The sequence below is a fragment of the Tachypleus tridentatus genome, chromosome 8 (genome assembly GCF_004210375.1).
Source record: "Tachypleus tridentatus isolate NWPU-2018 chromosome 8, ASM421037v1, whole genome shotgun sequence".
Lineage (NCBI taxonomy): Eukaryota > Metazoa > Arthropoda > Merostomata > Xiphosura > Limulidae > Tachypleus > Tachypleus tridentatus.
Window position 1 is genome coordinate 81886039 of NC_134832.1, and position 64089 is coordinate 81950127.

The following is a 64089-nucleotide window of genomic DNA, read 5'->3' on the forward strand; positions in this document are numbered from 1 at the left end:
TATGTAGAATATAAGATAATGAGTTCTTTAAGAAAGCAAGTTTTTATATCCTCAGTTACAGAAAATGTGGGAAGACCAGAACATTTCTTAAAATTATGTTTATAAAATACAGATTTGTAAATCTTTTTTTGCTTGTTAGTATAATAACAATAGGTAAACTGAAAAGCATCAACTTGGATTGTGATGTTTACAACATATTAATAAGTAGGTTTTCTTCTTTCAGGTGGTTTACAGCTGTACAAAACATAATTCATCAAGGCATCAAGCAGAAGCATGTTCTGTCTTCCACTAATCAGCTTTATCTACAGTCTTTCTTTGACAATGTAGCAATGCTAATGACTCTGCAACTCCAATCTCTCTGCAAGGTGTTTATGGAAAAATACACTGAATTTTTATGCACATCTAAGGTAGTTATGCCAATATTTGCCTAACATTTTAAAGAAAGATGTTTAATTTATCTTTAGAATAACATGGGTTGCCCTATTTCCTATTTGTAAATGCATAAACTATACTACGTTTTGTCTGTTATAAATACATAATTAATTTTTACCTAAAGAATTGATTATCTGTAAAAGAAAGTTACCAGTAATACAAAAAATGTTTTAAAAATGTGTAACTATAGATTAAATGTTTTATTGATATCTCATTGAACTGAATGTGTTAAATACTGAACATGGAGCATATAAAGTTGAATAACTCTGGAATTTACAATCACCTAAACTAAGACTGAAGTGAGAAACTGAGCAGTGGACACTTCAGAATAAAAGACTCATTGAATGATGAATGGATGCAAAGAAAATACAAAACACTCCTCATTTATGATCAACAATTTAAGCTGAACAATCAACCAACTACATCACTGCATCTCAAACTATGATTAACTCATTTTGCCTGAGATGGAAAAATGTGAAAATTTCATTCAACAAATAAGTTAAGTGGAACAGTAAATAGTGTGCATAAGATAAATGAAGAACAGAAACTAAACCTGTTAGGAGTAAACCAACTTTCATAGCTCATTAAAGAGAATCTTCGCATACGCAAAGCCACATGAAATTATTTCATAACAATAATTCGTACATAAATACTCCAGAGCTGATGAAGTGCTGTTGCCCAAAACATGGTATTCATGTTTTATCAATAAAGTTATTTTAAATTGTTGACTCTTTCAACATTACTTTATAATCTATTTTGCATTTGTTATTTCCTCACCTATACAATTATTTTATTACTAGAACTAATCATTCCTTTATTATGTCATTGATGTAAATCAAAAAATGAGCAAAGGTTCTAAACCTGACTCTCACTTGTGATATTAATACAGTGTGACTGAATTGTATTTACAGTAACAATCTTCCATTCAGCTGCCCTTCTATCCAGTTAGGTAATTTATTTCTAATACCTACAGAGATAATTCCTTTTAAATGTTTTATGTAGCACCTTGTCAAATGCTTTCTGAAGGTCAATATACCAAATCTACACCGTTATCCTCATCTACATAAGCAGGAACCTTTTTAAATGACTTTGTAAAGCCTCTATTATCAGACTTTCTAAACATTTTTTCACAACTGATGTAAGTAAGATTAATACACTTATAATCACTGGGAGAATTTTTATTATCTCTCATGAAAAGAGGAGTGAAATATTAGCTAACTTACAATCCTTTGGGACCTGCCCACTATTCAAGAACTAACAAAAAATAGTAGCAAGCAGCTTATATATCTAATCCTTAACCTCCTTCAAATTTCTTGGTAAATATCAAGCCCAGTAGCATTATTGTTCTTTAAACTGCTCAATGTTTTCTAAACAAGCTCAGAATTAATGAAATCATCGTTTTCAACTTGTTCAAGATTAGGAATACCTTTTAAATATTCATTAATTAAAACTAAAGAAAAACAAATTTAATAACCCAGCTTTCTCATAATCATTAAATATAGGCCTCCCTCTATCAGTCCTAAAGGGTTTTACCTTATCTGAAGACTTTGTTTACCCTGAATATGTTTATAGAGAGCCTTATTGTTAATTTTTACATTTTCGGCCAATTTTTTTATATATCCTTTTCAATGTCCTAATTTTCTGTTTGACCAAATATCTTGATCTTCTATAATAGTCTAAATCTCTCATCATACCAGTCACTTTATATTTCTTAAATATACGATGCTTTTCTTTAATTTTATCTCTTATACCCTTTGTGAACCAACCTGATTTTTTATTTGCAGCTACCCTTTTCTTTCTAAAGGTATATGTTTGTTTAATTATTTTCTCTGAATTTACCCCACAGACAATCCTATTCACATACTTTGTCAAGGAATCACCCATAACTACAACCTCCTTAGGTTATCATCCACATCCTTCTCTGTTTCTTTTGTTGACTTTTTCTCTAGTAGTTCCTTGTATGTACAATTCAACAAATAAAATATTTTGTTCAATAGAACATGCTCATTACAATTACCTCCACCATATATTACTCTTCCTAACTTTCTGAAAATCATTGTTAGTTGATGTACCCTTTCTTATAAAAGCTTAAGCCCTTGCTGCCATCTCCCACAGTTTACACATCTCCTTATTTATAATACTGATAGGCATAAGCCTCTTGTGTCTTTCTATTTTCTTTAGTCTTTTGAAATTCTTTTTGAAGTGGTTAGCCTTAGCCAATGGAAATTTGCTACACAACATTTACCAACCCATTTACAATGTTTTGGAGGTAAAACATCTGAATTATAAAATTCAAGTTATCATTGTAGTCATCTTTGAATATCAAAGTTAATGTTAACTGACACTATCATACAACTCACATAAGATTTGCATTAAGAATAAAAGTAGAAAAACTTTAATTTACACACAAAGAGAAACAGTCCTAAAACTTTTTTTTCTGACTTTCAAAAAAGTTTACAAACAAGTATACAAGTGCAAGAACCACAACACACTGCTGAGTATATATTCTTCAACATTAAAAAAAAAGTTAAACTACAGCTATACAAACTAACAGCTTTCAGAGAAGAAGGAAAAACAGTTTTGGTTACTCACTCAAAATATTTTTGTGTATACATGTATTATGATTGTTTCTCTTGTGTGAACATTTAAATTTTGTAAGCTTGATTAGCTTATAATTAGTATGATTCATTTCTTTTTTGTTTTTTATTGCATTACCTAAAATAGCATAATTCTATGTGTATTATGTAATTTCAATGACCAAGCTTGATTGTCTTGTAAAAGAACTTGTACCTTTAATACATTCCCATGTTATTTTCTAAAGTTTACCACAGAAAAGATATTTTCATTGTTTACAAAAAAACCAATGGAAAATTTCTTTAAAAATTACTTTAAACATTGGTTTTGTTTATTTAGCATTGTAGAAAATTTACTTCCAAATATGGGCTAAATATTCTTTTCTTTCTTCTTTGTGGATAAAAGTTAGTCAAATAATCTGAGTATAATGTTTATGAGTTTTAGACATACACCTTAAATTACTGTAAATCATTTTGTATTGTTTGTGTTTATATGTGATGTTCATTACAGTATCAGAACTTTGTTTACCTTTTTTTATTAAGACTTTGATTATTACTTCAGATAAGATAAAAATTTAAACTTTGACTATTACTCAAATAATAGTGGCCTATATTTGTAGATTTATTCATCTTTCATTATGTGATAAATTCTTTCTCAAAATATATATGTAAAAACGGCTGGTATAGGTTGAGAAAATTTTTATGTAGAGGAGTGAACAATGTTTCAATATTCGCTCCTCTAGATAAAAGTTTTCCCAATCCATACCAGTCATTTTTACATATATATTTTTACCTATAAGTGGTCTTTCTTGTCATCACAGAATATCCTTTCTCAAAATATTGTTCAAATAAGTTTTTGGTATTTTGAAAATGATATCTCTTTTGCCATCTAGAGGTTTATTTTTTCTAACATTTATTCATTTTAATAGCTGCTTTTCAGTATTTGAAACTAGCAGTAATCCATAATTTCAAAGAATGAGACCATTCCAACTCCATACCACATTATCAATTATTAATTTTATCAACACACACTATTTGAAATGATTTATTTTCTAGGTCAAACAATCTTGTACCTGATTATCTACCTTTTGAATATCATAAAATGTAATAGGTAAATATCAGATGCACTTTTGAGACTTTGGTTTCAATACTACTTAATATAATTTATAGTTGAACTTATAATGTATTTCTTTTACACCTCAAATACTTTTTTTTTTGTATAAATAGGAACATACAAGAATTCTAAAATCCAAATCTCCACTTCAACCTGTTATCTTAGAGGAAGTGATTACCTCTCTTAAGACACAGACATTAACTGTTCTCAAAGAACAATTCCAGCATCTTCAGAAATACATGAACAACTTTAATAAGTATCTTTACATTTTAGATGGTGAGGTATGTTTTCAAGTTATTAAAGTAGGAAATTTATTTGCATCATTTGATCAGTGTTAAAATCATGTTAAAATATAAAGAATTAATAGTTTTTTATATTATATTTAATCATTTTATATTTGATTATGATGGCTAACTATGAGATAATAGAAAAACTGCTTATGTTTGTGCTGCCTAACATGTTACTTCTAGTGGTGCAGCCAAGTACAAAATTTAGTATGAACCCACAGCAATGATGGAAGGGCAGGATGTACACTCTCCTTTTGAGACAAATTACAGATTAAAAACAATAACTCTACATATGACTTATTTAGATATGGGAATCATCATACAGTCTCTAACTGAGTAGGCTTGAGTAATGTGCAGAATGGTTACAGTCATGCCAAAGTAATCCCATGCTTATGATACTCAAATATCTGATATATCTACTCAGCACACGGGGAGAAGACACAGTAGTCCTTAGAAAGTAACATACAGAAATTAGATCCAAATGCAAGCCCACCAATATCACTCCTAGGAGGGTGCTACAAGTATTTTCAGAGTTGAATAGATATCAGTAAAATAGTAGGTAAAATACACAGTGGCCAAGGGGGGATAACATAGAGAACTAGGTTTATGTGCTGATCCATCAATACTTTCTGTAGAGGCCCTGAAGGTGCATGCCAAGTGTAGGTGAGAAGTGTATATGCACAAACAATATTTCTGCTTGATATATATATGTATGACAGATGTAGTAAACATTTAAGAGCATTTGTAAAATTTATAAGTTATTCTAAATATATTTATAATTACAAAAACAAACCTCAGCAAAACTGACTGAATTCTAACTTTTTAGCAGTCCCCAAACCCAGTGGGTCAGCAGTAACTTTATGGATTTAAATCTCTAAATTCATGAGTTCAATTCACTACAGTGGACATAAAACATAGTCCAATGTGTAGGATTTTACTAAAACAACAATAAATTTTTTACTACATTTCTTCATTAAAGCTTTTTTCCCCCCGCTAGTACAGCGGTATGTCTCCATATTTACAACGCTAAAATCAGGGGTTCGAATCCCCTCAGTGGGCTCATCAAATAGCCCAATGTGGCTTTGCTGTATGAAAACACACACACACACGCAAAGCTTTTTTTTATGTATTCTCTTCAAAGGCCATTATTATTATATATTTTTTTGCTATAATGTGTTTGGCCTTTGTAAATAGAACATTGTGGAGACTTCAGGATCAATTAACTAATACTAAACATTTGCAAGATGTAAAGAAATATATGTTAATGAACCTTACAAGACAAATTAACAAGAATAATTAAATATTGTGTAAATTACAGCAATATAGCAGGTTAATGTAAAACAATATGAAGTTCTGCATTGGACTATGTTAGAAGATTATATTCTGATAGTAAAACTTTTAAATACTTTTGTTATTTGATTTATTAAGTGGAATATTTAGTTTCTGATATTTGTGTCTGTGCTACTTAAGTGTTTTAAAACCAAAAAAATCATAATGTCTGTATCATTTTGTTCATTAACACCACAATGTGATTGTGTTAGTAAATAATGCTCCGTGTCTTTAGAGAGTTTATTATGTAACTGTGTTGGTAAACTCTTGGTTACATAGTAATATTTGTATTATTTGATAATTGAGTTTAAAGCAGACAGTGTGATTGTATTAATAAACTGTACTTTAGCAATAAATAAGTGTTATTATATTATTAACATATTGTATTATATGTGTTGCATTGTTTTAATAATAATTATACCAGTATGATCTCAAACACAGCTATATCAAATTTCTTCTGCTCTTTAAGCATTGTTAAAAACTTTTCTCAATCAGTGCACCAGTCTATATACCTCCATCAATTTTGCACCATTTCTAAACATGTACATATCATGTGACTACTTTCCACCAATAGTATTGTGATACCTATATTGAAGCAGCTTAGCTCTTTCTGCCATTCTCACTCAATCCTCACTTTTAAGAATTGGCAGATTCTAAAAGAAATACACAAGAAAAATGTTAACTTCTGATATGGTCTTACCTCCTTTCACACCTTCTCCATTAGTACAGCATTGTTTAGTTATGTTTTTTTGCATGCTACTATCATTTATAAACATGCTTCTTTGTATTGATTTTAATTACCTAAGCCTTTTACATGCTCAAAACATTTAGTAAACAGCAGGATCTAACAAAACAATTCAAATCACAAGTTGCCAAGCAAAAATGAAGAAAAAAACAGTAAAAAACAGTAAACCTAAATAATTTTAAAATGAAACTTGTATAAAAGATATATTCATAATTAAAAGCAATAAAATTTAAAATCTCACATGATAAATAATTACTAAAAAAAGGACTTGCCCTGAAAGACTCTACACGTTTCACTGTTTGTATGACATTATCTTCAGGAGTAACAGTAGAGGTAATGTTGGGAATGGCTGTAAAGAATAATGATGACCTGCAATAATAACAACTATTTATCAGATAGCATCCTGTATCTGTTAAAAATAGTATCATTGAAACCTCACCATGTAGAGTGCATAGAATATGCAGCAAACTACTATGTAGAAACTGAACCTCTACAATTTGAATTGACTTTTAGTAATAATAAATATCTCGAAAAATTGATAATAAAAGACTGTCAAAAACTTTTTAATGAGGAAAGTACCATTAAACAGGAAAATAAACTAAGGATGGTGATATCCTACTTTTAAGAACTTGGAGAAAAATGAAAAGAATAATGAATACCTTTAACATTCAAATTATGTTCAGGTGCTCGACTAACTTGTGCAATATTTTAATCAAGGTTAAGTCTAAATATCAGACTTCCATGCAAAAACACTTTGTTTGCAACATATCATGGGAGCATAAAAAGAATACATTAGAAGACTAAATGTCTTGTTAATATTGATATGAAACATCATCAAAGAGACTTTGCACATGCTTCTGTAGGTACTTCAGGCATTGCATTATACACTTGAGAGGAAAACCACAATGTTGATCTCAAGAATATAAAAATCATTGCCAAGGACTGTAATACCAGAATGAAAATCAATAGGGAAGCTATTAGAATTGCACCTCATGACTGTGGTCCTGCTATAGGCATTAACCATAATCTTGGAATCCCCCTTCATACTTACTGATTACTTATTGTTAAAGAAATCAAATCATGCAATTCTCTATTGCTGTTATAAAAAGTAACCTAAATTTTTATTAATCTCTTCTTGTTGATTTTACTTTTTGATGTTGGTTTTTATCTGTCTAGCATTATGTTAACAAACTACAATAATAATATGACTTGCTCTGTTTCTTGACTTTGTAACATTATTTTATTTTACCTTATTAGCCTTTAGGCTTATTATTTTACAGAAACTTAGGGCACATTTTATTTTACTTGTTGCTAGGCAACTTCTAATTTGAGTTGTTCTGTAAGATTCTTTTGTTTACTAAACATCTTGCACTTGTAGAAGGCTTAGGTAATTGAGCCCAAAGATGGTACATCGAGAAAGAAAGAAATGTGTGATTATAGTCCAAATAAATTGATTAATACAAATATGAGTACTCGTTTAAAAGCCTGAAAAGTTATTTAATACTTATTGTTCATCAATTGTTGTCTTACTTCCTGTTTCTCCATGTTCTTAAGGTTTTTCAAGGAACAACAATTTCTGTTAGATGGTTTTCCTCCAGGGATAATGATAACATTGTTTCACTAGAATTACAATTTGTTTCTTTAATTACCTTTAGTAAATAACACTTATGAAAGTAAAGACTTCATTTTACACTATGTCACCTAAGTGAATTTGGTTGACACAATTGTTTTGAATTTTGAGTTATCATGTAATATAAAAGAAGAAAGAAGAACAAGAAATTCAAACTTTTTACTGTGATATTTACAGACACTTCCAGAACTTATGACTTGGTCATTACATATGTTTGTTATCAAAGGAAACGCTATTGCTATTGTAAAGTTCTATAACCTATTGTAAAGATATTTAAAATTCCATTTTTATGAACAATTCTAGCCATTCCTGCATAGGCCATACTACTGCCTGCCTGATAAATGTAAACATTTTTCTACACAAGTGCAAAGATGTAACAAACAGCAAACTTTATGTTTCATCTTTTGGGGTCCAGCCTCACCTTAAGAAGTGCTTCGAGGGGATTGCAGTACTTCACTTTACAGACTATCTAGACATAACTCATATGGAGAGCAGTGAGAGTGAGAAGAGTTGACAGAAACAATATCTACCTCTCGTGCTTGAGGACAGGTAGAGAAATGGCTTTTACAGTTAGAAGGGATTATGAAAGATAGCATTCACAAAGTAAGTTCCTTTAGGTTTTGTACTTACATACAATAACATGCACATGTGTTAGAACAAGAAAATATTTTCTTATTCTTACTATTTTATTGGACTAATTCTTTTATGCCATAACAAAATATGAATTTCAACACTATGGCAATGCTTCACTGGTCTCTGTTGAAAATTGAATGAGCCTTGTTGAGAATACTTATCATTCTTTAGAATTTCAATATACTTGTACCAAGGGCATGTAATAATGTTTCTGCTTGAATGAACATACTGATCAAATTTGGGATATGCTAAAAGAAGTCAATTGAATAGCACTCCACAACTAAACCTTGATAAAAACAGTGTTTAATACTATATATTAATTTTTGTTGTCATGCCATGGCCCAACAAGTATAAATAATTGTCAGTAAAGATTTTAATAAAAGCTTTACATAATGCTGGTTGGATTACCCCTGACAATTGGCTGCACGCTTCAAATGTTCCCAAACACCGTCAAGTACACCCTAGATCATGAAACTGAGATAAATAAATTTGAAAATAGAAAAGGAAGAGGCAGAATACCTTAACACAATGACACTTATGTGTTTTGTTTATGCAGCATTTGCAACAGAAAGAAGACTGCCATTGATCTCATGCATGAGATAAAGACCATGTGCTAAATGATAGAAAAGTGTACATTTAATTGTATAGCTGTTAAAAAAAATTTTCTTTGATCTCCAAGTATTTTCAAGAGACTGAGATTTGCTAACATTACAAAAACTGAATTATTGATGATCGGAAAATGGTGTTATGGACAGGTAAGTACAAGTTTGAAATATTTAGTTCAAAGCATTGATTGTATAACTGAAGGAAGAAAAGTGAAAGATACTTACCTCAATACATAACACCTACCATCAAGCATGGGAGGAGACAGTGTGATGGTTTTGGAGTGCTTTTCTACTGATGCAACAAGAAACCTTTGCAAAATGGATGAAATAATGGACCAGCTCATGGACCATCAGTGATTAGCATATTATTGGTAAAAGATTCTACTACCAAGAAGCCAATGACCTTGAACAGTTATCCAACCCATGTAGAAATTGTTTAGGTAAGGAAGAAGCTGCTGGAGTAACTGAAATGATGCAATGGTCCCCACAGAGCCTTAATCTCAACCAACTTGATAAATCTGGAATTTGATAAATCAGAAACTTGATGAATCAAATGCTACTACCAAAGAAACTTTATGGGAATGTATTAGAGACTTTTGGAGTAAAATCCTAAAGGATACTTTTGTTAAATATACTGCAAAAATATCTCAAAGACTGTCTGCAGTTATTAAAGCAAAAGGGGACACACACAATATTAAGTGTGTGTTGAACTCAAATACTACCACTGGCTTTCTGTTGCACTCAATATGAAAATTAATAAAATTCTGAAATTTCACATTTACCTTCCATTTGAAAGTAACCTGAAATTGAATTTATGACTTTGTGCTAATATCTTTGCACAGTTCTGGAAGAATTTGCAAACTCATGCAATTATCAGTGTTACCTGTGCAAAGAAACAGAATTTTAAGTCATGATTATCTTGGTAATATGTATGTGAGTAAGAATATTATAAAAGTTGTATTGTTTATGCATTATGTATGTAAATATTATAAATTTGAAAAATATATAAGATATGGGTTTTTTTTTTACCAGTAAGGAAAAATGTATTTAATAACATGTTTTGGATTACTTTTGTAGTTAACAAATGCTCTTATATAATGCTATTTATACATATTATTATGCATATAGGAAATAATTTAATATATATAATGATGCATCTTTTTATCATTTATAATTAAAAATAACATAAAAATTATTGTCTCTTTTTATATTATAATTGTATTTGAAAAGAATATGTTTCAGCACAATACAATCAGTGTATAAACTGACATTTTTTATACCATTTTGAAGCACGAGAAATTTATAAGCCTTGCTATTTGTGTATGTGTGTGTTTTGTAAGATTGAGAAAGAAGAATATGTAAGTAATTAAGGATTACTGTATCCTGTGTGTCAAAATATATGTGATGTATTTTGTACTTGAGAGAGTAAGAAAAGTGTACTTGTCATGTTGTATCTCATTATTCTGTTTATACGGGTACCTAACTCGAAGTTTTTGTAGAGTAGAAATATTATATCAATATTTTTTGGCAAAATATGTATTAGGAATCATTGTTTTGTATTATATTTGTATGTGAGAAGAATGTACTAGTCATGTATTACATTAAGATGTATTATCTTTATGAATAAGTCATGTTTTTATGTTGTTTTGTTTTTATAGGATATAGGTACCATGTGTGGAAAGTAAATAGATCATGTATTTTGCTAGATAGGTAAAAATATGAAGAGATTGTGTTTGTATTTATTTTATTATGTGTGTAAGAGAATATTATTTAAATCACAGGTCAAAAGTTTTTCACTTATTTATATAAGTAGGAAAATTGTATGAAAGTCATAGTGGATTTCAGGCATTTGTAAGTAACAAGAATGTGTAAATCAGGGCTCATTTTACTAATTTTGCAATGTTTACTGAATATTTTTGTTTCATGTATTAATATTTTAACTATATTTTAAAAAATCTGCATTTGATAAAATAACATAGGAACTGGAATTTTCATATTCTTAATGAGCATGCCTTGTACATTCATTAAAAATAAATTATTTGCTCTTCATGATTTGATAGGTGATATCTAGATCTATTAGATCATATTGTGAATCTCCTCATGAGTCGTGGGTAATGAAATGGCCAGGACAAGCTATTCTCTGTATTTCTCAGACATACTGGACAGCAGACATTCATCAAGCTATAAAGAATGGACTAGAAGTATGTTGTTGATTTTACATTAAAAGTTTCACTAAAATGATGTTTGTAAATGTAACATCTGTTGAAATATTTTGTTATTCTTCAAAACATGTAGTTTGCAGTTTGAATACTTTTAATAAGGTTTTGAGATAAATCATTTTAACAGTGGAACAACAAACTCAAATATTTTAGCATTGCATTATAGTAATTTACCTTTTTTCTTACATTGACTACAATTTCAGGCTTTGGATAAATACTTTGAACAAAACAATAGGCAGATAGAGAAAGTTGTGACATTAGTGAGAGGAAATCTTCCCCAACAGACAAGGACAACCCTTGGGGCTCTGGTTGTGCTGGATGTGCATGCTCGAGATGTGTTGGCTACTTTAATAGAAAACAAAGTGTCATCTGAAAATGATTTTATATGGTTAAGTCAACTTAGATATTATTGGCAGGTTAGAGCACTTCACATCAGTAACTAATAATGCTAGAAAGATATAAATGAACAAATTATAGCTTGAGATGAAGAGGTGTTGCCAAATTTCATAATATCAATAAATATTTCTTGTTTGTTTGTTTAGTTATTTTGTAAAAAGCTACACCATGGGCATCAAAACCTGATTTTACCAGCATAAGTCCAGAGACATACCATTATATCACTGGGGCTAACATTTCTTATGTAAATGTATGCTGAAATTTGATATTAATGCTAACCATAGAACAGTTGAGATACTTAATTTTATTATTGCTAACAGGTAAAAAATCACTTGAAATATTCATCTTGACAGGAAAAGAATGCTTCAGGTATGTGATCTTAGTACTGTCAACAGGTAAAGAACACTTCAGATATTCAGTTGTAGGCTGGTGCTACATAGAACATTTGTTATTATAAAAACAATGTATTCAAATTAACAACTAAAATAAAAGGAAATACTGGAGCCAGTTTAGTTAGAAAAAGTTTATAAGCCATACTTCTGATACAATCTTACTTCTTCTTACATAATAGCTTTCCTCTATTTGTGCTGCTTTATATATGCAAATATTTTCACTCACCACTAGTATTGAGGGTCCAACCTAAATTCACTTGTTTCCATAGGGTATTACTGTGTTGTAGCATGCAAATGAGCACGTGACAACTCTCCACCAATAGGAGTGTGACACACCCTACTAGTGTAGCTGACTTTCTCTTTACTGAAATTTACATGATTCAGCACTCACTTATGCACATGTATAAATTTTTTGCTTCTTCCTGTGATTCATACTTCACTTTTTATCATAACATTTTCTCTTAACTTTACTTAGTTTGTGGAGGGCTTTTGATAATTTTTCCTTTCCTTATTATGAGTTTGCAAGTTCATGTGATTGTTATTTCACCTAGTGTAGATTCAAAGGATTTTATTCCAACTAAATGTTATGTTGGCATTAAAACTAAAGGTTCTTTCTCTAAAGTGCTGCTGTTATCAATATTTTATGTAGTGTCAGCAATTGTCCAGAGGGGATGTTTTAGCATGAATAACTGGATTATCTCTGACTTTTTTACTTAAAAATTATTCTCATCTACTCACTTCTGAGATATTAATTTTGAGGAAATATTTTTTTGTCTAGTGTATGATATGTCATTTTCAAATTGTTACCATGGAAGTTTCCATTTCAGCTGTATTGTGAGATAGGAGTATACTAATTAAACAACTTTAGAAGCCCCTTCAATGTGGTATTGTTATACAGTTAGCTTTGTTGATAGAATTTCAGTTAGAAAAATAACAATTTTGTATAAATCATTACTGATGTTCCTGTGATGCCCATCTTTCATAATGTATATCTTCATCTGACAGTGATTACTATTGGTATGTAGTACAGTATTGAAATCGAATCAATCCTGTGCTGAGACAGCCCTTGGAAACCAGCAATGAACTCCAGTTTTACTAGCACAAGCAAATAAAAGTAGTGATACATTCCACCTGAAAAGGATGCCAGTTTGGCACAGTTTAACCTTTTAGCTAATAATTTGTACCCATTGTGCAGCTTGATAGACTGAAACAATCAAAATAATGTGTCTTTCTCAAGGACTTGACAACCATGAGATGAAAGCAAAATGTCACTGAGCCTACAGCTCCTTTGTATTGATAATAGAAACTTCTGAATCTACCACACATTGAGTCATATCGTATTATCTACAACTATATACGAGTGAGGTTAATAAGGTTTAATAAAAGAAATAATGTGTTGCCATAAGTTAGCAACCATTATATCAGTTTTCAGTCATGTTTTCTAACTGTCTTATGTAAAGTAACCTTCATCCCTCTAATTCTTAAAGGACAAATTTGAAAATGGTTTTCTCAGTTTAAAATGTTTAGTTATAGAGTAAAATGTAGAGGTGTATATGCATATACGAACATGACACACAGAAGTTGGGTAAAGCACATTTCTTGATAGCTCATTTATTAAGTGGTTGAAATACTACTTTATTTCTTTAATATTACCATCTGTAAAAAATGATATCAGAACATATTCTAAGTCCAACTGTGAAAAATGTATATATATATATATGTAGACATGCACACTAACATGTATATTATAAATGATAGTTTAATTTGAAATTTGGTCTTAAAATGACTTAAAATAAGGAAAACATTCTGTTACTTTGAGAAGTAAGACAGCGATTATGCCACCTTTTAATTTCAGGATGAAAAAATGATAACTTCTATGATAAACTCATCTTTGACATATGACTATGAATATTTGGGAAACACTGTTCGGCTTGTTATCACTCCTCTCACTGATTGCTGCTACCGTACCCTCTTTGGGGCATTGCATCTTCATTTGGGGGTGCTCCTGAAGGACCAGCAGGCACGGGAAAGACTGAAACCACAAAGGACTTGGCCAAAGCTGTTGCAAAGCAGTGTGTTGTATTTAATTGCTCAGATGGCCTGGACTATATTGCTTTAGGAAAGTTTTTCAAGGTAATGTATTCTCTGCTCCTCATGAAATAAACAATTTCTCACTGTAACAAATATCATTTCTACTGTATGGTAATGAGGTTAAAGATATCCACTAAAGTCACAATACAAAAATACAAGTGAAGTATTAATACTAAATGAATTGTCAGCAATACACTAGTTATGCTTTTTAAAAATGTTTGTATTAGAATCTAGTACGTACCACTTTTTGAACAGTTTGTATTTTCAGTTTACAGTTGATTGTAAATAATTTGTAATTTATTATGATCTTTAATTCATTAATGTATGTATATATTGTCTTTTATAAGAAATAACATTCACAAATGTAAGGTGTTGCAATGTTATCAACAACAATTTGCTTAATTTAAGATATGATGAAAGCAAAATTGATGGCTAACTTATATTAGAAGTTTTCTATAGATATTAATAATTTTTATAGAATAATTTGAACAGAGCTTAATGTTTTATTCTAAGGGTCTTGCTTCCTGTGGTGCCTGGTCCTGTTTTGATTTAACAGTTCTATCTGTAGTAGCTCAGCAGATCTTAACTATCCAACGAGGAATTCTTACAAAAGTTGAAACTCTTCTATTTGAAGGAACAAAAATTAAATTAAATCCAACATGTTCTGTATTTATCACCATGAATGAATGTATGACTAACAACTCATGTTCTCGTTTAATAACTTTCTTTATCCATATTACAGTTTCACTTAACTGCTGTTTAAGAATGTCTAAACAGATTTGAAACCAATAAAAATATTTAATATACTTTACGATCATGTTTCCAAGTCATTGGTATGTGTTTCGTATAGTATGTTCCATTCTTTTTTTCAGTTTAGTTTTACTAACTTTTTTATTATAATGTCTGTAATATATTTAATTTATAATGTATATAAGTTATGTTGTATAAAATTGTTAACTTAAATAGTATTCCGCAAACTATATTTGCCGTATATAAGCCGGTCTGAAAAGTAACACGATTTCAGCAATAGACATTACATACATATAGTGTGGTTGTAATACTATTACAATAAACTCTTCTACTGGTTGAGAATCTCTGTGGAACTATACAGAAAATGTAACGGTTAACAATGTAATAGGTCTAACACTAATGTCTCATGTTAAGTGTAAATGTATGTTCCAAGGTTTGTCGGGTTTTATTTTATTCACTTTTTATGATTACACTACATTATTAGCTTGATATCTTGTGTAGAAATAACCTAGATCTTATGGCATATTGTCGACATTAGGGCTGTTAATAAGTAAAAATCCTATTCTGAATTAGCTGTACTAATCCCAAGATTTATTATCTAATTCTGATCACCATTGGTTTATTAGATCAGAAGTTAATGAATATAATAAACTGTTTGTCTTTTAACAGTTTTGATGAATCAGTTTAGTTTCAAAAACAAATATTCTGTAATTCATATAAAATCACATCTAATAATGATTTCTGACTACAGATGGTGGTAAAGATTCAATAGCGAACTTTTATTTATCAGACGGTCACTGCTTTCATTTGTTGAAATGAAAATAGGTCGTTAGATGTCACAGTATCTCATAAAAAATTGTATCATGAAAGAAAGCTTCTTCAGTCGCCAGTAACACATTATATCCCATAAACGTATTTTGAGAATTGGCTAACTAAGTATTAAAACTGATATGTTAATATCACATAAGTGTGTGTCCGATTAATATCACTGCATATGGGGTTTTGAATACTGTTCGTAAGATGTTTTCCAATACTACACAGATCTGATAATTTAAATTACATACAAGTTACTTTAGTTTAAAAACAAATTTTCTATAATTCACACACGTAGATATCGAGATTGATGTTGTTTTTTTATTCTATCGTGTAGAAATTGTTTACAAATTAGGGAGAAAACAAACTCTTAGTTAGATTTATTTATTATTTCCCTCATCATAACGACATTTTTTATTATTATGTTACCAAAGACAAATATAATCAAACAGAAGAAAAGAGAAGAACATTGATAACAAGTGAATATATATCATCACTCATCTAGACTTGTCGGGGAAAAACTCGACTTTTATTTTCAAAACACATGTTGGAGTTGGACTTTTGTGTGTGAACTTGGTATCAGGCTAACTGTTTGTAGCCCTTGTTTCTTTATCCAATGCTCATTACAAGCTTTTCCAGCCTGTTCACACGAAAACTTTGTATAACTTGAATGTCAACTGTACGAGAATTTCGAAAGTACCGAAACACCAGTGATATCAGATACATATGTTATAAGCGTGCAGAACATCTTTCATACTTCTTTTGGAATAATTACACTCATACTGTTCACAGATTGTAGCTACAAGCATTGGTATTAATTAATATAGCAATATTGTTGTAATAACTAATGAATGTTTCATAAAAGAAAATGTGAAAGGTAAAGTAATATTTCCTAACCATGTAGTGGTAGACAAGGCGACTAATTGAGAAACATTAGATGCAGTACCACAGCATCATGTGAGAAATAGTAAACACCAAACACGACAGAGTAAAATAAATTATGATTTATTTCTTAGGAAATGTGAAAGAAAACTTAAAGAAAGCGTAATAGCATTATCAGAAGTATATTTGTAGGAGATGTGACCCTGGTCGTAAAAATCAAGTTTGTCACATAATAGTGTTAAATGAAAATAAACCTATAGCAGAAAACCTCATAAAATGCCAGGGATAGACAAGTGTGAAACATATGTTTGAACAAGCGGTAACAGAGAACAGTATCAGTCATTATGTATCCCCGGTTGCATGAGGCCCTTAGAAGAACGGAAAATTAAAGTTTTGGGAAGAATTTAAAAAGTGATTGTTGTAGCAGTTGAAGACATTTATCTGTTACGTAATATACAGGAAACTAAAGAAATGTCAGTTATGGATAAAAGAAATAGAATATCTAAGACATATGATAATGAAAACAGTATTAAACCTGAACTAAAAAGTTAGATATTCCTGCTTTTCTAGGATATATAGGATTTTGTAGTAGGTTTACACCACATTTTGAGTTGTTGGCAAACCTCTAACTGAGAAAGAAAGAGAAGTTATTTGGGCAGATAAAAGACAAAAAGCTTTCGTGAAATTAGGACATGTTGCATTAAAATCACTCATTTAAAGTTATTCATTTTTAGTTACTCGGGAGTTAGTAAATAAATTATCTTAAACATATATATTTCAGGTTATTCTATAAATGCAGTGTTGCCATAATTAAATGAAAACAAAAAAGCATCCTTTAGCTTATTACAGTAGACATTTACGAAAAGCTGACGTAAATTACTCGGTCTCAGAACAAGAATGTTTAGCCGTAGTGTATTGAATGAAAACCTTTAGTTGTTATCTGCATGGTAGGAAATTTACTATCATCACATGTCATGTACCATTAAGATGACTAATAACATTAATGAACTCTTCCTCGATGTTAGCCATGTTGGTCATTCTTACTCCAAGATTATGATTTTGAAGTAATTCATATAACTGGTAGAAAACATTCTAATGTGAATGCTCCATGTAACATAAGAGTAAGAGGCACTGAAACTGAAGAGAATAATCTATTAACAAAATAAGAGAAATTAAAACTGAAAATCAGGATGAATTAGAAGTAATTTAGGATTAAAGTCATGTAATTATTAAACAAAATAAAGTTGAGTTAATAAATAACTTGTGTGCCTGATAAAAAAAAGCGAAAATGATTGCTAAAGGATATGTAAATAACATTGTAGCTAGACACTTTGTACTCCGGAATGTACTGTTAAATATAGAAAGATAATAAAAGAAATTTCACAGTTGTTATATACCAAAAAAAAAAAAAACAAACAAACTGAAACAACTGCTTTTCGTCCAGCTCCTACCGTACGAGTAGAAATATTCAGAAGGACTTTATTGGATACGATGTCTCAATGCTGTGAGAAAGATCAGAAAACTTGGGAAGAGCTGGTTCATTTATTACAAAGTGCTGAAAATGAGTCTACTTTGGAAAGTCCGTTTTTTCAACTACATGGTAGAGATGTAATGCTGCCTATGGAAAAGGTAGTGACCTCTAAAGTATTTAATCATGCAGTGAATTATGATTGCAAGACTGAGTTGTAACAGAGAATGCAGTTAGCTTTTGAGTTAACTATTAAACATTTAACAACAGCTGCTAAACATAGAGAGAAACAAGGAAGCAGGTATGTTTGTCTTGAATTTCGCGCAAAGCTGCTAAAGGACTGTCTGCGCTATCCGTCCCTTATTTCGGATTGTAAGACAAGAGGGAAGGCGACAAGTCATCACCACCCACTGCCAACTCTTGGACTACTCTTTTACCAACGAATAGTGAGATTGATGGTTACATTATAACGCCCCCACGGCTGAAAGAGAGAGCATGTTTGGTGAGACAGAGATTAGAACCCGCGTTCTTTACGTTACGAGTCGATCTCTTAACCCACCTGGCCATGCTGGGCCCTTTCTGGATAGTATCTGATTGGGCGTGCACTTTGATCCTTTTTTTTCATTTCAGTATTATTTGTTCGTCGTTATGGCAGAAAAGGTCATGTAAATGACCCAAATATATATTATTAAATTTGTTGTGAGGAATCAATGACAAAACATTACAAAATTTCTCAAAAACATGCAAGGTTGCAATACTCGGAATAAAAAAAGACATTTCTTATCCAATCTTCATTTTGTTATAAGACCTGCTGATAAGGCCTGATGTAGCTGTATTTACTTCATCAGAGACTCTTGATACAGTATTATCTGATTCTGAATCTGATGTTAATAGAAATAATAATAATAATGAGTGTTTTCAACCTGAAACATCTGGTGAAGCACAGCTTTTCATACAAAATAAACTTATTGATTTGGTGATAGATTTGAGCCTTTTAAAAGATTCTCAAGGGATTATGGGTTTCTGGCTAGGAGCTTACTTTTTGTAGGGACATCAAATTACTAGTACAGAAATAATGAGAAACAGTTTATACTTTTTTCGCATGAAGATTCCCTAGTTTATTGCACTAGTATTACACAATTAATACCAACACTAGGAGCTGCAGTATATGAGCAGAGTGAGTTGTGATTGTTCATTGATTGCTCCAAAAGAAGTCTAAAAGGTGTTATACACAATAGTAGCATATTGATAATAGTTCCTATTGCTAATTTCTTTTATACGAAAATCTCGAACTTCTTAATAAGGTCAACTACAAAGAATATCACTAGCTATATTGTGGAAACTTAAAAGTTCTTTGTAGGTTGTAAGTTTGGAAATCAAGTGAAAAAAGAGTTTTAATATTTTAAGTAAGAACTAAACAACAGAGCATGAAAGTTTCAATTAACATAACATAACCCAAACTAATCTGAAATCATGTTTTTTGTGTGAATGGGACAGGAACGTACGTATTCAACATTGAAAAAGAAATTATGGCCCTACAATGTCCTGGTTGATAAATAAAAGATTGACCACAATACGTAGTTTTAATAATAAAATACGAATATTTCATATCAACAAATCAAGATAAATGAGGATTCATATTCGTTTCTTATCAATGTTCTTCTCTTCACTTCAGTTTTCATATTTCTCTTGAAAAACATAATAATCAAAAGTTATAAACGAAATAATACTTAGATCTACGTAAGAGTTTGTTTTCTTTCTATATTTTAAACAATATCTACGTCATAGAAAGAAATGAATAATTATTTCGAAATCTAAGTGTCTTGAGTTATGAAAAATCCAAATAACTTGTATGTAATTTAAATTATGAGGCCCATTCAAAACTCCATATGCAGTGATATTATTGGGCCACACACTCACGTGATATCAACAGATCAATTTTAATAATTAATTTGCCAATCCGCAAAGTAAGTTTATGGATTATGAAGTAGGGTTAGCTTAAGTCGAATCTTTATTTCACAATACAGTTTTTATTAGACACGAAGACATCCACCCAACTATTTTCATTTTAACAAATCAAATTAGTGGCCGTAAGATTAATGAAAAGTCACTGTTAATGGTTTACTGCCATCCACAGTCAGAAATCATTATCAGAAGGGATTTTATCATAATCTTAAATTTAAATCTCATTTGTGGACAGGAAAATGGCGAAAAAAAATATTTCATCTACTTTTATAGTGTTTGAATAATAGATGGCGCTACATTCAAGAAAATTCTTTGTGGAAAACTTTTCCAAATAAAATTATGGTTTAAGAAAATTTTAAAACACAAATCATAAGTTTACAGATTTGTCCGTTTTTGGAATTTCCATTTCCAATATATGATATTTTTATTCACCTATTTTAATCGTATCTTTTTTAATAATTAACTAAAACAGTGTCAAGGAACGAACACTTTGGCTTTTATTTATGTAAAAAATTTCAGACTTCCTGCATTGCTACAGTATTACTTCGATACCAAAAAGTAGTATGACATTTTATTGTCTAGTTTAATAAGATTCATTGAAACTGTTGAAAGTCAAATAGTTTTATTATATTCACTTAATTCTAATCTAATCAACCAATGTGGATCAGAATTGAATAATTAATAAACTGATTAATATATCTAATTGAGAATAAGATTTATACTTATTACAAGCCGTAATATTGAAAATATCACACAAGATTTTTGTTATTTCCAAGCCAAGATATAATGTTAATAATCCTTACAAAAAGTGAATAAAATGAAAATTTAATGAACGTTATAACACACATTTATACTTCACATGAGACATTAGTGTTAGACTTGTTACATTGTTTACCTTTATATTTTTTCATAGTTCTTTGAAATGTTCAATAATAATAAGAATTTATAGTAATAGTATTAACACCACACTATACATATGTGATATCCATTGCTGACAACGTGTTTCTTTTCAGACCGGTTTATATACGATATAAATAATTTGTGGAATACTATTTACGTAAGCCAATTATTACAACATACATTATAGATATTGCAAAATAAATATATTACAGACATTATAATGAGCAAAGTCAGTGGAACTAACTTTAAAAGAACAACAGAGTATACTTTACGAAGTACGTACCAATGACTTGGAAACAAGATAATAAAGTATATTAAACATTTGCAATGATTTCAGATCTCTTTATATTATCTTAAATCAGCTGTTAATTGAAACTCTCACGTGCATAAAAATTGTATTTAATGAGAACATTAGTTGTTAATTATACATGCTATACCAACTGCAAAAATGTTTATAAAATAAGTTCCTGTCAATAAAGCGTTCGAAAAGTTTATTTATATTCGGTTGTGTGGGGTGTTTTTTATTATAGCAAAGCCACATCGGGCTATCTGTTGAGTCTACCGTATATTCAATTGTCTCTACTGTAAAATATTGAACATTAAGTAAATAAGAAGTAATTACTGAACTAACAGCATAATGTATAATTTAAGTAATATGTAAAATTTCACTTAAAGTAGCTTAACCTAAACTCAAAAGGAAAGTTTCAGTATAATAGATAGATAGATAAATAAATAATAATAAAGTGATATAATAGAAAACAAATTAATTTTTCACATAAAATTATTGAGTTTCTGATGAAGAGAAACAAAAACTCTGTAATTTACTTTAGGATGAACTTACGACATAAACACCATTATGATTATTTGGCATGATGTCGAACTTTGAAAGTACATCACTACCAGAAAGAAATTAAAAAAACATTTATGGTGTTGATTTATATTCCTTTGTCAATAAATCTAAAGAAACAGTTAATTATAGAGTACGAGGTTTTTTTAATTAAAAACCAATGAGTAGAAAGTTACATCATAGCAGTTTCGAAACTCACAGCTATGGCCTTAAGTGTGATTGTGTCATATCACCACATTATGTAAATACGAATAGTAGAAGAATACTTTAAACATAACCAAGTTACTAACAGCTGATATCAACGTATTTTACCAAATCGCAGTCCAATCAACATAAGGACAATGGTAAGTGTTCTACAGTTTATTCTACAAGTTAATTATCGGTTAAACAGCAACACAACTCACTTAAAACAGTTAGTTGTATTTGTTGCATGGCAATATTTCAGTATGAGAAGTGGCAATCCTCTACGTTGAGTGATTCCAGATAATTACACTAAAATTAATTTCCGATGATAAGATACCAAATATCATTATGGGAGATATTTAGTGAAATAAAAATTCATAACATGTTCGGAAAAATGTACAAATTTAGTATAACAGAATTCCCAGTAAAACAACACTGTGATAAATGTTCTAATCATATAAAACAACAAAGAGGAGGAATTATGTTGAATTTCCTGCCAAGCTTCTCGAATGGTATCTGTCACAACACCTGAAAAATAATGTTTATTTTGTCTGGATTAACTAAATTAATTAATGATTTGTAATTTCAATTACATTTATTACAAGTTAAGCTAAACGATTTGGACTAAGGATGAATAATTGTATTTAATTTGTTTTTAAACTAATCTATCACATCATTTTTCGAAACATCTCTGGTGATTCTCATAAATAATTTCAAATATATTACGTTTCTTGTAAAGACTGTTCATGATAAACTATACATTGTCTTCACATGTATCCAACCTTTGTTCAGTTTAGAAGCTGAAATCCAGTACACTGTGGTATCAACAAATGAATCTAAATATCATAAAACTACACGTGAGGTTTTCTTTAATAAACCAATTGAATTAATTTCGTTATTCAAATATTTTGTCAAAATATATCAACCAGTATAAGGAAACGAAGCAAGTTTGTATAAACTGAACTTCTTAATAGAGAAATTTCGACTTTCCTAAATAAAAATCACAAAAGGTTAGATAATTTTGAGAATTTAAAAATGACCAGATCATAAACAGATCATTTCATACATTGTTAATATTAATATACGTACTTACCAACATCAAGAGATGTAACAATAATAAACCATACTTGTTTGATGTAACTTGTTACAAAACTTACGTTATGGATACGAAGACAAATTCAGCTTACAAATTTACCTTTTTGAAACTTCACTGTATTATATATGAGATGCTAGAGTATGGAACGTGAAATATAATTACAAAATTCAGTTTCATTAATATTTTTGTTGTTTTGATACAAAGCTACATCCTGGAATATCTCAATCTTGACCAACGCGGAGAATCAAATCACAGAGTTTAGTACTAGAAGTCTGGAGAACATGACCGTAAACTTTCAATTTAGTAATATTCACATATTAACGTACTTATTGTTAGTTATAATTTTCTGGTGGTGGGAAGAGAATCTCTTATGACAGTTTATGCATTGTAAGGTTCACCATATTTTCTCAGAACACATTTAGCGATACGTCAAAGAAACATATAAACTTATTGTTCTCAAACAATGCAATAAACATATATATTTTTCAGCTGTGATCTAGCGGCTCATAAAACTGCTCCGAGTTTTCAAATACGGAACGTTTTCCTCGTAACTCCGTCATCTCTTGACTGATTGGAAATCTAATTCTAGTTTAGGACTCAAGAGGTCAAACCATTCTAATATTCTATTTCACCACGCCCAAGATCCCATAAATTAATTTACTCTAGTCAGGCGCAGAAGAATTTTAATTTGAGGGTAGATTAGTAGAGGTCGTGATGAGCAATCAAATGGAATCGGCAGTAAGCATGCTCCTCACATGGTATTACTAACACACAAAACTATAGTAAATATAAACGTGGGAAGGTCTCATATATTAATTAACTTTAACCCTGCCTAAAAGAATTTCAAGTGCCACAACTATTGAAGATTTTCCATTGCATTAATACATCCTGTTCATACATACTTAGATCGTTTATATTAATTACAGAAACACCCTTGCATAGTTTATACTATTTAGAGAAACATACTTGTATAGTTTATATTATTTACAGAAACAACCTTCTATAGTTTACACTATTTACAGAAACACCCTTGTATAGTTTATACCATTTACAGAAATATACTTCTATAGTTTATATTATTCATCGAAACATACCTGTGTAGTTTATACTATGCTGAAGCCCATGGGACTGGTGATTTGTTTCACTTTTTTTAATCTCAATATCTTTATGATATAATATTAACGCTCAAATTTTCCTGAATCGGGACTGGAAATATATTCTAAAGAAACTACCCTGAGTAAGCATATGATTCTGTATCGAACCTTGTTACTGGTGCAGAAGAAACAGACAGACAAACAAATTCACGAAAGATTTCTTTTAAGAATAATTTACACTTCATTTTCTGTTCTAGAGAAATCAAACTTAGTTTTAATTCAAATTATGTTTTCTATTTCACAATTCAGTTTACAGTAATTTCAATGAGAATTTTTTTTTCGCATCACATAATTCTCTGGTGTTTAATTGAATAATTTAAAAGAAGAGATTTCAGGACATGATTTTTACCGACGAGAATCTGAATCCTAAGAAAGTGCAAAATCATAAAAAAATATCAACTTTCATGTAAATTGAATTAGTATCACATAAAGTGTCATGATGGTGTAAGTAATTATTATTAAAGGATTGTGGTATTTCATCTTTCAAGAAAACTATAAACTATATCCTACATGTATTTAATTAATTTTGTAATTGGTTTCAACAAAATCTCTACTTATATATATATATATAACCTTTTCTTTTTTATAAGTTTAATTTTCATCAAAAGTACGTATATATATATATATATATATATATATATATACACCAGTTGGATCAGAGATATAATTCTTTTTTAAACAGGTAGGAGTAAGGCATCGATAGATATTTTAGAAACCTCGTATTACTTTGGTTAATAATGAGATGTGTGATACAGGATACAGTGAAGTGTGAGTACACACGTGCATAGAACAATGATGATTATAGAACAACAATGATTCTATAAAACATGTTAAGAAAGTTTCCGCTGCTCGTTTAGCGTTTAGTCTGTAATTAGTTGACGCTATCAAGGTTAGTAAAGGGTTATGGAAACAATGCATCCTCCATTAATGAGTGGAACTAGGAAGAAACTGACAGTTTGACACAACTACAGTATGAGATAAGGTTACAAAGATTGTTTGCTTACAACTTTAAAACTTCCTCAAATGTAAACAGCTGGCTTATTGATCAAATATCGATAATAAGAATGTGAGTACTGATACAAGATCAATCTCAGGGTCAAATTTTTTTTCTATAACATTTCTTCTTCGAATTATCAACACTCGATATAAATCCTACGAAAACTATTCCTTCTAGAACGGATTAACGAAAGTTTTTTTTTAACTATAAATTACACTTTGTTTCTAACTTTATTCAGTTTATTGTTCTCTGCTTTCTATTACGAAAAAAATCAAACTAAAATTAAAGCAAAGTTTTTTTATTTAAAATTTAGTTTGCAGTAATTTCAAGTATATATTTTTCTTGCACAATATAACCTACGGATTATTAATTGAATGAAGGTAAGATTTCAGAACTTCATTTCTATCGCCGATAATCCGGATCCTAATAAGCTGTAAAAATTAAAACTTATATAAAGTTTCGTATAAGTTGAGTTAAAAGTACAAAGTTGTCAATGTTGTTATAAATACGTTATTTGATTAACTTTACGATTTTTATCGGATTGGGAATGTTTATTCGTGATGACGAGAAATCCACTTCAAGTAAAATTGTATCTCAGGAGATTTGGTATGAGTATTAAAACTTTTATTAAGATAAAAGTAGAGAACAACGTTTCAACCTTCTTAGGACATCTTGAGGTTAACAAAGAGTTAGAAACTTTCTATTTGTTAGATTGCGGAAGTTTCTGTTTGAAGACAACTATAAATTATTTGATTACTGTTGTAATTGGTTTCAATATGCACCAAATATGTATAATTTTTCGAACAACATAAGTTTACTTTTCGTTAAATGTTGATATAACACATATATATTTATAAATATATGCAGCAGAAGGAACTTCTGTAACAAACAATATATCACACATGCTATTCCACTTATGAATCTCCTCCTATTTTCTTACACGTGATTGAAAAGTAGAAGTGAAAATGTTCTATTCTTACTCTTTAATAAAACTGAAGACTACTTATGCTGCACAAATACAACAGTCCTCTCTCTTTTCTCAACGAGACATCGATGACCTTAGTGGCTTTAATCGCTAATATCTGGTTTAGGTTCTCTGCGATAATTAAAATTCAGATATTTTTGAAAATATATCATTTTTATAGTATGTTCGATTAATAGTTTGATTACGAGAAGATATCATTGGGATATCTTTTGTAGTAAGTAGTCGTGTTAATTTCGATGAGAGTGATTTGGAAAATATGACGTCATTTCATATGACAAATCAGGAAAAACTATCTAATGCTTAATAAGAATCTTACAGGAAGGATTAACTAAGAACTATGAGGCCTTAGACGATATCTTGTTAAGATAGAATATTTTTATTAGAATTAAAGATATTAAAAATAGGATTTTGATTCCCTATCGGAACCCACAAAAACGTGGTGTAATAGACAGGTGGAAATGTTTTAAAACTGTTCGTTAGCTCTAACTGTGGAAATGATAGAGGAAGATATGCTGAAATGTATAGAATGTCCCATTAGAGTATGTGACCCTGAACTGTGTAAAAATATAATAATTTTATTTTCACAAAATTAAGACACAAGGAACTTCGTTATTTGATATGTAAAAAATTAACTTACGTTATTGATATTAAATTAAATTTAAATCGGTTTGATTATCGAACTGATGTAATTAAATTAAGGAATAGTTGATATCTTAGATTGGTTTGAACTTGTTCTGCTCACAGCCAATGAATTACATTATCCTATAGTTTTAGAAGTAAAACTAAATATACAGAAAGTCCGATAAATATAAGAGTACCCGACTGGTAAGAACTATTGTCTATAAAAAAGATACAGATAATTCAGAATATAATTGTAGAGTCAAACCTCATTGAGCTGTCAAACATGTAAGATGAAATCTGAAACTTCACATCTTCGAGAGCTGGGTAAAGTATCATGGAATTTCATCAACATGTAGACAACGTGAGAGCTACAGCAGAAGGAAGTAACTGAGATAAGTGGAAGTTGACTGATTCAGTAATGATAACATTATGTTTTTTTTTATATTTATACTAGTAAGTAGTGTTATATACACAAAACGTGAATGACTGGCTTTAATGATATGTTGTAAGTTAGGTGAGCTGTTTAAATTCAAGAATAAAACAAAATCAGGCCCGGGCAACAACAGAAGGTTGTCTTCCTCACAGGGCACTGAAGTGGTTGAATTATGTAACGAAAGCCCATCTGATTTTGATGTAGAGTGATTTTTAATAGCTACACGTTATTATTAAATTCGTAATTAATTGGCTAGGTTAGCTAATCGTAAGTTAAACATACAGATAAAATTTTAATAGAATCAATTAATATATATAAATGTTTGAGGATCTAAAAATGAAAAGTTTGAGAACAGGAATAGAAGGACAAGATTAATTAGCCAGAGACGATAACAAAATAAGTTTTGAAATATTACCCGAAAAACAATCAATGACAGATAAAAGAAAACCCACATTACGATAATGTTATTCAATTAGAAGAAAACGTGAGCTGAGAAGTGTTAACTGAGAAATTGAAGTGCGTGTAAAACAGTGAAGTGCGCGAGTAATTACAACGTTCCACTAATTGAAGAAATTTCTGGTATGAGTTCCAGACCAAGATAAATCCAGGAAAGAACTAATAGTAAAATGAAGAAGAATGAGGACGCGTCTTGATAGGCGACGGATGGCATGCAATTTGATGTATTAATTAAACATAAGTAATATAAAGTATACCTGTATTAATCAATTTTTTTCTTAATTTGGAGTTTCTTTTACAATTAAGTATTATATGGTGAGTGTTATATAGCTAATTAATATTATGTGATAACGTACTATCATTGAATGCGTTTATTACCAATTACTATATCTACGAACAAGTTTATAATAAATACATGATATACACGTATATATATATATATATACATTATAAATAGAAGATTGTAAATGTTGATGGATATAAGATGTAAGGATGGAAAAATTGAGGTTTCGGAGTAAATATTTATCGGATATAATTTTTCTTTTTAAACGACTAGAAGTGAGGCCTCGCTAAATATTTTAGAAGCCTCGTATTATATTGGTTAACAATGAGAAGTGTGATACAGGATACAGCGAAGTATCAGAACACACGTGAATAAAGCAATTATGATAATAGAACAACAATAATTTTAGCGTTTAGTCTGTAACTAGTTGACGCAATCAAGATTTGTAAAGGAGTTGTTGAAACTATGAACATTGTATTAATGAGCTCAATCCAGAAAAAAAACTGTCACAGCTTGACACCACTACAGTGTGAGATAAAGTTACGAAAGATTGATTTCTAACAAGTTTAAAACTTTCTGAAATGTAAACAGCTGTTTATTGATTATATGTCTATAACAAGAATGTAAGTACAGATAAAAGATAAATCTCCGAACCAAACATTTCACCACGTGGTAATATTTCTTTTACAGCATTTCTTTTTCGTACTGCCAACACTCGATACATATTCTACAGATATTAACCTAAGGAAGCATTTGATTTTGTATCAATTCGTGCTCCTGGTACAGGAGAAACACACAGAGAGACAGATTAACAAATGTGTTCTTTTAACAATGAATTACACTTTATTTCTTACTTTATTCAGTTTATTGTTTTATGTTTTCTATTGCAAAAAAATCAAACTAAGTTTCAGTGCAGTTTTTTATTTCAAAATAACGTTTACAGTAATTTTAATTATATATTTTTCTTTCATTGTATAACCTTCGGGTTGTTCTTTGAATAAAGGTAAGATTTCAAAATATCATTTCTACTGACGATAATACGGATCCTAAGACGCTTTGGAAATAAAAACATATGTAAAGTTTCATATAAGTGGAGTTAAAAGCACAATATTCTCGATGTTGTTATGAATAAGTAACTTAATTAACTTAAACAATTTTTAAGAATTAGGGAAATTTATTCGGGATGACGAGAAACGCACTTGAAGTAAAATGTACCTTAAGACTTTGGTATGGGTTTTAACTCATTTACCAATATTAAGTGGAGAACAACATTTCAACCTTCTATGGTCATCTTCCGGTTTCCAAAGACTTCGAAACTTTCTCTTTGTTAATCTGAGGAAGTTTATGTTTTAAAACAACTACAAATTATTTGATTATTGTTGTAATTGGTTTCAATATGCACTATAAATTTATCTATATATATATATATAATTTTTCTATTGATATAAGTTTAATATCCATCAAATGTGTATACAGCAGACGTATACATACATATACGAGTGTGATCTTGTGTAACAAATAATATATCAGAAACGCTATTTCACTTATGAATCTCTCCTATTTCTCTACAGCTGTTTGTAAAGTAGAAGTTAAAATGTTCCAGTCTTACCCTTTTGTTTAAACTGAAGATTTCTTACGCTCTACAAATACAAAATTCCTCTCTCTTCTCCCAAGACTTAACGATGACTTTAGTGACTTTAATCGATTATATCTTGTGTTGGTTCTATGCGGTAAACAAAGTTCACATTGCCCAATGTGTAGCTTTGCATTAAGAAAACAACGTGACGTAAGACCCTTATGTTTTTCATTTCATACGTGATAAGTTTTATAATGTGTATAAAGTTTAAGCTCTTAGACATAATAAATTTCTCAGAAAACCAATTACTTATATTATCCATCCGAAAGTGGCAAATTCTTTAAATATTTAAAATTTATAAAAGCAGCGAAGTTAAACAAGCATTTTCTTGCAAAAAAGTAACAAAGCAGTTATGATATGGTCTGACAGTTATTAAAAGACTAGACCATGCATCCTTACCTGATTTAAGGTAATATTCACATCAATAAATAAAACATTACATAAGTCACGAATTTTGGAACTTTTGGGGTATTGTTTCACCATTGATAGGTCAAGCATGTGTTTGTGACGGAGACTCGAACCAGCGATTCTAAGTCTACGAGTATAGTGACTAACCAGGTGGTTATATTAATTCACTTTATTACTAGAAAAGTGAAACTCTGAAAAAGTTTCGTAATTAAATTTTCATATACTCACTATAACATCGAAATTATGTGAGCTGTTACAAATTATCTTCCGCCATTACGGTTTTCTGCGCCAAATATCGACTGTCATTCCTTTTTAACTAAATATCCTATCATGTTCCTGTTTCTCTTCCCAACCTACCTCTTAAGTTAAGGTCACTGTCAAGACACATGCCTAAGCTCGTGTCTCTTCCAAATCTATTCTTCTTGTATTTTCCATTTCCATCACCAATTCCAAATTTTGGTTTCTTGTCAAAACAACTTTTAGTCCTATGTCTTTCAATAACGCTCGTATCTTTCCCCATATCTTCATGACCATAAAAACCATCGATGATGATTCGTGCCATTTCGTTTTTCCGTTTTTAGCTGAACTTCCTTCATTGTAGACCAAACTACCCAAAAACAAAATGAAAACCTGTAATAAAAATAAATATCAAAATTTGGTTTTTTAGAAATGTATGACCATTAAAGAAAAAGACTACTTTGTGGACCGTCAGGAAATTGTGTAGATCCAAAGTTTTTTTACACATACACAAACACAAACAAACTAGTACAGTGAATATTAGCCTATTGTATAACATTTTCCCCGTAAAGCTATAAGATTTTATTGTGAAATGTTCATAGATAGAATATTTTAAGTATAAAATAAATTACAAATGATTGATTAATTTAGTGAATCTAGTCAAAACAAATGTTATTTTACTGGTGTTCTGAGAGATTTCGCTGGAGGAGTTTGGTGAGAAATTCAACATATTTCCTCCTGTTTGTTTGTTATATGATGAGAACATTTGTCATAGTGATGTTTTTCTGGGATCTGTTTTTTCTAAGTTTGAATAACTTTATTCAAATTAATAAATTAATTTATTAATAAATTTATTTTTATTAACAATATCCCGTACTAAAATATGATCTCTTCAAATTACATATTAATTTTGGTCTAATTATCTTCCGTTATTCTATGAAGAGGACTGACATTTCTTTTGCTGAGATGATAACATGCAAGAAATACAACTATTTCTCGCTGTGACTTGTGTTGCAGTTTAACCGATAATAAACTTATAAAATAAACTGTAGAACACTTACCACTGTCCTCACGTTCATTAAATTGCGATAAGGTAAAAGACGTTTATATCAGATGTATGTTAGTTGGTTATATTAATAGTGTTCATCAAATTTACATATTTATATAATGTGTTGATATGATATAATCATACTTAAGGCCATATTTGTGAGCTACGAAATTCATGTGAGGTAACTCTCTGTTTATTAGTTTTTTAATTAAACAAAGGTCATACTTTATAATTGGCTAGTTTTCCAGATGTATTGTCAAACGAATATAAACTATAAATTAACGCTATAAATTTTATAGAAATGTTTTTAGTTTTCTTCTTGATACTGATGTACTTTCAAAGTCCAACATCATGACAAATTATCAAAATGGAACTTGTATCGTTAGTTTGTCCAAAAGTAAATTACAGAGTTATTTGTTTCTCTTTGTTGCAACCTGAATTATTTTACGTGAAAACTTTAATTTCTTTTATATTTTGTAACTCTATTATTATTTATTTGTTTATCACACTGCTATTGAGATCAGGTTAGATTTGGTTACGTTATGTGAAACTTCCCTGCTGGGTTTAGATTATAATACTTTTGGTGAAAAGTTCGCATTGAAGCTTTGCCGCTGAAGCTTCGAATAATGCTACCTATTAAAAGATTATTTAATTGAGGATGCTTTGGGTGAATGAAGTATACAGGCACTAACTCGAGGCTTTACAATTAAAATAAAGAGTTCGAGACTCAGATTTTATAAATTCTTCTTTTATTAACTTTTCATATAATGAATAGCTACATTCAACATCCATCTTTTAAAATGGATTAAATTTTTAATGTAACTAACACTTTTACTGAATATTCATTTAATTCTCTACAATTTAATGTGATTATTGGTCCTTAAGAATAACGGCATTAGAATAGTCACAAAGAGTTAAAACAAGAAATAGTTGATGTTCTCTTTCCGGTGTTGGACATATTGAGGTATTGTAGAGAACTTACATGGAGTCTAGAGGTAATTTCTTTCTGAAGAAAGCTCCTCCTGGTGTCTGGAAACAACTTCTGTTGTTGCCAGAGTTCTTCTTTTTCATTGTTACATGACATTTTTTAAAGTTTTTTTTTTCTACTATCCTCATGATCTATTAAATATGATACACAGTATCCACAAGTAGTTCAGATACTTGATTCTATTATGATCGTGTACCAATTGGTTACTGATCTACTTAAACAATCAAGCTATCATAAATCATTCTACATCATAATTAGATAGGTTGTAGTCTATAATTCAACCACTTCAGTGACCACTGAATAAGACAATTTTCTGTTGTTGCCTGGCCCTGTTCTGGTTTTCTTTACGAATTTACACAGTCCATCTAATTTCCTAAATGTCATCAGAGCCAATATCTCAATATTGTGTATAATACCAAACTTACTAGTATTACTACCAAGCATAATTTCATCATCACTGAATCTCTGCTATTTCTTATAAATTATTACAAAGATATTACGTATCTGGTAAACACTGTTCATTATAAACTAAACACTATGTTTACATGTATCCAACCATTATTCAGTTTACAAGTTAATATCGAGTACACTAAGATATTGAGAAATGATTCTAAATATTATAAAATTACACGTGGAATCTTCTTTAAAAACATCGATTAATTTTCTTATTGAAATATTTTGGTCAAAGTAACTTAATCGGTATAAGAAACGAAGCAAGATTGTAAAAGTGAATTGTTTATCAGAGAAACAAATACTTTTCAAATGATAAAATATCAGAAAAATTTGAAGAATTTGAAAATAACCACTTTATAAATACATCCATTCATTCACTGTTTCTATAAAACACGCACTTACCAACACCGAGAGATGTAACAATAATAAATCATACTTCTTTGATGTAACTTGCTTAAGACCATATTTGTGAGTTACGAAACTGCTGTGGTGTAACTCTGTTTATTAGTTTTTAATTAAACAAGATCATACTTTATAATCGGCTTTGTTTTACAAATGTATTGACAAACAAATATAAATCACAAATCAACACTATAAATTTTACAGAAATCTTTTTAATTTTCTTTTTGTCACTGATGTGCTTTCAAAGTCCGACATCATGACAAATAAGCATAATGGTGTTTATATTGCTAGTTCGTCCAAAAAGTAAATTACAGAGTTATTTGTTTCTATTCGTTAAAATCTGAATTAATTTAAGTTTAAAACTTAAATTTCTTTTCTGTTTATCATTGTTAATTATTTTTTTGTCACACTGCTATTGAGTATAGGTTAGGTACAGTTACGTTATGTCATGTGAAACTCTCAAATTAAGTTTATTTTATGCTTCTGAAAAATTTCAATTTTACTTAAAGTATACGTTCAACAGGAATCCACTAACTATTTCTTATAGACGTAATGTTCTATGTTTTACAGTAGCGACAACTGAATATACAGTGAACTCAGCAGATAGCCCGATGTGTGTTTAATATAGTAATAAACACACTAACAGAACTGAATATAAATAAACTTTTCGACAGGAACTTATATTATAACATTTTTTATCCAGTTGTTACAGCATATATGATTAACAGCTTATCTTCTCATTAAATAAGTTTATTTATCCAAATTATAGTATCAATTAACACCTCTTCAAGTTTAATTCACTTGACTATCGTTTCCAAGTCATTGTTACGTGCTTCGTGAGGTGTTTTCTATTCTTCTTTTAAAGTTATTTTCATTAACTTTATTGATTATAATGTCTGTAATATATTTTATTTATAATGTCTATAATGTATGTTGTATCAAAAGGTAAGTAGTATCCCGGAAACAATGTTTGTCGTATATAAGCCGGTCTCAACAAAAGAAACACGTCTTGAGCAACAGATATAACATATGGGTATTTTGGTTGTGTTATTGTCATTATAAACTCTTCTACTTCTTAAAAATCTTTAAGGAACTATTTAGAAAATATAAAGTCAGTAATATAGTAGGTTTAACAATCAATTTGATTCATTTGGATTATTCTACATTATTAGCTTGATATCTTAGTTTGGAAACAACCTATATCTTATGGGATATTGTCTGTATTACGATGATGTTATGGTGTTCGCTGCGACAATAGAGGAACATTTAGAAAGATTACATACGCCTATTGTTAAGAAATGAGATACAAATAAACCAGTAAAACCATGGAAAGGCACTTTTAAAGTCCTTAAACAAACAAGTCTAATCTATTTTGAGATTCAAGAACTTCATAGAAAAGAAAACAGTTCGTAGATGTTAATAAATTAAACAAGCTGAAGGAAAGGAAACACAATAAGTACGAATATATGACTGATGAAAACCAGAAAACTAAAAAAGAAGTATTGAAGTCGAATCTGATGATTACAAAAAACAAGATTTATCTCATGATGATGAAGACTTTAATACCATATATTAGGTGATCGTAGTGTTGGCATAGATGACCCTACTAAAAGCGTGTCTAGTGACGTCAATGTCTCTTTTCCCGAGGAACGTGAAGAACGACGGAAGCTGATACTGTTACCCATGATTATAACCTTATAACACGAGGTCCTGTTCCAATTCAACCACAATTAATCTTTACTCCCACAAAAAGACGAGTGAAATTCCATCCATAAGTAGCTGTACCGAGACCGTAAATTACATTAATATACTAAATTTTAGCTCTGATGAAGAAACATGTTGTGTGCTAGAAGCTTTTAACAATATGTCAAGACATATGTGTAGTGGTAATTAGAATTAAGTTGACAATATAGGACTTGTATAAACATTCTTGTATGTGTTATATATTTATGTGTGTGTGATCATTAGACACTTGTTTTTATATATTTCAGTAGTACACATATCTGATGGTTTACCACGATAATTATCCATTGGATGAATGGAAACATGGCGGCACAGAACATAAGTATTGTACCAGAAAGAAATAAGACGGATATGGCTTTTATTAAAGAAGGAAATTTTATATTATCAGGAGATAAATGGATAATTTTCAGAGATATACCATTTTTACAATATGTCAGATTAATATATTTTACGAAAAGAACTAATACCGTTCGAAAAATCTTTTGACTTAAGTAGTCGTGTTAGTTTCGATGACAACGGTTTAGAAAATATGACGTCATTTCATATGACAACTCAGGAAGCAGCATTCTTATATTTAGTAAGGATCTTACGGGAAGGATTGATTAAGAACTATAAGAATAACTAATAACAATTATCATTTACAGTTGGAAATAGTGGGACTATGTATTAGTAAATTTAGTACAAGAATTGTTTGTAACTGCAGACAGAAAGTTAGGTTCATACTTTATACGTACAAGTAAATTGGAAAAAGTGTTAGATGAAATTGAAAGGAAATTACTTTTTGGACTTACAATCTGTGAAACCTACAAATAGTAGAAATATTTTTATGCGTCATACTTGGACTGATGTTAAGACAAAATATTTTTGTACCAACAGATGGCAGTATAATATATATATATTTGTTGTTTTCTTCAGTTCATATAATTTATTCTTAACATTTATCAAAAAAACTTTTAGAAATATTATTCAAGAAATCTTACGTCTTTATTGACTTGTCATTGATCCTCAAATTTTTACCATTGTCATTACAATTAACAAATCTCCATGTCAAACATTTGGCCATGTAGTAATATTTCTTCTAGAGCGTTTCTTTTTCAAATTGTCAACTTTTTTGGTTTTATTGTGAAGCGTATTTGACCATAACATCAGAATACACAGAAATTCCTATTACATTAAAGGAAAACTTTCGAATGATGACAAGATATGTTTTTCCATGAAATAGTAAAATGTGGTATTCAAATAATCTAAGGAACCGAAAAAATCGTAAAATAATTGAAACTATACAATTTGTATTCATACTACTGTACTTTGTAGGGGGAAGAGAAATAAATTCTAAAGTCGGTTTTAAGGAATGATTGTATCGATGTATAAAATGATGATTCAGCCGTTTTACTGTTACTTTTTGCCAATCGTTGGTAGCAAGGAAATGATTTCAAATTGCCATATTTTTCACCATTTAACGTTTAAAGTTATTTTAAGTTATAAAAAGATACTCATTGAACCCTGGAATATTTTAACCTGACGATTTTACCAGGCCTAAATTGCGTAACTCTTTATTCAGCTTTGGCGTTGTACATGATAGAATTAAAATTCGTTCTGCTAATACTTCCAGGCCTAAAATCATTAAAGAGAAAATTAAATATTTAATCTGTGACGTTCAGCCCTAATTCACTTTCTGATGAGTTTATAAGGGAAAAATATCAGTTTGCAACGCCTACAATTGAAGAGTCATTTTTTTATGTTTTAAAACGATGGCAATGTTTCACACAAACATAAAAACATGTACGATTAGAATATTACAAATCTTAATGTGTTTAATTTTTGTTAGTGGTAACTTTTTATTCCGCCTGTTTTGTCATATTTTATAGTCGTCTTCCCTTTTACATTTTTTTTTAAATTAATGTCAATGTTAAATTAATTTAATGTAAGTATAAGCCACCACAGGCATACACGAGAGATGATAAAATGTACATGAAAAGATTTTCATTTATGAACTAAGAGTAAAAGAATAAACAACTTTTTATATTGTGCTGTTGTCATAATGTAATTCATATTTAGGAAATATGTGGATTAAATAATCATTTAGAATAAACTTTCTGAAATACAATGTATAAGTTTTTATCACCATATTTATAATATGGAGGAATCGTTATAAATACACAAGTAAAAGCGACACACTAAAGTTGTGTAATAACTACAAATTCAACTAAACTAGTTTGTAGTTTCAGTTTATTATTGACTAATAATAAGTTGATAAAGAACAAGGTATACTGAACTGACTTATTGAGTAAACGTATTGTACTCAATTACAAGGAAACAAAATCTTTTCATGCTGCATTTTTTCCCCATGACTAATTTTTATACCAGTATAATGAGTTTCATTTCTTAAGTATTACTGAATAACAGAGACCTGCAATGGTTTTATTGTATTAAAATGTTCATCACCACCTTCCACCTTCTCTTGGACTACTCTTTTACCAACGAATAGTAGGATTAACCGTGCCATTATAACGCCCCACGGCTGAGAGTGCGAGCATGTTTAGTGTGATGGGGATTCGAACCCGTGACCCTCAGATTAATTACAAGTGGAGTGCCAAGTGGAGTGGTTAACCTGGCCATATCGGAACTTTTTGTTCGGTTAAAAAAAATTCAAATCTACATGTCCAGGTGATAAGGGCACTTGATTCGTAATCAAAGAATCACGGGTTCGAATCTTCGTCACAGCAATCATGCTCGCATTTTCAGCCGTGAGGGAGCGTTATAATATGATGGCTAATCCCACTACTCGTTGGTAAAAGAGTAGAATAAAGTTGGCTGTGGGTGGTGATGACTAGGTGCCTTCCATGTGGTTTTACACTGCTACATTCGGCACGGCTAGCGCAGATATTCCTCGTGTTGCTTTGCTCGAAATTTAAAAAAAACGAACAGACAACAACGCAAACTCTGAACAACAACAACTTTGATCTTGGCAGTTTTATTTCTCACAAATATTCCCTTAAGTTATAATAGCGCTTTTCACCGCCACTTCACAAATACGCAAACTTCCAGATTACCTTTAACATGTTAACTAGATCACATCTAAGATCGTTCTTCCTCTATCGGACAGTGGTATGTTTGTGAACTAACAACGCTAGAAACCAGGTTTCTACACCAGTGGTTTTTCAGAACACAAATAGCCCATTGTGTCACTTTGTGCTTAATTACAAACAAACTCTGTATTTATGCTTAAGTTCCTTTGCATATTTATATATTAATTCAAGTAATTAATTACTGATAATAAAGAATTCCATCTGATTATGGAATAGTGTATAATATACGGTATAATTTTTACAAAGTGCTTTTGACCTTTTGTAAATCAGCTTAAAGGTTGTTTATTCGATTTCTCGCAGAACTGCTAGAGGGCCAAAACTATTTTTTATAACTATCGTTGCTTTTGTTGGTAATTTCAATATCATTTATTAAATCCAAGTTTGCCAAACTGAATAAGATCAGGGCTCAATAAATTTTATTGTTTAAATTTCAACAAATCTATTTACCAAATCAGTTTTCAAAATAGAATCTAAAACATATTTTCAATAAACTTTACAAATTAAAAATATTATACACACAAATTTTTTTGTACAATAACATTTCACATTGAACACACTTTCTTTGTCGAAGGAGCAACACGATTGTGAGAGAGTTCAATTCAAGGTAGTTCAGTGGCAGTTCAGTTGGTGATAAACTCAGTAAATACAGTAAAAAGTAAGCAAGACGCTTTTGTAAATGATAACATCAGGAGGCAAAAAGGATTATTGTTTGTCTGAGTGTTTTGAATTTCGCGCAAAGCTACACGAAGACTATAGGCGCTAGCCATCCCTAATTTAGCAATGTGAAACTAGCGGAAGGCAGTTAGTCATCACCACCCACCGCAAATTATTGGACTACTTTTTTACCAGCGAACAGTGGGATTTACAGTCACATTATAACGTTCCCATGGCTGCAAGTGCGAGTATGTTTGATGTGACGGGATTCGAACTCGCGATCTTTGGAGCTTTTAGTATATCAAAAAGAAAATTCTATTTGACCTAGCGCTACGTGATATTTTTTTTCAAAATACTATTTATTTATTTTTAGCGTGGATAAGTACTTAGTATTATACAGCAAGAAACGGGGTTCTGATATCCAAGATGGGCAGAGCACAAATAGCCCTTTGTGTGTCTTTGTGTTTAATGACAGAACAACGACAAACAACAAAAAAGGTATATAGTATATATATAAATAATTTTCTGTATATATATAAATAATTTTCTGTATATATATAAATAAATTTTATATAATTTAAATATTATACAAATAATATAAATAAGTAGTTTTCTGTGATTTAAGTTCAAATATCAAAAGCTAGGAACAACGAAGGTAAATATACTTTCCTATCAGAACAGTACGGTTTTTTTTTATTTTACAATTATTAGAACAATACAGCTGAATATATTTTGTTACTCTTTGCAGCTATATGCTTCCAGTATAGATACAACAGTGAATCTTTATTCTTTGGAAAATGGCATGGTGTGAAATCTTAAGTTTTAATTTTTTGTAATGTAGTTAAAATGTGTAACTCCACTACAAATTAATAAAAATTGAATTGGAACAGAGAAATGAGAAAAAAAAACAATACTAAAAGATTGAAAAATACCCCTGAGAGTCGAAGAGAAATGGATGTGTGTGTATTTTCTTACAGCAAAACCACACGTGGCTATTGGTAAGCCTAGCGAGTGGAATCGAACCCCTGAATTTAGCGTTATAAATCTCAAGACTTACCGCTGTACTAGCGGATGATGAGAGAAAATGAAAAACAAATTACAACTGGTTCAGTATAGTGACTCTTGTTCACATTACATTCGTGCTGCTCTGCGGCTGACAGTGTTGACTGGCACTGTTTTAAACACACTGTATTTTGTAGTTTACTTTTGACTATGATCAATAGCTTTGGTGAAGTTTTTAAAAAAATTGGTAAACTAAATTGCATATCTTTGTACCTATTGTTCAAAACCAATGAGAAAATATTTCCATTTCTCTAATGTTACTAACAGTATTTCTTTAATCACTCAGATAAGTACTCCAGTTGCTTAATTAATTATCTCAGTTTCGTCCCAACTTGTTTTCTTGCGTTGTGTAGTGAGAACAAGTACTCGTTGATGTAGATATCAAATTCCACAGAAGAAAAAAAAACAAAAACACAAGAAGTCTCCAATGCGAAGGGTCGAACTAATTGAAACGTACAAATAGTTTTAAATATATTTTCAAGTCTTTAGATAATCAACTCGGTTATTAAGCAACTTTTTCGCACTGAAAAATTTATTTATAAAAAAAACATGATTTTCACAAATTTTCGAAAAATAAACAAACGAAAATTTAAACATGCCATCACTGTTATTTCACTTTACTATATATTACCCGCCTTTTTTTCTTCTCAGCTTTCCAACACATACATTTTAATATCCATTACAAGTGCCTTTTTGAGGTTAAACCAACCACATTAATCACGTAGAAAAATGAATCTTTCAGTGTTTTGTTTAATAATAATTTGTTGCTTGGAATTAAGCAGGAAGATACACAATGGGATATCTGTGCTCCGCCAACTGCAGGTATTGAAAACCGATTTTTAGTGAGGTGAGTATGCAGACACACCGGTGTTCTACTGGAGAGTAGGGGTAATTAGACAAAGGATAATAAAGAATAAATTGACACTTCTAAACAAACCAGAAAGTGTTCACTTAGACGTATCAATTTATTCTTTTATCTGTCAGTTTTATATACTTCTCTTCTGTTTAAGCAACCAAAAGGAAATCAATATTTAACTTCTTCAATAATAAAATCAATTAGAATAATCTCTTTGACCCCAAAATAATCTCCAAGTGATAAAAACATCCATCAGCGTAATCTTTAGAACAGGTAACAAGAATAAAACAGACATATATATCCAAACACTTAAAATAATCTATATTTAACATTCATATCACTTTAAACCATTATGTTATTTTGCCTCAGTGTGACCAGAAATCTTGACCTTTGACCCAAAAGATTCATCCCTAATACCTCATATTGACTTTTTTTAAAGTAACTCACGAAATAGTATGTACAAATATTTCATGTTAAAATATGATCTGAACACTCAAGATATTAGGTTCATGTGGTAAACAATATATAAATTACAGCATGTTTTTGTTTCTTGTTTTTCACTTTTTTATTTGTGCATTCAGTTTATTTCCCAGAAATAAAAATATTAAAATACTCAACTGGAATTTTAAACTAGTTGAAATTCTCTTGGGTTTTGTTTGATCTTGATAAACGTGATTTTAACGATTTCGATTACCAGACGACGATTTTAAGTAATTTTAAGCTTTGTTGTTTATATCATTATGTAGCAATTCACTTGATGCTTAGGTTTAAGTGTTCCTAGAAACCAAGAAAAAAACTGAACACTTGTTAGCATAAAACACTTAACTATGAGATGATTGGATGTTGTTTTTCTCGTGTTATGACGTCAATTGTAACGTAAGTTACAAAAGAAGTACTTTTTCATTCGTTCCAAAACATATACTCTTCAAGATGCATGTCATATTCAAAAGAATCGTGAATAAATGACTCTGAAACATTACTTAAAGGCCCTTCCGAGTTTATTGGGATCCAATTTCTGTTTGAAGCCATGATAAAAAAAAAATTTAAAAACTTTCTTTATTGATGTTACTTGAGACACGAAGTTTTCATCATCTCGTTTGCATTTAAGGGTCAAAGAGCTGAGTAGAAGTCTCAGTGTGATAATTAATATCTAACTAAACAACTTGTCTTGAGTTTCGATTTCGTTCAAAACAACATGTTAGCACTTTCTACAACCTTTACTTTTAATTTTTTGACATGTGAAGGCTCAGTCAAATTTAACAGGCTTAGTTAGGCCTAACACGCAATGTTATATAATACTGTCATATTGTTCATTTCAAAGCATCCCCGCCACAATTTATTAGACTTACCTGTTGGTTTAGTAATAGTATTTGCATGTTCTAATACAATTATTGCAATGTCCGAAAAACTAAATCTGTCATACTTAAATCTTGACGTCAAAACATAAATCGCACTTAGAATTCTGATACTTCGTTGTAAAAGTTGAGTTTGAAATATTTGTGACGTATCTTTTTATAATAATTCAAAAAACGACTTCCTATTAAAAGAGCATACAAGGTATAGCATATTACACCTCTTCTCAGATGAACCACCCATCTCAACCCCTAATCACAAATAATATTTTATATAATGTTCCAGAATGCTGAACTTTTCGACACCCGTGGAAGACATATCCCAAGTAGACCCTTATGTAGTTTTGTACATAACTTCAAAAAAACAACTGAACTGTCCTGTACAGTCGAGCACCACAATCCAGTTACGGTTCATGTCAAGAGGAACAAAACATTTTTGTGAATGAACATATGTTGACTTACATATTTATTTTTCGTTTGCTGCCCCTGTTTAATTACGTCACCAGTTTTATAACGGATAGCAGATAGCCTGATGTGTGTTTGTGTTTTCTTATAGCAAAGACACATCAGGCTACCTGCTGAGTCCACCGAGGGGTATCGAACCCTCGATTTTAGCGTTGTTAGTCCGTAGACTTACCGCTGTACCAGCGGGGGAGAAGGTATAGTGAGAGCTATCAACTTCGTGCAACACCTTTTCTGTTGTGGCAAGTTTTAATGTTTGTGTCTTTCGTCAGTAAATATGAAGAACCGCTCGCTCTTCGTGTGATTGCTACACAACCAAGTTAATAGGGTTAATAATTATGAATTTTCTTTGAATAACTTTAATTATTACAATCGCATCGTCTTACAAACATGAATCTTCTTATAGTCTTGTCTCAGGATTAAGGCGCGCCTAATTTTATTTTTCCGTACATACGAAGAATCACGAAAAACTTTGTTTTAGGGACTTGAACGATTACATTAAACCATATACATATAATGAAGTGATTTTGTTTCCTTGGTTGGGACATAATACAAGTTTACTCAAAAGATGAATTCCTTACATTTACACATTGTTGTTTACCAACTTATAATTGGCCAGCTGTAATCTGAAACTATAACTAGTTTAGTTGGATGAACAGTTATCACACAATTTCAATGTGTTTTGTTTCACTTTTGTTTTACAACTCCTCTCTATTATAAAGAGGGTCATTATCAAACTTATTTATTTTGTTTCAGAAAGTTTATTCTAAATAAGTATTTAATCCAGATATTTTTCAGAAAAAATTACATTATGACAAGATTACAATACAAAATATAAGATTATTCTTTTCTTAGTATTTCACGAAAAAAAAATTTTTGTGTATATTTTGTCATCACCTGTGTATGTCTCTGATGTTTTGTACTTGCATTAGACAGAAATATGGGTGGGAAGAAAACTATAAAATATGATGAAACTTCGTAGAATGAACAGCAACTGCCTGTTGTGAAAAAACAAATGTAGAGGACGACGTTTCGAAAGTCTTCCGCTTTGTTTGTTTGTTTTGAATTTCGCACAAAGCTACTCGATGGCTATCTGCGCCTACTCGTCCCTAATTTAGCAGTGTAAGACTAGAGGGAAGGCAGCTGGTCATCACAACTCACCGCCAACTCTTGGACTACTCTTTTACCAACGAATAGTGGAATTGACCGTCACGGCTGAAAGGGCGAGCATGTTTGGCGCGAAGGGAATGCGAACCCGCGACCCTCAGATTACGAGTCGCACGCCTTAACACGCTTGGCCGTTCCGGGCGCAAGTCTTCCGCCTTTCGTCTTCAAGTCGACTTGAAGACATATATTTGTTTTACTACACGGTCAAATCTTTGAATCTGAGAATTATTAATTGTAGTGACAAAGGTGAAATTTGGTTGTCAGTGAATAGTCAGTAAAGATGTAACATTTCTTGAAGAATGTTTATAAACGTTTTTCATATATATTAAGAATAAATTATACGAAAATATAAAAACAAATATTTATGTATGATGCTACCATCTATTGGTACCAAAATATTAAAGATGCGTTTCACTCTGGTACTTCAAAGTGTATATCATTTTCTCTCAAATTTCTGTTAGTTCCGATAAAGGATGTCATAAATATTACATTTCTGGTAAACACTGTTCATCAGAAACTAATCACTATATTTACATGTATCAAACTTTATTCAGTTTACAAGTTGAAACTAACTTCGCTGTGGATTCAATAAATGAGTCTAAATATTATAAAACTACACGTGACGTTTTTCTTTAATAAACTCATTGATTAATTTCGTTATTCAAATATTTTTGTCAAAACATATTAATGACAATCTAGCCTAACTAAGCATATGATTCTGTATCGAAACGTGTTTCTGGAAAAGGAGAAACACAGACTGACAGATTTACAAAAGTTTTCTTTTAACTATAAATTACACTTTATTTCTTACTTTATTTAGTTTATTGTTCTCTATTTTCTATTACGGAAAAATCAAACTAAATTTCAATGCAAAATTTATTTATATTAAAATTCAGTTTGCAGTAATTTCAATATATTTTCCTTTCACTATATAACCTACGGGTTGTTGGTTGAACAAAGGAAAGATTTCACAACATCACTTCTACCGGCGATAATCTAGATTCAAAGAAGCTATCAAAATAAAAACACATATAAAGTTTAATCTAAGTTGAATTAAAAGGAAAAAATTGTCCATGTTTTTATATGTGAATTATTTAATTAACTTCAATAATTTTCAAAGGATTAGGGAAGTTTATTTGTGATGACGAGAAACCCACTTGAAGCAAAAATGATTTCAAGATGTTTAGTATGGGTATTAAAACTTTTATTAAAATGAAGTAGACAACAACGTTTCCACCTTTGTAGGTCATATTCAGGATAACAAAAAGCTGCAAACTTTCTCTTTGTTATCCTGAGGACGTTGATCTTTGAAGACAACTGTAAATTACTTAATTACTGTTGTAATTGGTTTCAAAATGCACTATACTTTTATCTATACATATGTATAGATAATTTTTCTATTTATATCAGTTCAATTTCCATTAGATGTGTCTATAACAGATATATATGCACCAGTGGGATCTTGTGTAACATATAATACATCACAGACGCTATTCTATTTATGAATCTCCTTCTCTTTCCTTACAGCTAATTGTGAAGTAGAAGTGAAAATGTTCCATTCTTACCCTTTAATAAAACTGAAGATTACTTACGCTGCACAAACACAACTGTTCTCTCTCTTCTCCCAACGGCTTAACGGTGACTTTAGTGACTTAAATCGATTATATCTTGCGTTGGTTCTATGCGGTAAACAAAGTTCACATTGCCCAATGTGTAGCTTTGCATTAAGAAAACAACGTGAGCTGATGCCCTTATGTTTCTCATTTCATACCAATATGTTTTTAATGGGTATAAATTTTAAGCTCTCAGACATTACACATTAGGTGAGCTCTTACCAATTATCCTCCGCTAGTACGACTTTATGCGTCCAAATGTAGACTGTCATTCATTCTTAGCTCACTATCCAATCGTGTTGCACTTCCTCTTCCTATTCTTTCATAGCTAACTGCTTGTCTTGCTCTTCGTGTTCCTCTTCCCAACCCGCCTCTTAAGTTAAAGTCACTGTCAAAACCCAAATATAAGCTTGTGTATCTTCCAAACATATTCTTCTTGTATTTTCCATTTCCATCATCTCCTCTGAAACGTGGTTTCTTGTCAAAAGCACTTTTATTCCCACGTCTGTCAAGAGCTCTCCTATTTCCCCGTATATCTCCGTAACCACTATAACACTGTGGATGTTTCGGGCTATTTTGTTACTTCCATTTTCTTACTCACAGATCACTGAGGGGGTTGAATTACGTGACGAGAGTTCATCTGATTTTCATGTAGAGTGATTTATGATAGCTACAAGTTAGTTTCAAATTTGTAACTAATTGGCGAGGTAAGCTAGTCGTAAGTTGAACATAGAGATCAAAATTAATAAAATCAATTAATATGTATATATGTTTGAGAATCCAAAAATGAAATGTTCGAGAACCGGTATAGAAGGACAAGATTAATTTCCCACAGACGAAAACAACAGAAGTTATGAAGTATTACCGCAAAACAGTTAACGAATAAGAGCTAAAAGGAAACCCACAATACGATAGTGTTATTCCAGTAGAAGACAACGTTAATGGAGAAGTGTTAAATGATAAATTGAAGTGCGTATAAAACAGTGAAGTGCACGAGTAATTACAACGTTCATGTAAAAAAAAAATTCCTGTATGAGTTCTAAGAGAAGACCAGACAAGAACTAACACCGGAAGTAAGAAGAATGAAGACGTATCCTGATTGTTACAGATGGTGTGCAATTTGATATATTAAGTGAACTTAATATAATGTAATGTATATCTGTATTTATGACTTTCTTCTTAATTTGGAGTTTCTTTTACGATTACGAATTATATGGTTAAGTGTTATATAGCTGATGAATATTATGTGATAATGTACTATCATTGAGAGTGTTTACTACATGTAACTACATCTATGAACAAGTTTATAATGAATTTATGGTATATATATATATATATATATATATATATTTACATTATTAATATTAAATTGTAAATGGTGGTAGATGTAAGAGGTAAGGATGGAAAAAATTATATTTGTCGAGTAAATATTTATCAGAGATTTTCATTAAGCAAGTAGGAGTGAGGGCTCGCCCAATATTTTAGAAACCTCGAAATATATTGGTTAATAATGAGAAGTGTGATACAGGATACAGTGAACTATCAGTACGCACGTGTATAAAACAATGATGATTATAAAACAACAAAGATTCAATAAAATATGTTGAGAAAGTTTCTGCTGCTCGTTCATCGTTTAGTCTGTAAATAGTTCACGCTATCAAAGTCAGAAAAGTAGTTATGGAGACTATGGACACTGTACAAATGAGTTCAACCAAGAAGAAACTATGATAGACTGACACCACTACAGTGTGAGATAAAGTTACGAAAGATTGATTTCTAACAAGTTTAAAACTTTCTGAAATGTAAACAGCTGTTTATTGATTATATGTCTATAACAAGAATGTAAGTACAGATAAAAGATAAATCTCCGAGTCAAACATTTTACCACGTGGTAATATTTCTTTTACAGCATTTCTTTTTCGTACTGTCAACACTCGATACATATTCTACAGATATTAACTTAAGCAAGCATTTGATTGTGTAGCAAATCGTGTTCCCTGAGAAGGAGAAACACACAGACAAACAAATTAACGAATGTTTTCTTTTAACAATGAATTACACTTTATTTTTTACATTATTTAGTTTATTGTTTTATGTTTTCTATTGTGGAAAAGTCAAACTAAGTTTCAATGCAAAGTTTTTATTTCCTAATTGAGTTTACAGTAATTTCAAGTGTATATTTTTCTTGCACTGTATAACCTTCGGGTTGTTCTTTGAATAAAGGTAAGATTTCAAAATATCACTTCTCCTGGCGATAATCCGGATCCTAACAAGCTGTGAAAATAAAAACATATATAAAATTTCATATGAGTTCACTTAAAAGAACAAAATTGTCGATGATGTTATAAATAAGTTATTTAACAAATATAAATCATTTTTAGAGGATAAAGGAAGTTTATTCAGGATGACGAGAAACCCACTTGAAGTAAAATGTATCTTAAAACTTTGGTATGGGTATTGAAACTTTTACTAATAGTAAGTAGAGAACAACGTTTTTTCCTTTTATGGTCATCTTCAGGTTATCAAGGAGATGGAAACTTTCTCTTTGTAATTTGAGGAAGTTTATGTTTTAAGACAACTATAAGCTATTTGATTACTGTTGTAATTGGTTTCAATATACACTATACATTTATCTATATATGTATATAATTTTTCTATTTATACAAGTTTAATATCCATTAAGTAATTATATAACAGACGTATATATATATACAGGTGGAATCTTGTGTAACAAATAATATATCACACACGCAATTCCACGTATGAATCTCCTATTTCTTTACAGCTTATTGTAAAGTACAAGTTAAAATGTTCTATTCTTACCCTTTTATAAAACGGAAGATTTATTAGGCTGCACAATTACAACAGTCCTCTCTCTTCTCTTAATGAGTGTTTGGTATTTTTAGGGACTTAAAACGCTAGTAACCGGAGTTAGGTTATATACGGTGAATAAAATGCCAATAGCCCTCTCTGTAGCTCTGCACTAAGAAAACACGAGAGCTAAGACCTTTATGTTTCTCATTACATACTTAACATTTTTTAATGTGCATAAATGTTAAGCTCTTATACATTACGCATACCCATAACAAGTGTCAAATCTCGATTTCTACCGGTGTGAATCGGCAGACATACCTCTGTAAATATCGATCAATCGATAAGTTTTTCTCCTAACATTATAAACTGCTTCATCATTTTACCTCCTTTCAATTTTGTATTACTGAATTGGTTTGTTTTTTGTTTTTAATTTTGCAAAGAGCTACACGAGGGCTATCTGCGCCAGCCTTCCCTAATATAGAAGTGTAAGACTAGAGGGAAGACAGCTTGTCATCCCCACCCACAGCCAACTCCAAGGCTTCCTTTAAACAAACGAATAGTGGAATTGACCGTTATATTATAACGCCATCACAGTTGAAAGGGCGAAAATAATTTTGCGTGACAGAGATTCGAACCCGTGACCCTCAAATCACGTTTCGAGCAACTGAACCAGCTGGCCATGCCAGGCAATCAACATTAATGTGTGTGTGTGTGTGTGTGTTTTTCGTATAGCAAAGCCACATCGAGCTATCTACTGAGTCCACCGAAAGGAACTGGAACCCTGATTTTAGCGTTGTAAATCCAAAGACTTACCGTTCTACCAGCTGGGGGACATCAACACTAGTAGAAACATGGTTTGTTTCTTCAGATTACTAGTCGAACAGCATGGTGGGAAAATTAAATTCTTTACACTTCTTACGAGGAAAGTGAAACTTTGCAATATATTCATATTTTAAGTTTAAAATACTTAATAATACTCGTCTCAATCAGCTGTTACGATTTATCTTCTCCCATTACCATTTCCTCCATCAAAATGTAGACCGTCGTTCACGTTTGGGAATCTACCCAATCCTCTTTCCTTTCCCAACCCACTGTCGTAACGTCCACACTTTCTTAAGCCAAAGTTGGGATGAAAATCCAAATTTTAGCCAAAGCTGTTGTCTTTTCACAACCATTTTTTGTTGCCTTTTCCATTACCATTATCTCTTCCAAAACCTGGATCGACGCCAAAGCCATGTAAGTCAATAACTCCCCTTCCCCTCCCTCTTTTTCCATGACCACCATAACCATCGTAAATGTTCCGGATGTTTTTGTTATTTCCATTTTTAGAGTACCTTCCAGTAATGATGACCGTATTAACCAAAAGTAGAACTAAAACCTGTAATCAAAATAAATACCAAAATCATAATTTTTATATAACTATGACCATTGAAAAACAAACAACATATTCGCTTGGTCAGTGAGAAAATTGTGAAGAAAAAATCTATTTTACAAAGAGAAAGAGACACACAAACACACAAACTATTACAATATAAAATAGCCTATCGTATAACATTTTCCCCTTAAAGCTTTAAGGTTTTATTGTGAAATATTTTTAGGCAGAACAGATTACTATAAAATAAATAACATTATTCTTCTTTAGTGTAAATCATTTAGACAAATTTGTATTAATAATTGTAAATGAAATTACAAATGTTTAATAAATTTAGTGAATCTAGTGATAAGTTACGTGAAATTGGAAGAAATATGAGGAGAAATTAATAGAGCGCTCCTTTCCCATTAACAAAGAAGAAAATCTGTGGATTTACAACTGTATAAAATGGGTTTCGTTATTCGTAGAAAGCAGAGCACAGTTAGCACATTGTGTAGCCTGTGCTTAACTTCAAATATTCAAAATTAATTGGACAAATAAATCTCAAACTGACCATAACAACCAGTAATAGCCTGAATAAATATAGCTAATGTTCATTAATCGGAGACAGACTCATAAAAAAAGGAGAAAAATACATGCCAAAAGTGTCGATAAAGGATACCCATACAAACTGGTTCAAAAGAGTGAATCCCATACCAACTGATGCAAAATAGTGTTACCCATAACCACAAAATAAAGGAACAAACATGGTAAAAATAGAATATGTTAAAACTGGTGATCCACAAATAAATACGCTTGGAAATAAAATTATAAGAGACATTAAGTTACTAAAATCACAATGACAATACACCTTCTATACACAAATAAACTTCAAAAACTGATCCCAGATATTCATATTCCCGTATAAAAAAAAGACTACAAGGTTGAGCAAAACAACTATCACTTAGTTACCCAACAATTAAACACAATAATAATAAACTTGCATACAAGAACAAACACAAAGTACACACTTTTAAAGAACAACTCCAAGAAATATTCAAAACATGGACAATCATTTCAAGATGAACAATATAAAAAACAGTCGGTATATGGCAAAAGAATTCAATATAACAGCACTCCAAAAATAAAGTTAAGTAAAAACAGTGTTTAACATCATATAATGAGTTTTCTTGTCATGTTACGACATAGAAAGCGAATAGAATTCTCAATAGTGCAGAGTTCACATAAAAGCGATATGTAATGTTGTTTGTACTATCTGGCAAATTGCTGCAAACTTGAAATGTTTCCCAAACACTGTCAGTTACATTCTAAGTCGTGAGACCTGGACAGGTAAATATGAAAACATAAAATGAAGAGGTATAATACCTAAACTCAATGATACTAATGTTAAGTTTCTTTGTTTATACAGCTTTCGGGACAGAAGGAAGACTGCCACTGATCTCAAGTATGAGATAAACAACCATCTACCAAGGGACATAAAAGTGCTCAGATCTACAGTATAAAGAATATTCGAAGAGAATGAAATATTTGGTTGTGTAGCAACTTTAAAACCTTTACTTTGATCTCCAAATATTGTCAAGAGACTAATAGTTGCTAAAAAGTGTAAAAACTGGACTATTGAGGATTTCAAAATAGTGTGTTGGACGTATGAGTCCAAGTTGAAATATTTGGTTCAAAGCGAAGGTTTTGCGTGTAGAGGAATAAAGGAGAAATATATCTAAATCAGCGCACTTTACCTACAATAAATTATGAGGGAAGAAGTGTGATGGTTTGGAGTGCTTCTCTCTTTAGACGAAAATAGATATTTGCAAAATAGATATAATAATTGACCAACGCAAGTGCCATCAGACACTATTGATCCATCATGTTATACACAGTGGTTTGCGTATTATTGGTAAAGGATTCTACTACCAAAGAGATAATGACCTCAAACATTCATCAATCCTATAATTAAATTACTTAGCTATGAAAGAAGTTACTGGAATCATTCAAGTGATGCAATGCTCCCACAGAACATCGGTCTTAACCCAATTGAAGATATCTAGACTTTGAAACATAAAAAACTTAACAAATCAAAACTTGCTTCCAAAAAAATCTTTTGTATTTGAAACTTTTGGAGTAAAGTTCCAAAGGACATTAAATATGTTACGACTGTACTTGAAAGGGTGTCTGCAGTTTATAAAATAAAAGTGAGACAGAAAATATCTACTGGTTGCTGAAGTCAAGTACCACGACCGAGTTTTTATTGTACTAAATATGAAGATTAACAAACTTTAAATGTATCACCTATGATTTAACATCCATTGTTCTTTGAAAATAGCTTGAAATCTAATTTTTGATTTCGTTCTAACACGTTTGCACAGCACTGTGTATATATATATATACCCAAGCAATAAGGTGCACCGAGAACACAACTTAAAAAGGATAGTTTTGTTTAGTGTCATCATTGCACTATTTACAAGGAATAGTCTAAACACATCGGTGTCATAGATAGAAGTAAACAATATTGTTAGGCTATCTTTGGATATAATTTTTAGCTTTTTTTATAACTGTAATAAGTACGGCTAACAGACTAAATAACTTCTTATAACCTTATGCCAGTTAAGTGTGTGGTCTGAGGCTGAAAATATTTCTTATTGTGTTTTCAAGCTCTGAGAAGTCTTCAGCAGTCTTATCGGATTGTTTAAAGTCGTTGGTATCAAAAGGAATTATAAGAAATCGGACATATCCGGAAATAAACTGGTCATAGCTATGACATCGTGAATTAAAAGTAATTGGACAGATTCTGGAAGAGAACTAGTCATATGAGTGTCCATTTCAGTTATATTAAGACTTCTTGGACCTACGTGTTTTTAGTGCATCATCAAAAGACCATAGGACTTATCAGATATACTCCTGTAATACTGTATTCGTATTAAAAGGTATATTATTTAATTAATATTATGGTAGTAGGAGTAAGTGTATTATCGTTGAGGTGTTTTTTATACAATAACATAATTCTTCTGTTGGTGTCTTGATTATTTCTTCTATCTCTTCTTATTGACGTATAGTTACATATTTTGAATCTATTCTAAGGATAAATTAGTGTTACACTTATAATAAGAATATCAGGGTTGATATCTTTTATTAAGTCTTCGATCTCGTGTTTCTTGGAAGCAAGAGCACCTTGGATGTTGATGGTTAGAACTGTGAAATTAAAATTTTAGCATGTATCCTGTGATTGTGGTGATTAGTTGCGGTATATGTGGTGTTATGTGTTTTTAGTTATGTTTATAAAAGGTTTACGATATTTTGGATTGGGTCGATTTTGTAAATTCTGTAGTAAACTCTGTAACAATGTTTTAATTAAGTTTATTATTAGACTTGTTTCATCGTTTGTGTTTTCTTTTACTGTAAGATTGTTATTTTCTTGGTTGCTTGTTGTATCTGTGATTTTGTTAAGTTCTTGTAAATTGCTCACTGTTTTGGTTGAAGTTTGTTGTTCTTTTGTTGGTGGTTTCGGTTGTGTAGAGTTTCCTTTCAACATTTGTGCATGTGTAATTGGTCCTGTGTGTGTTTGTTGTGTTATTGTGTTTGTTGTGTAATCTTGTGTTGGTTTTATTATTTATTATCATAAATGCGTTTTTTTATCTTTTATTTGCCGCATCCTTGAAAATTTGCTGTTTGTGTCTCTCCATAGTTACAGCAACTTGTTGTAGTTTTTTTTACATGCAGTTACGTGGTGTGCACCGTTACATCCGCAACACCTCGGTGTTGCGAGACATTCCGCTGAAACGTGTCCATATCGTTGGCAATTATAACAGTCTGTAATTTATACTGCTGGTGTTTTTAGCTGTTCAACTTGGAATTTTTGGAACCACAAAATGATACCATTGTTTATCAGTTTCAAGATGTTGTAATGTTGTTCCATGTCAACTCTTACTAAATTTGTTGGTTTTTAGTGACCTTGGAGACAATTCTTTCCACTTTAGTGTATGGTATATTTAGTTTGTGTAATGCTTGCTCAATATCCTGTTTTGTTATGGAGTAGTGCACCCTACGGATTACTATTGCCTTAGGCTGTGGTTTAGTTCCTGATGAATGTATATTCATGTTCTCTGGTGCCTTGGGCCATTCTTTAAGTAGTTTATTTACGTCTCCAGCTCCTTAATCTTGTACAAGGACACCGCCCTTAGATAAACGCTTAACGCTAGCTGTTTCAACACCTGGTTTACATCTGCTAATTTCCGATGCTAGTTGCGGTTTATTATATGTGCCAGACACGTCTTCAATAACAATGCATTCTTATATCATGTGAGATAATGTTCACATTAATAGAAAAGACATAAAATAAGTCACGAATTATGAAAATTTTGGACTACTCTTTTGCCAATGAGAGGACAAGTATGTTTCATACGATAAGGATTTGAATCAGCTATCCTCAAATATATGAGTCGAGTGGCGTGGCCTGGTGGTTAAATTGATTAACTTTATTATTAGAAAAGTGAAACTTTGAAACACTTCCGTATTTAAATGTTGATATTCTTATTTATTTATACTAACATGAACATCGAAATAAAGTGAGTTGTTACCAATTATCCTCCGCCAGTACGATTTTATGCGTCCAAATGTAGACTGTCATTCATTCTTAGCTCACTATCCAATCTTATACCACTTTCTCTTCTTCTTTCGTTCCTTCCTTGTCTTGTTGTTCGTGTTCCTCTTCTGAACCCATCTATTAAGTTAGAGTCACTGTCAAAATCCAAGCCTACGTCTGTGTCTCTTCTAAAGATATTCTTCTTGTATCTTCCATTTCCGTTATATATTCCGGAACCTGGTTTCTTCTCAAAACCACTTTTATTCCCACGTCTGTCAAGAGCTCTCCAATTTTCCCCTATATCTCCGTAACCACCATAACCATTGTAGATGTTTCGGGTTATTTTGTTACTTCCGTTTTCAGCGTAACTTCCTACAGTGTAGACCGTAATCACCAAAAGTAGAATGAAATTCTGTAAACAAATAAATAATTTTTTCATGAAACTATGACCATTAAAAAAAACAAACTACTTGCTTCTTCTGTGAGGAAATTCTGTAGACTCAAAGTTCACAGAGACAAACAGTTACACAAACACACACAAACTATTACGATATAAATTAGCTTATCCTATAACTTTTCCCCTTAAAGTTTTAATATTTTATTGCGAAATGTTCATATATAGAACAGACTAAGTATAAAATAAATGACATTATTCATGTTTAGTCCAAATCGTTTAGCCTAATTTGTATTAATAACTGTAATAGAAATGACTGATTAATTTAGTGAATCTAGTCAACATAAAGATTATTTTACTGGTGTTGTGAAATTTTCAGCTCGAGAAGCTGCTGAAAAATTCAATATAATTTTTTGTTTGTTGTTTTATATGATGAGATCGTTTGTCACAGTATTGTTTTACTGGAAATTCTGTTATACTGAAATTGAATACCTTTCTAAGAATTATATTATCAATTTATATTTCACTAACAATGCGATGAGATCAGGTCTCTAATGAACAGAAATTAATTTTGGTCTATTTATCTCACATTATTTTGCTACTTCTCATACTGGAATGATACCATGCACCAAATACAACTATTTGTTTTCGGTGAGCTGTGCTAGAGTTTAACCGATAAGTAACTTACAGAATAAGCTGTAAAACACTTACCACTTGCCTCATTTTCATTCCAGTGCAATAAGCAAAAGGACATTGATATCGGCTCTAAGTAAGTTGGTTATGTTAATAGTGTTCTTCAAATTTAGGAACTTATATAACGTATTGTTATCACGCAATCATAGTGAAGGCTTTAGCTCTGAGTTACGAAACTGTGAAAAATCAGATTACTACTTACTTTTTTTTTAAATTATACAAAGGTCATACTTTATAATTGATTTTTTCTTCAGATGTATTGACAAACGAATTTAAATTACAAATCAACGCGACAAACTTTATAGAAATGTTTTTAGTTTTTTTTCTGATACTGATGTACTTTCAAAGTACAATATCGTGTTGAATAAACCTTATGGGGTTTATATAACTTCTTCCAAAAGTAAAATACAGAGTTATTTGTTTCCCTTTCTTTCAATCTGAATTATTAAAAACTTTAATTTGTTTCTTTTTATGTTTTACACTTTCTAAACGTTCTTTGATTAGGATATTTTTTTAAATATAGTAAATTTATACAGAAAAGTTGGCAATGAATAATCATTAACAACCGTCCATTCCTGTGATTCTTTTGAAAACTTGAGCTAGAAACAGCTAATCTAGTTTGCTTGGCCTAACAAATATTTTTGTATCTCCTCGTACTTTCATCATATGGGTTTGTTGCTCTAAATCAGCCATCATTAATTCTAATTACGATCAACTAAAAACGGATCTACTTTTATTCGTAGGTGAAGCTGTATATTAAAAATGTAAGACCAATAACTTCCAAGTTTAACAAAGTTTCCAACATTTTGGAGAGAAGCGAGAGAAGATGAAACAACGCCAGTTACTACTGAAACTTCTCCTTCACCCTGAACTGACCTGCCATTACTGCCAGAAGATCTGTGCAGCAAGAACTGTCTTCATTAGCCATCTCCGGACCCATGTATGAACTTGTTGGGCCATCATCTTCAACCTCGAGGAATAGCTACGACTCCTGTTAATAACTCTCAGTATGTCCTAGAACAGGTTGTTTTGGCTGCAAGACTAACTAACGTGTGTCTCAATCTACGTTTCGTATAATATTTCTGAACGTTCTGTACTGGGATAAAATGTATCTTAGTATTATTTACTGGTATAGAATTTAATTGTTTCTATACTGAGGTGTACGGTATCTAGGTTACTATAACGGCATATAATGACTGGACTTTAATTTCTGCACTGGGATAGATAGAATGTTTCAGATCTTGTATTCTGTGATACAATCTCTCTGAACCTTTTGTATTACGATAAAATTAATTTATCTTTCTAAATTGTAACACAATACGCTATAATTCTATAAACATGAAACTTGAGACACGGATTAACATAATAATTTTTTCCTCTCGTAAGACAAACAAAAAAACGTTTCGATAAAACTCTCACTGATACCTTAGATTTTCAGAAACTTTAGTGTTGTTATAAATTCCACGAAACGTCTCGGTGTACTATATGGTCTGTAAAGATCATCAACTATTGTGATGTCAGGAAGAAACATTCTGATAACACTGAGGGAAAGTAAGTATGTATTAATGATTGTTTGTTTGTTTTGAATTTCGCGCAAAGCTACACGAGGGCTATCTGCACTAGTCGTCCCTCATTTTACCATGTAAGACTGAAGGGAAGAAAGTTAGTCATCACCGCCCACCGTTATTTCTTAGGCTACTCTTTTACCAACAAATAGTTTAACTGGTCGTAACATTATAACACCTCCACAGCTGAGAGGGCGAGCATGTTTGGTGTGATAGGGATTAGAGTCCGCGACCTTCGGATTGCGAATGAATTAATGAACAAATTTTTATGGAAATGCATCACTATTTTTCTAATATAAAGTATGAGGTTTCATGATATACAAAAAACAAACGACACAAACGTAACTGTGTTTTTATATATATCTTATTTAATTTCTTTACTTTGTTTTTTACACTGAGATACCTAAGCAACTGAACATTCCTGTTACACCAAACATGTTCGCCCCTTTTAACCGTGGGAACATTATAATGTTACAGCCAATCCCACTATTTGTTGGTAAAAGTGTAGCCCAAAAATTGTCGGTGGGTGGTGATGGCTAGCTGTCTTCCTTCTCGTCTTACACCGCAAAATTATGGACGGCTAGCGCAGATAGTCCTCTTGTAGCTGATCGCGAAATTCAAAACAAACCAGGTCAGTAGCTGAACATTGTTTTTACTTGGCAAAGATTACCAATGTTTGGCTAATTGTCAAATTTTCTTTGACAAACACGGTGAAAATTCTTTCGTGATGTTTATTGAATCTTGAGCTCAACATATTTCAGAATCTTAATATGTGATGCAAATAATGTGGTACTAAAATAATTCAAAGACAACCAGTCAAAATGTTAATTCATTACAAACGACAGATATTTTAAATAACAGAATCAACATATGACACACTTAATTTTAAACTTTAAATTAATCTCTAAAAGAAATGATTTAGTATGTTTCCAAATTCTAAAAATAAATTTAGGTATATCATTTATTTTCTGTTGAGAAATACCTTTAGCAAAAAAATTGTTAAAGATATGCAAATTTTTATTCGGTTTGGTTTGATTTGTTTTGAATTTCGCGCAAAGCAACTCGAGGACTATCTGCACTAGCCGTCCCTAATTTAGCAGTGTAAGACTAGAGGGAAGGCAGCTAGTTACCACCTCCTACCGCTAACTCTTGTACAACTTTTTTACCAACGCATATTGGGATTCACCGTCACATTATAACGTCTCTATGGCTGAAAGGCCGAGTATGTTTGGTGTGACGGGATTTGAACCCGCGATTCTTGGAGCTTTTTGTATATTAAAATGAAAATCCTATTTAGCCTAGCGTTACGTGGTATTTTTTCAGAACACCATTTATTTTTTAGTGTGGAGAAGTACTTACACAGCAAGAAACGGGGTTCTGATACCCACGGTGGACAGAGAACAAATAGCCCTTTGTGTGTCTTTGTAATTAATCTGTGCAACTCCACTACAAATTAATAAAAATTGAATTGGAACAGAGAAATGAGAGAAGAAATAAGATTGAAAAATATCTTTGAGAGACGGAGTGAAAAGGATGTGTGTGTGTTTTCTTATAGCGAAACCACATTGGACTATCTGCTGAGCCCACTGAAGAGAATCAATCTCCTGAATTTAGTTTTGTAAATCTGTAGACTTACTGCCTGTACCAGCGGAGAGCGAGAGAAAATGAAAAATAAATTACAACTGGGTCAGTATAGTGACTCTTGTTCACTTTACTTTCGTGCTTCCAGTGTTGACTGGCACTAATTTAAACATACTTTACATTGTAAAGAAAAAATCGCAAGGAGCAAGGTCAGGTGAGTAGGGGGGGGGAGAACAGTGATCGAGTGTTTGGCCAAAACTCACGAGTTCTGAGGACTGAATTTCGCAGCAACGCAGTGCATCTTCAATTTTCGGTCAAAATCTCGTAACAAGATCCAACGGATATCCCACACTCTTCAGCAAGCTCCCTGACAGTCAGACGTCGATTTGCCCGCACCAGGGTGTTGATTTTGTCGACGTGTGGGTCGTCAGTTCACGTGGAAGGACATCCAGGACGCTCATCATCTTCAATGGACTGTCGACCATTCTTAAAACGTTCATGTTACTTGAAACATGCCGTACGATTCATAGCAACATCACCGTAAGCCGTGTTAAGCATAGCAAAATTTCAGTCGCAAATTTTCCAAGTTTAACACAAAATTTCACAGCAAGTCGTTGCTCCTTCAGGTCATTCATTCTGAAATCCGCCAAACGAAAAAATCGCACTTCACTTAAAACCGCGTAGCTAATACACAAATGAAGATATCTGCAATCGGGAAATGGCGTCGTAATCAGCTGACCTGTGCAAACCTAGCGACACCAAGTGGATTCCCATGGAATCAACTGGAGCCGCGCAATTCAAACAGTCCGCGTATTTTTTGAACAGCCCTCGTATATTCATTCACAAAATGTTTTGTTCCTGTTGACATGAACCCTAACTAGATAGTGCTGCTGTACTGTACAGGACAGTTCAGTTGGTTATTTCATGTTATGTGCACAAGTACAGAAGGGTCCACTTGAGATATTTTTCAACAGGTTTCGAAATGTTCAGCATCATGGAACATTATATAAAATTTAATTGGGGATTAGGGGGTGGGATGTGTAGTTCCTCTGAGAAAAGGCCTAATATTCTATACTTTGTATGTTCTCCTTTTGATAGGAAGTCGATTTTGTATTATCACAAGAAGATATGTCTCAAAAAATCAAACTCAACTTTACAACTAAGTGTAAGAATTCTAAGTGTGATTTATGTTCTGACAGATTTAGTTTTTTCGGACTTTGTAATAATTTTATTAGAATATGCAGATACTATTACTAAATCAACAGACCAGTCTAATAACTTGTGGCATGGATGTTTTGAAATGATCCATATGAGAGTATCGTATAATGAACTATATTACTTTAAAGTAACACCTACAACTTTGCGTGTTAGGCTCAACTAAGTCTGTTAAATATGACTGAGTCTTCACATTTCACGAAATTAAAAGTAAAGGTTTTACTCAGTGCCAACATGTTATTTTGAACGAAATCAAAATTCAAAACAAGTTGTTTAGTTAGATATCAATTATCACACTGAGACTTCTACTCAAAACTTCGTAGTACACTCTAGGACCTTGACACTCTTCTGATCGTCTAAAAGTATTTGACCCTTAAACGCAAACGAGATGCTGAAAACTTCGTGTCTAAAGTAACATCAATAAAGATTGCTTTTAAATGTTTCTAGCAACACTTAAACATTAGTACCAAGTGAATTGCTACATAATGAGAGAAACAACGAAACGTAAAATTATCTAAAATTGTTGTCTGGTTATCGAAATCGTTAAAATCATGTTTAACAAAATCGAACAAACCGAAGAGAATTTGAACTAGTTTATAATTCCATTTGAGTATTTCAATATTTTTATTTCTGGGAAACAAACTGAATGCGCTAATAAAAAATGAAAAACAAGAAACAAAATATGGCATAATTTACACATTGTTTTCCATATAACCCTAATGTCTTGGGTGCTCAGATTATATTATTTGTTTAAGTTTTGCTTCATAATTAACTAAACTAGCGTATGAGAACCAAACTTTTGTCCCTCTATCTGAGGGTCCAAGTTCTTTCTTACAGCAAAGCCACATCGGGATATCTGCTGAGTCCACCGAAGGAAATCAAACCGATGATTTTAACGTTGTATATCCGCAGACATACTGTTGTACCAGCGAGGAACTCCTAAAACTTTTAACAGTTTTAAAGAATCTTATTAAATACAACAATAAAGTATGAAACTGTTTTCCTGCATCGCAGTAAAACTGTAACTATGCAGGAAATATGGAAGTGTTAAAAAAAAGTAAAGCTGTTTCAGTAACTTATTCAAAAGGAAACGACGAAAATATGTAAATAAAATATTATATGTTGGGAATGGAATTGGAAAAAAATGTAGAAATCTATAAATTTAAGTTTAATTTTTTTAATGTTTTGAAATCAGGATTTCATTTAATAAATGAAAGTTTCCAATACAATTTTTCTGGAATATTGTGCCATCTAGTGTGACTCAGACAATATAAAAGGAAATAAAAAAGATTTATTTTACGTATGTACCTGTTGACTAAAAAATATTTTACTTTAAGATTATAGTAAAATCACATCTAATAATGATTTCTGACTGTAGATGGTAGTATTAATAGCAAAGTTTAATTAGTCTAATAGCAGAGCATCAACTATGAACTTTATTAGGTTGATAGCTATTGCTTTCATTTGTTAAAATGAAAATCGGTCGTTAGATGTCATAGTATCTAGTAAAAAATTGTATTTTGAATGAAAGCTTCTACAGTCGCGAATCGTACATCATATCTCATAAACGTATTTTGAGACGGGTTTATACACGATAAACATAGTTTGCGAAATAATATTTACCTAAGCCATTTGATACAACATACATTATAGATATTATAAATTAAATATATTACAGACATTATAATAAATAAAGTAAGTGAAACTAACCTTAAAAGAACAACATAACATACTTTACGAAGCACGTATGAAGGACTTGGAAACAAGATAATTTGCATTGATTTCATGTCTATTTATTTAATCTTAAACAGCTGTTAATTAAAACTATCACGTACATAAAAATCGTATTTAATGAGAAATCGAGTTGTTAATCAAATATGATATACCAATTGGAAAAAGTTGTTATAAAATAACTTCCTGTCAATGAAAAGCAGCGTAATCTAAACTCAGAAGAAAAGTTTTACATAACATAACGTAACTGTATCTAATCTAAACACAAAAGGAACGTTCCAGTATGATAGATAGATAAATAAATAATAATAAATTGATAAAATAGAAAACAAATTAAAGTTTTCACATTAAATAATTAAGATTGTAATGAAGAGAAACAAATAACTCCGTCATTAGGTGTAAAGTTCTCATATTACTTAAATTATACGTTCCACGGTGCGTCCAATAATTATTTCTTATTACTTAATGTTCTATGTTTCACAGTAGAAACATCTGAATATACGTAAGACTCAGCAGATAGTCCGATGTGGCTTTGCTATAATGAAAGCATACACGCACATGAATATAAATAAACTTTTCGAAGGCTATTTTCTATTGACAGGTACTGATATCATAAGAGTTTTTCCCAGTTGGTATAGCATGTATCTGAGAGTGTGATCCAATAATATCATTGCATAAGGAGTTTTGAATACTGTTCCGAAGATCTTTTGCAATATTACATTGGCCTAATAACTTAAATTCCATGCAAGTTATTTTGGTTTTCTAAATAGATTTTCCATGATTTAGATAAATAGAGCTCAAAATTAATATTCATTTTTTTCTATCACATAAAAATTGTTTACAAATCAGGAACAAATCAAACTCTCACTTAGTCCAATTTATTATTTCGTTTACTAGAATGAACATTTTTTATTATTATGTTTCTGAATAAAGGTATAAACAAACTGGTACGTGTTAAAAGATTAAAGAAACTGAAGGAAAGGAAACCCTATCACGACGAATATATGACTGATGAAAACTATATGATTGACAAAAAAAATATTGAGGTCGAATCTGATTCCTCGAATAAACTATATTTATTTTATGATGATGAAGAGAGAAGTAAAGCCGAGATAGAAAATTAAAAGTTAGAGGATGTTAATGCCGTATATTAAGTGTGAAATTGTTGACATAGACTACTCAAAGTCCATGTACCCAAGGACAGCACCTGAAGAACATGAATATAACATTACATGACGTGGTCATGTACCAACTCAACCAGAAGTGATCCTTATTCCTACAAAAGACGAGTGAATTTCAATCGACAAGTAGCTTTACCAAGGATAAGAAATGACATTAATAGAGTTAATGTTAGCTTTAGTGACGAAACTAGTGGTGTACTACGTGCTTTTAACAATATAATAAGTTAAATGCATAGCTGTTATTAGAATTACGTAGACAATACAGGATGTATATAGACATTACTGTATAAGTTATATAAATACATGTCTGTGTTTATAAGACACTTGTCTTGATATGTTTTAGTAGTTGGCATAACTACAGGTTTACAACGGTAATTATTAAATAGATGAGTGTAAACATGGCGGCAAAGAATGTGAGTATTGTACCACCAAAAATAGGACAGGTATGATTTTTATTGAAGAAGGAAATTTTATATTATCGTGAGATAAGTGGATAATTGCTGAAAATATACTGTTTCCACAGTACATTCGATTAATAGTTTGATTATGAGAAGAACTAATATAGTTCGAGAAATCGTTTTACGTAAGTGGTAAAGTTAGTTTCGAGGACAGTGGTTCGGAATATATGACGCAATTTCATCTGACAAATTCCGGGCGATCTTATGTTTAGTAAGGATCTTACAGGAAATATTAATTAAAAATTATAATACCTAAGATAAATGATATCTTGTTAAGATAGAATATTTGTTTTTAGATTTAAAGAATATTAAAGATATCTTTCCGATTTCCGATCGCACTCCAGAAAAACGTGGTTTAATAGACGCTGGTGGAAATATTTTGAAATTTTTGCAACCACAGACGATTTACGTGAATTAAACAAGAAAACAAAACATCAAAACAAGTATCTATAGAAATATTTAATTTAACATGTGATTATAATGAAGTAATTAAACCAGACACTTGAATTACATGAGAAAGAAATTAAACATGTGTCACTAAGCCCTATTAAACATTACTATCACTTTGATACATACCAAAATAAGACTGTCTGAGCTTCAAAAAGCAAAAACTAAAATGTTAGTTTTCAATTCTAGAATTCAGAATAATTATCAACAATTATCATTTACAGTTGAAAATAATGAGACTGAGTTATCTACGTTAGCACAAGTTTTGTTGGTAGCTGGAGACAGAAAGGTGAGTTCATGGTTTATACGTACAAGTAAACTGCAAAAAGTGTCAGATGAAATTATTATACATAAACTGAAGTAAAGACAGCAGCAGTAAAGGATGCACTATGAGTGTTTATAGAGATACCTTTAAGCAACACATAGAAGATTCAAATTATTTAGGATTGTATGCTTAAACCATTCGTTAGCTCTAACTGTGGAAATGACAGAGAAAGTTATGCTGAAATATTACAAGGTTCCATAGTGTATGTGATCCTGAACTATGCAAAAATAGAATAATTTTATATTTGCAAAATTAAGACACCAGGAACTTGATTACTTTGTCTGTCAA

At 31.1% G+C, this 64089-nt stretch overlaps 2 protein-coding genes and 1 pseudogene across 3 annotated transcripts in view; 1 reads left to right on the top strand and 2 right to left on the bottom strand.

The window, feature by feature from the left end:
- Window positions 1-15253, top strand: part of LOC143222791 (dynein axonemal heavy chain 12-like) — a 15880-nt pseudogene extending 627 nt beyond the window's left edge. The window contains exons 1-6 of the transcript XR_013012487.1: window positions 1-407; window positions 4233-4400; window positions 8414-8713; window positions 11409-11549; window positions 14211-14488; window positions 14960-15253. The exon at window positions 1-407 is cut by the window's left edge and continues 627 nt beyond it. The product of XR_013012487.1 is annotated as a dynein axonemal heavy chain 12-like (transcript). The remainder of the gene's footprint in view (window positions 408-4232; window positions 4401-8413; window positions 8714-11408; window positions 11550-14210; window positions 14489-14959) is intronic.
- Window positions 15254-30338: 15085 nt separating this feature from the next.
- Window positions 30339-47392, bottom strand: LOC143223947 (uncharacterized). The gene is made up of 3 exons (XM_076452419.1): window positions 47357-47392; window positions 45672-46004; window positions 30339-30953 (listed from the first exon to the last, which is right to left on the bottom strand). Exons 1-2 carry the CDS (start codon window positions 47390-47392, stop codon window positions 45696-45698), a joined length of 345 nt encoding a protein of 114 aa, XP_076308534.1. The 3' UTR covers window positions 30339-30953; window positions 45672-45695.
- A 6401-nt stretch (window positions 47393-53793) lies between these two features.
- On the bottom strand, window positions 53794-55393 carry LOC143224197 (uncharacterized). The gene is made up of 2 exons (XM_076452630.1): window positions 55317-55393; window positions 53794-54623 (listed from the first exon to the last, which is right to left on the bottom strand). The coding sequence occupies exons 1-2, from the start codon at window positions 55332-55334 to the stop codon at window positions 54231-54233; spliced, it is 411 nt and encodes a 136-aa protein (XP_076308745.1). The 5' UTR covers window positions 55335-55393; the 3' UTR covers window positions 53794-54230.
- Window positions 55394-64089: the final 8696 nt, after the last annotated feature.

What these genes read in the sequence shown, in the direction of transcription:
- LOC143223947 (XM_076452419.1), bottom strand. Translation starts at nt 47,392, where the DNA reads ATGTATCGAGTGTTGACAGTACGAAAAAGAAATGCT. An exon ending in CAGTACGAAAAAGAAATGCT is followed by an intron (nt 46,005 to 47,356) that starts GTAAAAGAAATA and finishes AAACATCCACAG; the next exon opens with TGTTATAGTGGTTACGGAGA.